Source organism: Miscanthus floridulus, chromosome 1 (genome assembly GCF_019320115.1).
Source record: "Miscanthus floridulus cultivar M001 chromosome 1, ASM1932011v1, whole genome shotgun sequence".
Taxonomy (NCBI): Eukaryota; Viridiplantae; Streptophyta; class Magnoliopsida; order Poales; family Poaceae; genus Miscanthus; species Miscanthus floridulus.
In genome coordinates, this window is record NC_089580.1 from 20,671,286 (window position 1) to 20,742,836 (window position 71,551).

The 71,551-nt window shown below is 46.4% G+C and overlaps 3 protein-coding genes and 1 pseudogene across 3 annotated transcripts; 2 read left to right on the top strand and 2 right to left on the bottom strand.

The window, feature by feature from the left end:
• Positions 1-10,527: 10,527 nt before the first annotated feature.
• On the top strand, positions 10,528-11,076 carry LOC136453018 (uncharacterized). The gene is made up of 2 exons (XM_066453598.1): positions 10,528-10,814; positions 10,950-11,076. Exons 1-2 carry the CDS (start codon positions 10,528-10,530, stop codon positions 11,074-11,076), a joined length of 414 nt encoding a protein of 137 aa, XP_066309695.1.
• Positions 11,077-21,624: 10,548 nt separating this feature from the next.
• LOC136475304 (zinc finger protein CONSTANS-LIKE 16-like) lies at positions 21,625-23,466 on the top strand. The gene is made up of 2 exons (XM_066472850.1): positions 21,625-22,601; positions 22,712-23,466. The coding sequence occupies exons 1-2, from the start codon at positions 21,699-21,701 to the stop codon at positions 23,024-23,026; spliced, it is 1,218 nt and encodes a 405-aa protein (XP_066328947.1). The 5' UTR covers positions 21,625-21,698; the 3' UTR covers positions 23,027-23,466.
• Positions 23,467-23,819: 353 nt separating this feature from the next.
• Positions 23,820-28,790, bottom strand: LOC136453028 (uncharacterized; annotated as a pseudogene).
• Positions 28,791-29,914: 1,124 nt separating this feature from the next.
• Positions 29,915-50,287, bottom strand: LOC136452980 (phosphatidylinositol 4-kinase alpha 1-like). Its single transcript, XM_066453589.1, has 26 exons — positions 49,266-50,287; positions 48,844-49,185; positions 48,604-48,765; positions 47,553-47,723; positions 47,272-47,430; positions 47,036-47,163; positions 45,382-45,688; positions 43,377-43,545; positions 42,684-42,901; positions 41,787-41,945; positions 41,520-41,702; positions 39,537-40,013; positions 39,096-39,455; positions 38,140-38,354; positions 37,004-37,181; positions 36,717-36,853; positions 36,469-36,622; positions 35,800-36,066; positions 35,564-35,641; positions 35,387-35,431; positions 33,728-33,900; positions 33,458-33,653; positions 32,613-32,753; positions 31,589-31,797; positions 31,351-31,512; positions 29,915-30,625 (listed from the first exon to the last, which is right to left on the bottom strand). Exons 1-26 carry the CDS (start codon positions 50,022-50,024, stop codon positions 30,367-30,369), a joined length of 5,808 nt encoding a protein of 1,935 aa, XP_066309686.1. The 5' UTR covers positions 50,025-50,287; the 3' UTR covers positions 29,915-30,366.
• Between the last annotated feature and the right edge of the window lie 21,264 nt (positions 50,288-71,551).

Sequence of the window (71,551 nt, forward strand, 5' to 3'; positions counted from 1 at the left end):
CATTAAGATTGAAGGCACTAGGACTTGGATTTTGAATCTCATCTTCATCCTCTCTCTCAAGGTACCCTAATCCCAGACCTCATCCGATCTAAGTGGTTAATGCTTCAAAGTCAAATTCCTTTGGTAGAGATGCTACATTACCTGTGATGAAGCAATGCCTAGAGTTTGGATTGGATTGGTTAAAGATTGAGCCAAGGGTCCTGGTTAGTGTTGCTGTCCGCTCATACCGGACGTGTCCGGTATGAGGCAACAGAGCGGGTTTTGCTCCCTTATTTCAATCTTCTCAGTGGTTGATTCGTAGGACTAAATTTAATTGTCTATTATGTTTTATGAACCTTGTGACCTAGTCTAGTTGAGGTGATTGCAAAGCATAGGATAATTAATCTTATTTCTATATTTCAACTGAAATAAGCTATCTCTTGGGCATGTATCTAAAATTCTTTGCAAATTTATTTGGATACAGGGCAATAGACATGAGTGGAAGAATGGAGCCCAGATCCAAACATAGGCATGATCTAGCATTGGACAGATACAAGAAAGCAAGGCAGGACATGCACCCCAAACTGAGTGAGTAGACCAGCAGAAGGTCTGCTAGAGCAGCTGCCAACACTATCCATAGTACAGAGAGGGAGATAACAGTTCTTCCTCTGACACAGATACAGAGAAGTATAGGGTGGAGTCCAGAGACAGAAAGAGGAAGAGCACTGATAGAGGTTCTGATGGTGGCAGCTCAGATGATGAGCAAGAGATTGAAGAGGAGCAGGCAGTACATCCAGTTCAGCACCAACCAGGTTAGGGTATGCACTATGGCTTACTTGAGACACATCCACCTAGTGTACCCTCTTATGTTTCAAGAGTTGACTATCGAGGGAAAGGCATGACCAGAAGAGCCAGAGATGAGAGGAGAATTGATCCAAGGAGCTTGCCTAGGATTCAGTTTGATCATCGATTTCAGACAACCTTTCACATGGATTTCTACTCTAGTGTGATACTCACCAGGAATCCTGTGGTTTCTAGATCTCAGTGGATTGACTGGTAGTACATCAGAGAATTGCAGAAGCCCTCCATAGATCATGTAGTTGCCATTTGTCAGCGTATAGGGGTATATGAGATCATAGAGTTTCAGCATGACTAGAACACAGAGGTGATAGCTTAGTTCTATGCCACCCTGTTTGTTAAGGAGGATGAGAGGTGGATGCACTGGATGCTTGAGGGCCAGTGGTACATTGTTGATTACGACGCCTTTGTAGCTCTGCTTGGTTTCTCAAAGGATGATCTCCAGAGAGACAGGATCCACTCTGAGTAGGTGCTACCTCCAGAGTAGCTCGCCTACATGTATCCACGAGGGGGTGAGAGAGGAGCAGTGGGGAAGGTTCTAGGTCTTCACCCTACATATAGATATCTAGATAGGATGTTCAGGAAGACCATTGACTATAAGGGTGGAGTTCCACGAGGTGGTTCTTCCCTAGGCTTCTTCCAGGCGTCGTCCCTGCTCGTGGCAAAGATTCAAAGGCGCGGTAAAGGTTAGTTACGCCTTTGTCCGGCTTCTACGCTTCATGAGATGTCCATCGCTCAGTGCGGGGATAAACCCACAGTCATCGCTTAAATTTGGCTTATGCCGATGCATATGCTGATTTGTTGTGAGAAAAACACTCTTCGTTCGCTGAAAAGTACTGCTGAAGTAGTGCTTAAGAACAGGGCCAAGGTTTTTGTCATCATAACTATAGTTGCTAATAGATCCTTGTTATTGTACGCCTGGTGAATAAAAAGTGTAACATAGTTAATCGAAAAAGAATGTCTTTCGTTGATTTTGAACACTGTTACCTCACTGCGATGTAGATGGGGTGTTGGTTTGTATGTGCAAACCGTCGTATGGTGCGGCTTTGTAATCGCGTCCATTGTTATTGTAGAGATCAGTACCTTTATTGTGCAACATTAGCTGACAAACTTTGTCATGTTAGCGTCCATTGTTATTGTAAAAAGTACGCTGTGTGTTCAGTAAGCTACTAAGGCCCAGCTGAATTACATTGTACAATTATGTCACCATCGGATATAAGCGGCGTTGAAAAAATTGTATCACCGCCACTATTCGCTGTTAGATGCTAACATCTTCTTGCTGTAACCTACAAAAATAATGTTCATAATATTTTGTTCCTTTCCAATGTTCAATTTCCGTATGACATGCCCATCGTTAGGTGCTACGTACCATTTTCTTTAAGACTCAATCACCACCGCCGGTAGCCTTCACCGCCGATATCGTCAAAATTTGCAAGCCAGCGCGAGACTCCCGTGTGTTTTTAGAATTTTTGGCGCGTTTGTAGTTAGCTTACAAAGATCGCTACCCACCCAGCCGCCACCCTATCCGTCTCCTCCTCAAGTGCTGGTATTCCTCACCTACTCATCGGCGTGCAAGCTCCCACTCACCGTCGATAAGCTAGTGCTCCACGCCGGTACGCCTCATCGGCATGCTCGCACAAATCCACTAGTGACCAGGCTGGTACTCATCACTGTCGTGTTCGCTCGAGCTCACTGCCACAAGATCCAAAGACAAGGTGAAAGGTCCTAATGGCTAGATGGGGGAGGTGAATAGCCTATTAAAAATTCTACAACAACACTTAAATATCCGGTTAGACAATTATGAGATGAAGCAAGTGTTGCGCTAGCCTACTAAAAATGCAAGCCACCTACGACAATTCTAGTTTATATAGTTTCTATCCACACAATAGCTATGACACTACACTAAGTTAATGTGCTCTCAAAAGCTAACTAAAGAGCCACACTAACCAAACTAACAAGCTCTCACAATTAGCTACACTAAAGAGCTTGACAACTAGTTTGCGATAAACTAAAGAGAGTGAGCAATTTGTTTATACCGCCGCGTCGAGGAAGGAGCCAATCAATCACAAGAATGAATACCAATGAAGACCAATCGCCTCAGAATCAAATGATGAACACAATGATTTTTTTACCGAGGTTCACTTGCTTGCCGGCATGCTACTCCTCGTTGTGGCGATTCACTCACTTGGAGGTTCACGCGCTAATTGGCATCATACGCCAAACCCTCAATAGGGTGCCGCACAACCAAAACAAGATGAGGATCGCACAAGCCACGAGCAATCCACTAGAGTACCTTTTGGCTCTCCCCCGGGGAAAGGTTAAGAACCCCTCACAATCACCACGATCGGAGCCAGAGACAATCACCAACCTCAGCTCAACGATCCTCGCTGCTCCAAGCCGTCTAGGTGGCGGCAACCACCAAGAGTAACAAGTGAATCCTACAGTGAAACATGAACATCAAGTGCCTCTAGATGCAAACACTCAAGCAATGCACTTGGATTCTCTCCCAATCTCACAAAGATGATGAATCAATGATGGAGATGAGTGGGAGGGCTTTAGCTAAGCTCACAAGGTTGCTATGTCAATGTAAATGGCCAAGTGAGTGAGCTTGAGCTGGCCATGGGGCTTAAATAGAAGCCCTCATGAAATAGAGCCGTTGTACCCCTTCACTGGGCACAACATGGGGTGATCGGACGCTCTGGTCATATTGACCGGACGCTGCACCTTAGCACCCGATCGTGCGATGCACGCCACGTGTCCCCTTTCTTCAACTACAGAGCTCCCATTCCCAATGGTCAAGTGATGACCGGACGCGCTGCTCCAAAGTGACCGGACGCTGGACCTCAGCGTCCGGTCATTTCCAGTAAGCATCTAGAAACAATTTTTCATGACCAGACATGTCTGGTCTTGCTCGACCGGACTCTCCCAGTGTCTCCTCTGTGCGTTGCCACGTCAGCAGGACCGGACGTACCCCTTCTACATCCAGACACTCCATTGGTGAAGTTCCTAACCCTTGCTCAAATGTGCCAACCTCCAAGTGTATCACCTTGTGCACATGTGTTAGCATACTTTCACAAACATTTTCAAGGGTGTTAGCACTTCACTAGATCCTAAATGCATATGCAATGAGTTAGAACATCTAGTGGCACTTTGATAACCGCACTCCGATATAAGTTTCACCCCTCTTAATAGTACGACTATCAAACCTAAATGTGATCACACTCTCTAAGTGTCTTGATCACCAAAACAAAATAGCTCCTACCATTTATGCCTTTGCCTTGAGCCTTTTGTTTTTCTCTTTCTTCTTTTCAAGTCCAAGCGCTTGATCATCACCATGGCATCACCATCATCATGTCATGGTCTTCATTTGCTTCATCACTTGGAATGTGCTACCTATCTCATGATCACTTGATAAACTAGGTTAGCACTTAGGGTTTCATCAATTTACCAAAACCAAACTAGAGCTTTCACAAGGGTAATGCTTTCTCGCACTTCCCTTATCCATGTGTCGGTGCAGAAAGTGACCAACACGTAAATATTTGTAGTTTTGCCGTACATTGTGATTGGAGGTGGCCTAACACTCAATGACATAGGGTTTATACTGGTTCAGGCAACATGCGCTACGTCCAGTTTGAGTCAGTCTGTGACTTTATTCCTGAGCCCAGGTGCTCAAAGTCTGCAGTGGGGTTACAAACGAGAAGGAGAAAGATGGGGTGTACAAGAGGTCCGGTCGACTCCGGTCAGAAGGGCCGAGAGCGATAGGAGCTCTGCTATGAGCAAAGTGTTCATGTGTGTGCCTGAGGTCTAAACCTAGCGGTTCTGTGGTTGTGAGCTAGTGAACTTGATCGATCTGGATTAACTTGTATCGATTTTAATCAACCTTTTCCTATTTGGAGAGAGTGCATCCCCTTTTATAGATGAAGGGGATAGCCTTACAAGTGAGAGGGAGAGAGTATGAATGCTTCTAAGCCTTGTTTGGGTATGGCAGATGATGGTAGGCGTCCACAACACTGTTGGATGTCAGATGCACATGGGAGGTTCCGTCGTCCTTGTTTGGGTATGGCAGATGTCGGTATCTGCACATACTGTTGATGCCCAGAGGCATGTGAGGAGTTTCACCATGTGCACTTAGTATGATAAATCCCGGCGCCCACAACACTGTCAATGCCTAGAGGCATGTGGGGGGGAACCTTACCGTATGGGAGTTTAATGGCACCCACAATACTGTAGGGGAAATATAGGCGCCTACAACACTGTTTGTGTTAGGGCGGTTGCAAAGTACTATTCCATGCAGGGTATGGTCCCTGGTACAATGGTTTGACTTGTGCGCCTTGCCTTGCTTTTCTCCACACGTCTCCTGGTCCCTACCGAGCGGGCGTCCTCGGTCGATTGATCCTAGTTGGCTCTTAATCATGCCAGTCGGAGAAGAGCGGTGAGTAGGGGCCGGGCGTATCCTCTGTCGGAGAGTGTGGGGTTAGAGTCAGAAGCGGTGCTTTTGGCCAGGGCTTCCGGTCGAAGAGGTCGTCCGAAGGTAGGTTGGTGACCGAATCGAGCGCTCCGGTCGGAGAGGTGGCCCGAAGTCAGAAAACAGGCGCTGTTACTCCTTGGCCTGACCTTCTAGTCAGAGATTGGATCACTCCTTCAGCCTGTCGCTCAGGTATTTGGGCCGGCCCATGAGTTGCGTGATGTCTGCTTGGGCCGAGCTTTTGTTTGGGAAGCCAGTCCCCGAGGGACCCTAGGTTTATGAACCCGACAGGAGCCCCTGAGCCGTCGGGCGATTCAGGTAGAATCATCTAGGGGATTTTTACCTTGACGGTGGGTGCGCATGAGCGCACCCATGGGTGTAGCCCTTGAGCCCCCAGGCGGTTCGAGCAGAACCATTTGGGGGGTTTTCCTGTGTTGCCAGCGAGGGAGGTTTTTGTTTTGTCGGCGGGTGCGCGCGAGCGCACCCGTGGGTGTAGCCCCTGAGCCCCCGGGCGCTTCGGGCAGAACCGTCTGGGGGTGTTTGTTAGCGGGTGTGTGTGCGTGTTTTTAGTTGAGATGGAGTTTGTCAACCAAGGCGTCGTTGTGCAGTCGAGGCGGTTAGGCATGGGGATCGAATGAAATGGAGCTCATGGATCCTAGCGTTGGTGCGCGTCGTGGGATCAGGCGAGGCAGTTAGTTCATTAATTTAGGGATCAGGCGAGGCGACATGGCGATGCTCACGGATCATGGCCTCGGTGCAGCCCGCGCAGCCGAGGCAGTTTAGTTTGTTAGTTTAGGGATCAGGCGAGGCGACAAGGCGATGCTCGTGGATCTTGATGGGGCAAGATTGGGGTCATAGACCCAGGTGTTTTTTGGAGCGCAGTCGAAGTGTAGCCAGATGGGGCAAGATCGGGGTCGTAGACCTAGGCGTTTTTGAAGTGCAGTCAGAGCATAGTCGGATGGGGCGAGATCGGGGTTGCAGACTCGGGCATTTTTGGAGCGCAGTCGGAGCGTAGCCGGATGGGGCGAGATCGGGGTCGTAGACCCGGGCGTTTTGGAGCATAGTCGGAGCGTAGCCAGATGGGGCGAGTTCAGGGTTGTAGACCCATGTGTTTTGTGTCTTGAGCCCCCGAGCCCTATTGGGCCTTAGTAGGGGTTGGTGTGAGGTGTGTGCGTTACCCCATCCTTGGTTCCTCACAACCAGAGGGTCTGAGTTTTGTCGCTTGTCCCAATCGCTTGGGCTCGAGTGACGCGCTCGGTGAGTTCGCTAACGGGTATGATCGAGTGGAATCTGGGTCCGTTGTTCGTGACGGAGTCGGCATAGCCCTCTTATGACATTCCACTGCTCCTTTACCTACAACCTGGCAGATGTCTGGGTCGTTCCAGAGACCGACCCGGGTGGCCTAACGGCCTCCCCTCGATGGAGATTCTATGGGCTTGGTAAGAGGTTCAGGATTGAACAAGAAGGTTGAGATGACCCTATCTGCCAGACTGGGTGAGGGCCGCACGGGGCTCATCTCATTTTTCTCCCTTGGCTCTGTTGGTTGCTCATGTCGAATGAGGCAACCACCGCTTCATGACGCAACACGGAGCGTTGTAATGCATTTCGATGCACGTGCGATGCTTAGTTCCCGAGCCCTCGGGCGGTTCAGGGCCTGAATCGTCCGGTAGGCATGGGCGTATGGAATGAATGCGCGTATGGATGTAGGAAATGATTTATAAAGAAATAGAGGGGGTGGTAGTGTTACCTCGATGACCCGAGTGATGGGGTTTAAAGAGCTCCAGTCAGAAATGTTCGATCGGGACCCATGCCCATCATTCGTGATGGAGTCGGCATGGCCTACATAGGGCATCCGATTGCTCCCTACCTATCTCTCGGTGTGTTTCCTGAGTCATTTGATTGACTTAAGAAGCCTGATGGTTTCTCCCAGCAGAGATCTCGTTTTGGGTTTTTCCAGGTCTAGCCTAGGGAAGTGGAGAGTCGCCCGCGTGTGTTGGCGCTTTGGTTCTTGTGCCCGGCGTGCGGTAGTGGTTGGTCGTGCGGTAGTGGTGGATCATGCCTAGGCCATGTCCCATCTGATCAGGAGCTGTTCCGTCAGGCAGGGCACGTCTCATCGGTCAGGGCGCGTCTCATCGGTCAGGGTGCGTGTCATCTGCATTAAATGGGAAAGAGAGAGAGTTTTTTTCACTCCGCCATTTCACCTTCCCCGATCGGCGTGCCCTTCCCTAACTGTAGTTCTCTTTTCCTTAAGTAGGAGAAGGGAGAAGGTTTTCGCCCTGTTCTCTTGCCTGTTCCTCATCCGCCGCCTCCTTTCCTTTTCCTTCTTACCGTGAGCGTTCCTGAGAGCCGCGGTGGTTTCTCGGAAAGAAAGGGGAGGGAGCGAGGGAGAAGAGAAAAACTCACCAATCCTTTTGCGATCCTAGAGCGAAACGTTGGACTGGAGGTCGTCCACCGTGAGGGAGTTGGTGTTGAAGGCCTTCGTTGCGAAGGGGTTCCTGTCGCCGAAGGAGGTGGCGCACTAGAGGGCTCTCGGGAGGGAGGAGTTCCCGCAACCTCGGCCTGGCGAGGTGGTGTCCTTTCCCACCTTCCATGAGCGTGGGTTAGGGTACCCGCGCACTGGTTCCTACGTGGGCTCCTCAATGAGTGGGGTCTGGAGCTGCAACACCTTAATCCAACGGGGGTGCTGCACATCGCCAGCTTCATCACCGTCTACAAGGCTTTCCTTAGGATGGAGACGCACATGGATTTCTTCCGGCGGCTGTTCTCTAGGAGAGCCTTGACGGTGGGGAATCTGGTCGAGATCGCACTGGTTGGGGGTTTCGCCCTGCAGAGGAAACCGAGCATGGGAGTCTCATATCCTGTGTACCTCCCCTACGACTCCAACTGGGGATGGCATGGGGAGTGGTTTTACATCAGGAATCCGGTGGAGGCGCTGTTCCCGGTGTTCACCGGTGAGAGGCCAGAGAAGTAGGAAAATTGGTCATGGGGTTGCGCCCGTAAGGAGAGGAAGAAGGTGGAGGTCATCGAGGAGGAGCTCCAGAAGCTTGTGTGGCACGCTCTTGATGGGGTGTGGGTGTTCCACACCCTCTACCGCCGCCGGGTTGCGCCGTTGGCGGAGAGGATGCGGCCGATGTGGATGTATATTGGCCTATCGGACCCTGACCGCGCGTCGCCGGAGGATCTACCAAACGACGAGGTCTGGAGTCGCCTTTGCCGGGTGCTGTAGCTAAAGCCCAAAGAGAGGGTTGAAGGGAAGCCCGTGCCTTTCAACTCCGCGATCGTATCCAGACTGGTATGCTCCCTTTTCTTTAGTCCGTACTTCTTCCTCTGCTTTTCCTATTTTTTGATTTGGAGCCACACGTTCCGAGGGGCTTGGAGTTTACAAGTCCTGGCCGCACCTTCCCAAGGGTCTAGAGGGCGTGGCCCGATAGGCCGCCTAGAAGGAGGCGGCGAATGCTAGAAAGAAAAAGAGAGCCGAGGTGGCTCATCGGAAGTACAAGAAGGAGAAGGAGGTCGCCCGACGCGTGAAGGCCGGGGAGAGAAAAAGCGATGTCGAGTCCAAGCTCGAGTTAGAGGATCCCATAGACGTGGACGACATGATTTTCTCTGAGGAGGAAAGTCAGGATGTCTTTGTGACCTCGGCGGAGCGTTGTGACCCTACGGCGACGTCCACTGGTGATGAGCAGGAGGCCATGCGACGTGTGGTGGTTCCCACACCGAGGAACTGTGCGGCGAGCACGGACGCCATCGGCGAACACGAACGCCGTTGGTGAACAGGAGGCAAAGCGGATGCGGTCACCGTGCCCTTTGGTGGCATCACCGGTCCCGTTGACGCCTGTGGTGGACGCGGCCGAGCAAGCCGGGTGGTTCGAGGAGTGGACTGGCACTTGTGTGTTGTCGGGACCGGTGCCAACACGTGACTCGCAGCCGGGGGAGGCCCCGCCTACCGTAGACGTGGTCGAGCAAGCCGGGCGGTCCAAGGAACAGACTAGGCCCCGCGCGTCGTGTGACTCGCAGCCGGAGGATGCCCCACCCACTGCTCTAGTCGGGGAGTCCTAAGCCGAGGGTCACGGCGACCCGCAGGTCGGGCAGGAGCCGGTTGGGATGACTCCGCCCCTGGCTAAAGTGAGGGGGCATGGGTTGCAGCTTGGGAGCGGTCCTTGCCCTACGGGCCCATCAACGTCGGGTCTCGCCTTCAGAGTCATGCCGCTCACCTCCCGGTATGTTTTTCTTTGTTTCTTTTCGATCTTTTACTGTTGAGTCTTTTTGGAGTGTGACTTACCTGCACTTTCCATCAGTGGTCGGGCCATGTTGGGGTTGAGCATCGCCCCAACTCCTATGCGGGAGACTTGGAGGCCCACCCTGTAGCGTGTCGTAGCGAGCGATGGGCGGAACAGGGTGGTGGCGGCGAGTCCTTCCCTTCTGGGGGTGGTGCCCCCCAGGTTGGCTGCTGGTATGGTGGCAGCGGCGGTGTCAGCATTGGTGGCGATCCTGGTGCTGACGGTGAGGGTTGCATCAGAAGTAACCCCCGTGGCCCCTCCTTCACCGGCTGCGGTGGAAGAGGAGAGGGAGACCGAGCTCCCTGCTTCGCCGGGTGGAGGGCTGCATGGCTCACCCTCATGGTCGGAGTCAAAGGCACCGGGGGGAAACGCGGCCAGGACGGAGTCAAAACGCCCAGCGGCGGTCCACGCAACTGAGGTGGTGGACATCCCATCCGATGATGAGGCGGATGACATGGTGGAGCTGACGGTGTCGTCGTGGGAGCTAGCGGTGGTCCAGTCAGAGGCTAGGCCCTCCGACGGGCTACCAGAGGGTGACCTAGAGTGGCCCTGCCCTAAGGACCCGGCGAAGGTGTGGTTCATCCTTCAGGATTCCCAGGAGTGTCAGCTCTGGGACATCGTTAGGGATCAAGGGCACGCCGGGGTGTCCGAACTTGCCAACCTGTCCATGAAGCTCAGAGACACCCAGGAGTGGGTTAAGTCTGCTAAGCAGTTAGTCGAGGTCGACCTACAGCTTGCCATGGAGGTGAGTTTCGTGTACTTGTCCTTGACCTCTAAATCTTTTGTTGGTTGCCTTAGGATGCTTGTTTTTCATAGAGTCTGAAGGGGATGTCGTCCCACAAGTCCTGCTTTCTTCGAATAGAGCATGCCCAGATGGCTAAGCTTGAGCATGAGCTAGAGTTTGCTCGCCACGAGTCCTAGGACCAGGCGGCTGAGGCGACCACGATGCGGGTGGAGGGGCAGCGTGCAACAGAGCGAGCGACTATCGCCGAGCAAGGGCTCGAGGTGGTGAAGGCTCGCCAGGCGGAGACCGAGGCAGGGTTGTGGACATCCTTGGCAGACACTAAGGCAGCGCTCCAAGAGTCCTTGGTGGCCCTTGAGTCGAAGCAGAGTGCCCTAGAGTTGGCACGAAAGGCCTTGGAGTCGGAGCGAAAGGCCTGGTCGGAGGCAGACCAGGAGGTGCTCACGCTCCGGGGCCAGGTGATGGGGATGGAGGAGGCGAATGCTCGGCTGTGTGTGCAGGCGGCTCGACAGGTGGGGGAACTCTCCGTCCTTGAGAACTTCCATGTCGGTGCATACCTTTTCTATTTTTTGTTGTGTTGGTTTCTTCCTTCAGCCTATTTCTGAGCTTGTTGCCCTTCTTTCAGAGCTGGGCAAAAAGGTGAGGTTGCTAGGCAGAACCTGGAGATGGTCAAGGCGACTTTCAGTCGGAATGCAGAGGAGCTAGCCAAGTCCCGTGAAGAGCGACATGCGCTTGAGGGGGAACTTGACTAGATCCGCAACGTTGGCCAGCTGGTTGTCTCAGAGATCTTTGGGTCGGTGCCAAGCACTAGCGCGTCCGCCGTCTAGCTGGCGGAGGTCCCAGATGCGGTCTAGGACCTTATCACGAGCGGGCTATTCTACGAAGCGTCAGGGGTGCTAACATCGGTGGCGATGCACCACCTAAACCTAGACTTTGCCACTATCTGCAGTGGGTATGCTGAAGGCTTGAGCACGGAGGACATCGAATCGATTGGGGAGGGCTTGCTGCCGCACGTAAGGTCGGTGGTAGAGCAAGTCTCTGCCCAGTGGGTGATGGACGTCCACCGTGAAGACATGGCCAGAAGCATGCGTGGGGAGGACGTTGCCCAGCCTACGGATGGCACGGAGCCTGGGTCGGAGGTGGACGTCGCCCCGGCTTCGATCGAGCCAAATGTCGTGCTGCCGGGAAGTGAGCAGCCCGCGCCTTCGTCGGTCGCACCGATAGCAGATGCCGCCGAGCCAGTCCAATAGCTTGTAAAATATAAGTAGTTTAGTGAACGTAAAAAGTTTAAGTTCATGGGGGAGCCCCTGTGTGCTTAATGACTACGGTTGGTTTCATTTTCTATGATGGAGTCACTCTGTTCGGGGAAGCTTGTTCCCCTTTTGTTCCTTAGTTTTTTCCTTAGCATAATTTTGTTTTTTATTCTTTCCTTCTCGTACCTGCCTGTTTGTCCCATAGGCTGCAACCTTGGGAGCCCGGGGCGTGGCCCGTGAGGCTCAGTTGCTCGTAACCGTAGGGAAAGGTGGGGTACGATCGGTCGGAATGTTTTAAAGCAAAGCTATGTAATGCAAATTAAAGGAACAAACTACCCATTTGGTTGGGTAGGAAGGAATTTCACCATATGATAGTAAACAAAATAGAGAGGTAGTAGTGTACCCTAGTGGAGCCTCCGAGCGCCCCGGGCCGAAAAGTGTTCGGGTCAGGGTGCTTTTATAGGAGCATATGCTAAGTAAATAATGGTAAGACTGAAACTTGGGGGAAGAAAATGACATAGCTGTTCCAAATGTTCGAAGAGAATGCCATCGTTGTTGTCCTTTAGTCGGTAGGCGTCCAGTCGGATCACTTCAACCTTCAGTCATCCGGATCCTTGTCCGCCACGCCCCCTTTCTCGGTCGCTGCTTCTTCGCCTTTCTCTTCCTTTGGCCTGCCAGCCTACCATAGAAGGCGCTTGAGGAGCTGGCAGTCCTTGTAGAGGTGTTTGATGGGGTAGTCATGGTTGGTGCACGGGCTCTCCATGAGCTCGTGGAAGTGGCCCGGAGGGTCCTGCTGGGGCTGCGTGCCCGCGTGATCAGCCGTGGCGTCCAACGCGGAGTTGGCCGGTCGGTGGTGATCCTTTCTGTTCTTTTTCCCCTCTACATGGAGGGGCCCTCGTCCTGATCCTGGTGCTTGGCCTTACCTTTGCCTCGGCCTACGTTGGAGTACGGCAAGAGCGGCGCTTGTTGGAGGTTTTGGACAAAGGTCTGCAGCCCCAGGCCATTAGGGCTGGGACTTCGATCGCTGCTGTGTGTGTCTCGGTTTGGCCCGAGCCGTGCGTAGATAGGCAGTCAGTACGGAGCGGTCGTCAAGTCAAGACGAGGTGCCAATGCGGCCTCTTGTGCCGTGCTCGGTGGTCACCATGGTGATCGGGTGGAATGACCCATCTGTTGTGTCCCCATTCCCCTGGTGGGGAGTGAGGTCGCGTGTTGGTGTCGCGATACGAAGCTCTCCGCTTGTTGTACGGTGGCGGTCTCCACTAGTGCTTAGAGGTTTCGGTGGATCGCCTATTCATGAGGGTCGTTCGGCTAGGACAGGCCACGTAGAAGCATTGCCGCCGCGGCGATGTTCTGACTGGCCTGAGCGAACTATGGGGGATCGGTCCCCTTGTCCATGGTGTTGTGCTGGACCTGATGAGCGTGACCCTGGGTGCCGCTTGTTGGTCTATGCGCATGGGGCACAGTGTGGTGCGCCGAGCGCGCTGGCGCAGTCGATGGCTGATACAGCCACTGTTGTCGTAGTGCCTCATCATGCTCCCGTGTGAGCTTAGGGGTCTCCGCACGAGAGTTCAGTGAGGTGTGAGTCTATGAGGACTCTGCTTTCACCGGTGGGTGTTCCGGAGTGTCCGCCTTGGCACACTCTCAGGACAGACGATGGCTAGGCGCCATGTTGCTGATGCTGGAGCCATCACTCTCGCATCGTCATTCATGAGGTCGAGGAAATAGGTGGGAGCATAGCTCACCATTCCCATGAATTTGGATGCGAGAGGGGGCAGCGCTGGCATCCTTCAAAGCCCCCAGGCGTATGCGTCCGTGGAAGACGCGAGGCCATAGGGGAACCGGTCGTATGGCGGTCGCGTCGGGGACAACAGGGTTCCTCTGGGTAATCGGTGGAAGATAGAGAATAGTAAGTAAATAACAGCATGTACATTACTCACAGCGGGGTTTGAGCAGAGAGTTTTCTCAGAATGAAGCGCAGATGCCGTGTCATCGAAGTCGTGCATCCTAGAGTCGATGGAGGGTGCCCCTCCGACGGGTGACAAAACATGAGCCTCCTTGCGGAGGTGTAGTACGCCGAGCCGGTCGGCAACGAAGTCCAGACTTCCGAAGAGGAAGGCCTGGGATGGCTCGAAGACGGGTGGAACCCGCATCCCAACCGGTGGGGGAGCAGGAAGTTCGAGTGAGACAAAGCGAATCGTATCGCCTGAGCCCGCCACGGCGAGGGTGGCGGAAAAGTGGGCCATCCGATGACCAAAAAGTGTTGAACGTACAACGTCTTCCCCACGGACGACGCCAACTGTCGGTGCAGAAAGTGACCAACACGTAAATATTTGTAGTTTTATTGTACGTTGTGATCGGAGGTGGCCTAGCACTCAATGACATAGGGTTTATACTGGTTCAGACAACGTGCCCTATGTCCAGTTTGAGTCGTTCGGTGACTTTATTCCTGAGCCCAGGTGCTCAAACTCTACAGTGGGGTTACAAACAAGAAGGAGAAAGATGGGGTGTACAAGAGGTCCGGTCGGCTCTGGTCGGAAGGGCCGAGAGTGATAGGAGCTCCGCTATGAGCTAAGTGTTCAAGTGTGTGCCTGAGGTCTGAACCTGGCGGTTCTGTGGTTGTGAGCTAGTGAACTTGATCGATCTGGATTAACTTGTATCGATTTGAATCAACCTTTTCCTATTGAGAGAGAGCGCATCCCCTTTTATAGATGAAGGGGATGGCCTTACAAGTGAGAGGGAGAGAGTACGAATGCTTCTAAGCCTTGTTGCCCACGCCAACAGGTATAGGATGATGGTAGGCACCCACAACACTGTTGGATGTTAGATGCACATGGGAGGTTCCATCGTCCTTGTTTGGGTATGGTAGATGTTGGTACCTACACATACTGTTGATGCCCAGAGGCATGTGAGGAGTTTTACCATGTGCACTCGGTACGGTAAATCCCGACGCCTACAACACTGTCGATGCCCAGAGGCATGTGGGGGAACCTTACCGTATGGGAGTTTAATGGCGCCCATAATACTGTAGGGGAAATGTAGGCGCCTACAACATTATTTGTGTTAGGGTGGTTGCAGAGTACTATTTTGTATAGGGTACGGTCCCTGGTACCGTGGGTTGACTTGTGCGCCTTGCCTTGCTTTTCTCCGCACGTCTCCTAGTCCCTACTGAGCGGGCGTCCCCGGTCGGTTGATCCCAGTTGGCTCTTGATCATGCCAGTCAGAGAAGAGCAGTGAGCAGGGGCCAAGCGTATCCTCGATCGGAGAGTGCAGGGTCGGAGTCGGAAGCGGTGCTTTTGGCCAGGCCTTTCGGTCGAAAAGGCCGTTCGGAGGCCGGCTGGCGACCGAATCGAGCGCTCCGATCGGAGAGGTGGACCGAAGTTAGAAAACGAGCGCTGTTTCTCCTTGGCCTGACCTTCCGGTCGGAGATTGGATCACTCCTCTAACCTATCGCTCAGGTATTTGGGCCAGCCCATGAGTTGCATGCTGTCTGCTTAGGCCGAGCTTTTGTTTGGGAAGCCGGTCCCGAGGGACCCTAGGCTTATGAACCCGACACCATGTTTCTAGACTTTTTATTCCCCTCTTATCTTATCTGAGTATGAATCAAGCTTCCATCTGATCATTAAGGAGCTCACGAGCACATCCCTGTAGGTGCTCCTACTCTGATTCAGGCGATAATGCTGCCGCTTCCATCGCCGGCCTCGCTCCACCACATCCTAGTCATGATGGACGAGGAGGCCACCAACAAGAGGAACGAAGTAGACATCCTCATAGACGATGTCTTTGTCCTTATCCTCTGTCGCCTCTCCGCCCGCACCTTGTGCAGCTGCAAGTGTGTGTGTCGCTCCTGGTACTGCCTCATCTTCGAATCCGAGCATCGTAAGGAGCTGCCCCAGTTTATCGCCGGATTCATGTATGGCAACTGGAAAGGCAAACACCGATTCGCTAGCTTCACCGGTGAATACCCCTCCTTTTCCTTCTTGCCCTTCCCCATTCAGAATTTAGTCATCTCAGATTACTGCAGAGGCCTCTTTCTCTGCTGGTGCGTTGGGCTTCACTATGTTGTCTGCAATCCGATGACTAGTAAATCAGTGGTACTGTCGCATAACAACCTTTGTTATGGTTCAGGTAGCTTGGGGTTCGATCCCACAATCTCCTCGCACTTCCATGTGGTAGAATTGTGGGTAAGGTCGCCTAGGATGTTAGTTGTCAGCATCTACTCATCCAAAACTAGAGCATGGATGTGTAAAAAGAATCTAAATGGGGAGAGGATATTCTAGTATGCAATTTTTTAGGAACTGTGTTTATTAATGATTTTATGCACATGTTGGAGGTGTCCCACATAGTTGCTATTGATATGGAGGAAAAGACATGGAGGAAAATTTTTAGGCCACCAGGTCCTGCAATGTCCATCCATGGAGATCAGGGTCAGTTGTGTCTATGTATTGATGATATTTTCAATATGTCTGATCTTTCAATCTGGACCCTTAAAGACTATGGTACTAGTAAATGGAGATTGAAGCATACGGTGAACATGCTGTAGCTATTTGGACTAAACAATATTGGACTCGGTTCCGAGGCTACCAATGCGGACTACAGAGTGATTGCAATTCACCTATAATAAAATTTGATTTTCCTTGTTGGGGAGGATAGAACACCGATGGCATATGACATGAGCCGCAGAAAAGTTCATGTCCTCTCTGCCCGGGTCGTCCGCTATCCTAAAAATACCTAGAGTATTTATTTGAACGGACCTCACTATCTACCTTATGTTCCCTTGTTCATGGAGTCGTTAACAGAGCAGTAAAGGTGTATATGTTGTATTTTATTGTTAGGACATGTCTTTGTTCAGGTAGGGAGTTGTTTTGAATATATATATAGTCCAATTTTGGATTGGTAACTAAACTAATGTTATGTTGAATATTATTAATTTTGCTGCTTTACATTGTGCAGGTTTTAGAGTCTCTGTGCTTTTGAACGATTTTCCTACAATGGCTATGGGAGGAAGAAGAGTGGTTCCATGCTGCATTGCCTGCCAAGCTGATCAAGGAGTGCCAATCTGAAGGAGTGGAGCACATCTACACCGTTTTCGTTATGTAAGTCTGTAGGGAGCAGAACATTTATTATGCTATCTATGTACCGCTTGTGTTAATTCATCAGTTGACGCAGTTGTTTTGTTAGTGTCGAGCATTGTTATTATAACAAGTACTCTTCGTTGTGGACATGATGAATGATGTGTATTGATTATATCTGTATGGTGTGTGCTCAGTAAGTTATTAAGGCATAGCTGAATTAGTAAATACATTGTGAAAACCGGATGCAATTCTATCACCGTCGGATGTAAGGGCCGTTGGTTGTTTTGTCATCACCGCTGTACTACTCGCCTTTGGTGAAGCAGACGGCCATCACCACCGCTATTCGTCTAATGCGGCAGGGGTCAATAGTGCATCAGCATCGAATCGTTTAGTAACCCGACACCGACTATAGGATCATCACGGGCGGATCGTATTGCAGCGCGACGGTGACCATGCCCTATGACCAGACGGTTCATACGCTGAAGCGACGGTGATGTTCGCCTCGACACGGGCGGGCACGCTCCAATGCGACTGAATAAGGATCTGATCATGGACGGAGCATAAACCATGCGGCGGTGTTAGTGCATACCCACACAAGCGGGTCGTGCTCCAATGCGACGGAAGTAAGGACCTTATCACGGACGGATGATAAGCCAATACAGCGGTGTAGTGTACACCCCAATTGGTCTCAGATACCGACGGTGATGGCTATGAATATCACTGCCCATAGCTTACTGCCTAGACCAAAATTGGACTGCGATGTGGGTTATGACGCGGCTGTGAAAGGTGTGAGTGTAGTAGTAGTGTTGCACATGGGATGTGCGTGGAAAGCGGCCGGCGGCACGAGTGACGTTCGAGGTGGCGCGGGTGACGTCCGGGGCGGCGCGAACGACTTCTGGGGGCGGTGCGGGCCCACTGCTGGGGCGCTCGCTCGCAAGCCTGACACGCTGGATGATTGCTTGCTCGGTGAGCGGGTACCGTCCGACGCTAGCGTCCCGGATTGGACATCCGGGCGCTAGCAAGTCCGTTCTTTTTATCATTTCAAGTTTTTTATTTGAAGTGTGTTTGTTTCCATGATTGGACCTAGAGTAAACTTAAAGTGAACATGAACCTATCTAACTTTTCAAATAGTTTATTCGAAGTGTGTGTTTAGATCCATGATTGGACCTATGGTGAACTTAAAAGGAACTTCAACCTAGATGAGAATGTAGAAAGAATTTAGTAGTCAGGGTGCATTTCACTCGTAGTTTTAGAGTAAGTATCATGAACTACTCCAATATACCATAATAAAAGAAACGGAGTACTATGAGCGTCCAATACAGTATGAAAAAGAAATCCTTATTCCTATTCAAGGTGAAACAATGACCGAGCACGGGCAAGAGATCCAGTTCCGTTACGTGGTTGTTCACTGATCACTGCAATCTTGTGCTTGACCCTGTGGCCCTCAGAAGCGGCAGCAACGGCGACCGAACAGGCCTGCAAAGCGGCAAGCCGAAGTATTTTACTCGTACCAGCAGCCTCCAGAAAGAAACGAGATCGTCGCTTGGCTGCGGCCACGGCCAATTGGTGCGGAAGCGGAAGGCAGCAAGGCACCAAAACGCGGGGCAGCCATCAACGACTGGCTACCGAATAGCCGCAGCCCGCAGCCCCGCGAGAGCCTCTCGCCGGCACGGGAGGTGGGCCCCCGGTGGTACCGGGGGGGGGGGGGGGGGGGGGGGGGGGGGGGGGTGGCGCGGGGGGCCACGGCGCCACACGGGGAGAACCACCGGTCGTGGCAGGATCGTCGCCTACGGGCCACATGCGTCCCGTGGGATCGATGCGGCCACGTCGCCGCGGAGGAGCGGAGTGGGGCATCGCCGTGGGACCCTCGAGTCGCCGTCGGCGTGATCTGGCGTGCCTATCTATCCATCAGAGTAGCAGCGTGCCGCGAGAAAAAAAATGGAGCAGGAGCCGAAGAAGGCCCATTGCTCCATTAGCATTGACACGTTGGCAGCAAGTATACTTGACATGAGGACAATTGGGACCATACAAACATTTAGATGCTGTTTGATACGTATGATTAGTTAGCTACTCCCTCCATTCCTTAATATAAGCCATATAGATTTCTAAAGAAAATTCCAAAATATAGATACGTATCAGCTACCACGACGATTAGTTTGAAAACCTTCCCACCGTACATAGCACATGCCCCAACCAATCCTTTAGATTTAGGAAGCAATCTGATTGGGAAAGAGAAGATGGCCTGATTTTCCTTTTTTTACTCGGTCTCATATCCTTCCCCAAACCGTGTGTTAATATTGATGCTAAAAACTATATGGCTTATATTAAAGAACGGAGAGAGTAAAAATTAACCTACCTATTAGCCTTCCTGTTTGGTTGCACTAAAGTTAATTGGACTAATTTTTAGCTAGATATCAATTAGCTCTTATCAAACATGCCCTTATTTACCTTGACGGAGTCATTACTAGTTGTTTTAAAATAAGATAAATAAAATAATATTCAGGAATGACATTCTGCTATACAACAAGTTTAACTTGCTTTTGAGAAGATGTCATGGCTTTCTAGTCTAAAACCAAATAAAGCGATCCACGCTTTACGAACATATACTTGCAAGTTGCAACTCGCGTTGCTATACTCCAACTGTTTCATAGTTGCATTTATACATGTAGGAGAATAAATTCTTTTCTCCGGAGAATTTACAGGGAATAAATTCAACCATTCAAAAAATAAATGGCCCACCGGCCGAGCGTGGGAATGATCGACAACAAAAAGGGGGCTGTCAATCTCATGCATATACAACCTTTGTCTGTTTTTGCGAGTATTTGTGTGCGTGAGAGCAAAGCTCTCTTGATGGGGACTACATACTACTACCAATTGGGTCGACATGCTATCAACACCATTACACCAACCTTTATCTAAAAACACCAACCGGTGAGAAGTTCTTCAGCCAAAGTGGGAACTATCATATTTCGCAAAAGAAGGGGAAAATATGTGTGATATTAAATATCAAGTGCAAGATCATGCAAACAATAACGCCATGTTCGCTTGGTTTATAAGCCGTACTTTTTCAACCAACGAACAATATTTTTCTCTCACAACAAATCAGCCAACGGTACTTTCAGCCAAACGAACAGGACAAATAATGTTCCATTTGTCTCTTTCAAAAATAAAAACTATTTTCTTTAACCTTTTTGCTGGTGCGGTGGGAGGTTGTGTGTGTGGGGGGGGGGGGGGGGGGGGGGGGGGGGGGGGGGGTTGAAAGATCTTATGTTCCTTTTGCTATCATTGAATACCATACACACTTTATGAAAGAATATGCATGTATTATTGTGATTTTATACTTAAATTGTGACTAAATTGTTAGAAAACAAACTATAATAATAGAGCAAATAGTGCATGCTAAGTAGGGCACATGTGCTTAGCACACCAGGAATAAATTGTTAACAATATCTAATATACGGCTCAGGTTTGTTTGACCTAGCTCCAGCTCGAAAGTAGTAAGATTCATAGAGGATTTGGAGTTTGATTTTGTGCATGTGTAAGAAAATAATTTAAAATACTAACAAAATCACTTAATCAAATATCTTCATAGTACATTAGTACTCATAGCTCTGGCACCAAGAATTTCAAGTAATGGGCTAGCTGAGTTGCGTGAAATAGCAGAGTACATTATATATCTATTAGTAATTTTTAGGAGAGCACATTCAAAGCAATTTAGAATATAAGAGAGCATTGCTATTGTAGATTACCTAAAACTTGTCTCCTATTTCTTTAGGGATAGGGAAGGATAGGGGTTATCTCCTTTTATTTAGGCGAAAGAATGCTTTTTTAGGAGATCTCTTAAAATGTTAAAAGTATAGGAGATGAGAGAAAAGATCCGCTGCAACACTTCCATCTCCTAAAAACGCTACTTTGGAAGTATAGTTTTTAAGTATAGGAGATTGAATACGATATCTGGTGGAGATGCTAGCTCTAGCTATGCGCAAGGTACGATCCTGGGTCCAAATAAACCATTTGAGTAATGTTTCTCTAGCTCAAAATTTTGTACTTCAAAACAATTCAGATTAATAATTTTGCTCCAAGTTTGTACATGTTGCTCCACTACTTATAGTAGTCACCTGGGTTGTTTTTGTTCTAGCTTTGTCCTGATTAAAATTTAAAGGTGGAACCTCAACACGGTTTTTAAACACAAAACGTGCAGCTGAGTTGAGAGAAGTTAGGATGAAGTACTACATATACACACAGCTTCCTTGACACCCAGCTGCTGGTACGTGTGGTAGCTCAGTAGAATTACCATTTTAAAATTTATACACATTTAGTTAGTTACTGGATAATTAAACATGTGTGTCGCATAAGGTGATTTGGTCAGTCATAAAGTCGTTACTCAAAATTGTAATTGTGGTTCTAACGTTTTATCCTAATTTTGGAGGTATATCGTTCTGTAATTGGCATATGATTCACATATGATTATGTTGGCAGCTAATTCAAGAGGTACTGTACGTTCATGAGAGCGAACGAACAGCGAAGAAAATTCAACCTGTGCACATGATTGTACACGATCGAGCTGCTGAGTGCTGAGTCACCCAATAGACCAATATCCCATGCATTCTGAACCTCATCGCATGCGGCATGCCCGCAGAGGCAAGTGAGAGAGAGAGAGTAGCAACACAGGCGTCCACGTCATCATCCATACCTCATGCATGGGCCCCGCCGGAAATCCAACCGGTGACAGGCAGCCCAATAGCATTCCAGGCCAGCGGATTCCCCGTGCCGCGCCAGCCAATCGGCTTCGAGATAAGCATTCTTCCTGGGCCCACCTCACGCGCTGCTCGCTCCACGCAGCCCAAAAGCGCATTCAACGGCCCCACGTGCCCGCTACGCGATCACGATGGTGGACGCCAACCGTCGCTGACATGTGGGTCCGGATTCTCGCGACGGAGTTGGCAATTTTTATAAAGGAAAGGGCTTCCGAGCTCGCCCCCACACTGTTCCCGGTCTTGTTAAGCTCGCGCTTAACATAACCGCCGGGAGCAGAAATTGTTCGACGAAATGACGAGCGCCGGGGCGGCGGCGGGCGCCGCGCTAGGCGCGCGCACGGCGCGGTCCTGCGACGGCTGCATGAGGCGGCGGGCGCGCTGGCACTGCCCTGCCGACGACGCCTTCCTGTGCCAGACCTGCGACGTCTCCGTCCACTCGGCGAACCCGCTGGCGCGCCGACACCACCGCGTCCGCCTCCCCTCGGCGTCCTGCTCCTCCCCACCGTGCGACCCCGACGCGCCAACGTGGCTCCACGGCCTCAAGCGACGGCCGCGCACGCCGCGGTCCAAGCCGGGGGGAGGCAAGCATGAGCTGGCGACGCCCAACTCTATCGCCGCGCCCGCGTCGGCAGCGGTCCCCGACCTCGATACGGAGGAGTCTGGCTCCGGTATCGTGGGCGATAACGACGACGAACACGTGTTCCAGGACGACGATGAGGACCTTCTGTACCGCGTGCCGGTGTTCGACCCTATGCTCGCTGAGTTCTACAACCCCGTGGCCGACGAGGGGGAGCAGAAGCCTGCCTGCCTGATGCTGCCTCTCGTAGAAACATCGGCGGAGTTCGCCTCCGGTATCTCGGCGGAGGCGGACGGGCTCTCCGGGTTCGACGTCCCGGACATGGAGCTCGCTAGCTTCGCCGCGGACATGGAGAGCCTCCTCATGGGAGTCGACGACGGGTTTCATGATCTGGGTTTCTTGGACGAAGAGAAGCCTCAGGTGAACGCGGACGTGGACTTGGAGGCCATGGCGGCGCCGGCGCCTGAACGAGAGGACAAGAAAAGGAAGCGGCCGGAGATGATACTCAAGCTCAACTACGAGGGCGTCATCGCCTCGTGGATTCGTGACGGCGGATCGCCGTGGTTTCATGGCAAGCGTCCTCACCTCGATCCTTACGAGTTATGGTCTGACTTCCCGGTAAGCACTACACGTTTCAACGATGTCTACACATTTCTTCCATTCCTCCCATGCACTGTTTTGGGATAAATAATTGATCGGTTTCCTTTTGCCATATGGATCGCGTGCAGGCGGGAAGCCGGGGTCTCCTCGGCGGCGCCGTGACCGCGGTGACCGGCGGCGAGCGTGAGGCGCGGGTGTCGCGGTACAGGGAGAAGCGGCGGACGCGGCTCTTCGCCAAGAAGATCCGGTACGAGGTGCGCAAGGTCAACGCGGAGAAGCGGCCGCGGATGAAGGGCCGGTTCGTGAAGCGCACCACGCTTCCGCCGCTGCCGAGGCCGCCACCGCCGCCGCCGCAGCAGCAGAAGCAGCTAGCACGCGCACTGCCACACGTGGGCATGGTGCTCGCGCCACCTCCAGGAGCGAACGGGCGCTTCCAGTTTTGAGACCACGCATGCAAGCATGAAGCAACGTATGTGCATGATGCACCGATGCATCTATCTAGCTCGTAGCATGTTCTTTCTACTCTACTACTTTAAATTGGGGATGAACGTACGTACCTAGCGTTAGTTTTTGATCAGATATCCGTGCGTGCGAATTAGGGCTCCCCACAAGATGCTCCCTACTTACGACTGAAATATATCTGTATGTACATGTGCAGAATTTCATGTGCAAATTAGTTAAGGAAGAGTATACTTATAGCTAGGTTGGTTGTTTTTCTTTTTCTAGTTTTTGTAAAGAAGGATCCACTAATTACAAAGGGTGTAGATTTTGATGCCGCCATGCATCGATTGGAAACATTGGAGTACTACATGTGTAAAGGTCTGGAACTCTGAGCTTAGACTGTATAAGATTGAAGTGATGATATACTATGTTGTTTTTATTATGGTTTCTCAGTGACAAGACATACCATTTTGATGCCGCCATCTTTGGTGACCATGATCATGGGGCGTGGGCACAATGGGCTCTTAGGTCCTATGTTGGCTGTACTGAGATAACAGATTGTTTGTACGACTTTGCTCTCTGCTGTGTTGTGTAATGATTGAGATCCTTTAGTATATTTGTGTTAACATCAGAGAAGGGAAGGATTGGGAAGGTACAAGGAAAGCAGGGGAAACAAGCCAGATGACCGAAGGAGGAAGCTTAGTATTCAGTTTCGTTCTGATATGTTATGTCCCCCCCCCCCCCCCCCCTCCCCCCCGGTCTCTCTCTCTGTTCCTATGTATACAGGCCCTTGGCCCTCGGCGTGAATCACACCGGCGCAGCTGTGTCTAGCCTATGATTCACGCCCACTCATGTCCACCGAATCGCACGCTGGCGCGTCGGACGTGGCTGCCTTTCCTTGGTTTAGGTTCGGACTGGTTCACCGAGCCCGTGACGCGTTCAGGTGCTCCCTTGTCCTCCTGGTTGGTGGGTGACTCAGGTTCGACTTTTCCTTGGTGATGCTGACATCCCCTCCCTGACGAAAGACCTGCTTGTCCCCAACCAGGAGCACGAGGAAACCTTTGCCGGAGGGCTTCAGTGTCTTCCCAGGTAGCTAGTGATGGTGGCAGATTGGACCATTGCACGAGCACCTGTGGTACGACGTCGTGGTCGGTTGTGTGGATGCGCCTCTGGAGAACCTTCAGTGATATCTGCAACCCGTCGAGAGTGTGGGGAAGATCAGCCACCGAGTGAGATGTAGGTACCGGGCCGTCTTGAGCTGGGACACATGGAAAACGGGATGAATAGCTGAATTCTCCGGAAGCTTGAGCTTGTACGCGACGGCGCCCACACGTCCGATGACCTAAAACGGGCCAAAGAATTTGAAAGCTAGCTTTTTATTAGCGCGCGCAGCCAAAGAGGTTTGAACATATGGCTGCAACTTGAGGTACACCCAGTCGCCCACTGTAAATTGGCGTTCGGAGCGAGATTTGTCAGCTTGTGTCTTCATGTGCTGCTGTGCCCGGACGAGGTGCTGCTGAATGAGTGTGTTCATCATGGATTTTTCCTTCATCCAATCATCTAGAGGAACCGAGGAAACATAATTGTCTTCAGAGATCCCAAAGTGTTGAGGGTGATGACCATAGAGAACAAAGAATGATGAATAGTTCAGTGAAGAATGCCATGTGGTGTTGTACCAATACTCAGCTAGAAAAATCCAATCGAGCCACTTAGCTGGACAGGAACTGACAAAGCAATGCAAGAAGGTTTCCATGCATTGATTCACACGCTCCGTTTGCCCGTCGGTTTGAGGATGGTAAGCTAAAGACATCCGAAGAGTGACGCCGGCCAAACGGAAAAGTTCTTGCCATAGCTGACTGGTGAAAACCTTGTCTCGGTCCGAAACGATTGACAATGGCAGACCATGGAGGCGGTACACATTGGTGATAAATGTCTTGGCCACTGTAAGAGCAGTAAATGGATGAGCCATTGGGATGAAGTGTGCATACTTGGAAAAGCGATCGACAATCACCAGGATACAATTCTTGCCCCTAGACAGTGGAAAGCCCTCCACAAAGTCCATCAAAATGCTTTGCCATGCCATACTGGGAACCGGTAAAGGCTGGAGTAGACCAGGGTATTTTGCGCGATCGGGCTTGGCTTGCTGACAAGTAGGACATCCAGCCACAAACTGGTGAACGAATGATTTCAGACCGGCCCAGGCAAAGAGATGCTTGATGCGTCGATAGGTGGCAGGAAATCCCGAATGACCGCCCACTGGTGAAGAATGGAAAGCCGTGATAATCTTGTGTTGGAGAAGCACATCAGGTCATTTGGGGCGCCATGAATCCGGATATCTAGCTCTTGGTGCATGGAGAAGTTATGTTCAGAGTCGGTAGAGACAGCTAGCTTAGTCATCAGTTCTTGAGCCTGAGCATCAGATGCATAACTCTGGATGATGGCGTCTAGCCAGGAAGGCATTGTGGCTGAAATGGCAGACAGCTCCTCTGGGTGGCCTATGCGAGACAGTGCATCTGCAACCCGATTGTCAGTACCCAACTTATATACTATTTTATATTGCAAACCCAACAATTTTATGAAAACCTTCTGTTGCCATGCAGTGTGAAGGCGCTGATCACTCAAATGGATGAGGCTCTTGTGATCGGTGAAAATGACAAACTCACTGAGCTGCAAATAAGAACGCCACTGATCAACAACAATGATGATAGCCATGTACTCTTTCTCGTAGGCTGACAACCCTTGATTCTTGGGTCCGAGAGCTCGACTCAAGAAAGCGAGTGGATGGCCCTCCTGAAGGAGCACGGCACCGACCCCATAGTGAGAAGCATCAGTCTCAATACAGAATTGCCGCTTGAAATCAGGAAGGGCCAGCACTGGAGCAGAGCTCAAGCATTTCTTTAGAGTTTGGAATGCTGTGTCATGTTCAGTAGACCACACGAACAACGAGTGCTTCTTCAACAATGCTATTAGCGGCTTTGAGATGACTGCATAATGTCGAACGAAACGGCGGTAGAAACCGGCAAAACCGAGAAAGCTACGAAGTTCCTTGACTGTAGTCGGCGTTGGCCAGGAAACTACTGCCTCAATCTTAGCCGGGTCTGTAGCCACACCTTTAGCACTGATGACATGACCCAAATAAGAAATCTCAGTTTGCGCAAACTTGCACTTTGATAGTTTGATGTGCCACTGATCTTGGGCTAGCAAGAACAAAACCAGACGCAGATGGTCGAGATGCTCCTCAAAAGACTTGTTGTAAATAAGTATATCATCAAAGAAGACAATAGCACACCGGCGGAGGCAAGGTTTCAGAGTACTGTTCATGGCTCCTTGGAAAGTGCCGGGTGCACCATAAAGGCCAAAGGCGATGACCTTGAATTCATAGTGGCCCACATGAGTGGAGAACGCCGTTTTGTGCTCTTCACCTTCCCTTAACCGTATTTGGTGATAACCTAACAGGAGGTCCAGGGTGGAAAAATACCGAGCACCTGCTAGCTCATCCATGGGTTGGTCAAACACTGGAATAGGAAATGCAGTCTTGATAGTAAGGGCATTGAGGTAGCGATAGTCCACACAAAATCTCTAGGAGCCATCTTTTTTACGTACCAGCAAGACAGACGAGTTGAATGGCGAAGTGCTCGGTTGGATTATGCCCTGTTGCAGCATAGAGTCAACCTGAGACTCAATTTCATCCTTGAGGGCTGGTGGGTAATGGTATGGTCGCACTGTGACTGGCCGAGCCCCTTCAATCAATGGTATCTTATGATCACAGTCCCTCTTAGGTGGTAGTTGGTCAGGTGGACAAACAACTGAAGGAAACTCAGTCAGTAAGGCACTGATGGCTGGAGGTAACTGAGCCTCTGTAGTAGTGGATTGCGGAGCGATACTGAATATCTGCACCAACAACTCATCATCCCCAGGAACCTCTAATGGTAGCTTGCCTTGTAACCTGACATTTGTACCCTTGTAAGGAATGACCAACCAGCGATGCAACCAGTCCACCTTCATTGGACTGAAAAGTTGGAGCCAATCCATGCCAAGAATGATGTCATAGTGGGGAATGGGTAAAACCTTGAAATCATGAGTAAACTGATACTGCTGAATACTCCATACTGCTGCTGGCAACTGAGCAGAACACTGCATCAACTCACCATTGGCTACTTTCACAACTAGTGCATGACACCGAACTGGATTGACTGACATTTTAGACAGTAATTGCTGGCTGATAAAAGATGTAGAGCTACCAGAGTCGAGTAGAATCAATACCGGCTGCTGCTGGAACATGCCTTGGAATTGCAAAGTCTTTACCCCCGGTTGTGCTATAGTTTCAGAAAATAGGCAGCAACAGGTTTCTTCTGGCTCGGGTCCCTCATTGCCATCGGTTGTCGGACCATCGACCGCTTCTTCAGAGAAAAGAGCGTAGAGCTCGTCCAACACATGGAGTCCTACTTGCTGCGCACACTTGTGGTCACGATTCCACTTCTCTCTGCAGTGATCACACAAGCCACGGGCACGCCAGTAAGCCTTGAGATCAGCCAGCTTTTTATCTAGTGGTTTCTGATTCAACATGGACTTGTCCACTGTCCCAGCTGGCAAACGATCTTGACGGGAAGGAAGGGGATAGGCAGTCTTCTGATTCCATGGCTTGAATTCACGTTTCCTTGATGACTCCGCAGCCTCTTCCTACAACAACGCCAAAGTATACGCAGTATCCAGAGAATCGGGGCACTGAACAAGAATGGCAGTACGAATGTCTGAATGTAAGCCATCTAGGAAACGAGTGATGTAATGCAGAGTATTTGTGGAGGAATCATAGGCTGTGAGCTGGTCAACAAGTTCAGAAAATTGATCAACATAATCTTGCACAGAGGGAGTTTGGCGAATGCGGTTCATCTTGCGAAGGAGAAATTCATGTTGATCGCGATCAAAGCGGGTATGCAAGGCTTGACAAAATTCAGACCAGGACATGGTTTTTAGTTTGTCAGTAACTGATTGGATCTAGCGTTTGGTAGGGCCAAGGAATTGCGTACGCGAGCACTGAATCCAGACTGAGGGATCAACAGAAGACATCTCAAAGTAATCTTCAGCGCAAGTAATCCAGAGTTTAAGGTCAGTGCCATCAAAGGTAGGGAAGGCCATTTTTGGGAGTTTGCCGGTGGGATTACGGTGGTTCTCGGGTGGGCGGTTGCGGGATAACACTAAGTCATATGCAGTGCCATGAAACTTAATGGGATTCGCAGAGGAGTTGTCCATACCCGTGACCGGGGAATGAGTATAGGTTGTGACAACCCCAAACTCATTCTCCCAGTGGTGAGGATCGAGGCCGTGCTCGTTGGGCCGAGCAGCCTTGTAGCCCGCAGATGCAGATGCGGCGTGCTGCTCCGACTTGACTGGTGGCTCGGTGAAGATAGCCGGCTCGAGGTGAGCGGCGGTGGACTCAATCACAGACCGGTTCCAGTACTTGTCGAGCTTGCCGATGCGAAGACGGAGATCGTCGACGATGCCTTCGTGTTCCTGGCGCCATGAGGTGAGATCTAAAGCAGTCTTCTCAATGGAGCTGAGGCGTGCGTCCTGGCGAAGTTCGGAGTCGATGATCCTCTACTCGACCGCCGCGTCGCCCTCTCGGAAACGCTTGTCCAGGACTTCATCCGCTTCGCTGAATCGCCGCTCGAGGAGATCCGTTTGCTCGGCGATTTGCTTCTGGGTGACTGCTTGTGCGGTGGCGAGTTTTTGGAACTCCGCCAACAGGAGCTGGATATCCGGATTCATGGCGCCCCGACGGTTTGCGGAACGAGTATAGTGGAAACGGATCGGAGTCTTTGGTGGTGGTGGCGGTGGTGACGGATCCAGGTCGCGTGTTCTCGACTCGATTCGCGGATCCGGGGATTTACAGGAAATCAATCGCGCTACAGCAGCTAGCTGCGGCGCGACGAAATCTACCAACCACGGCAAATTGCGAATCAGAGTAGAGAAAATGAACGCGAAGGAGAATCGGAAGGCTCTCTGATACCAATTGTTAACATAAGAGAATGGAAGGATTGGGAAGGTAGAAGGAAAGCAGGGGAAACAAGCCAGATGACCGAAGGAGGAAGCTTAGTATTCAGTTTCGTTCTGATATGTTATGCCCCCCCGGTCTCTCTCTCTCTGTTCCTATGTATACAGGCCCTTGGCCCTCGGCGTGAATCACACAGCTGCAGCTGTGTCTAGCCCATGATTTATGCCCACTCATGTCCACCGAATCGCACGCGCGTCGGACGCGACTGCCTTTCCTTGGTTCAGGTTCGGCCTGGTTCACTGAGCCCGTGACGCGTTCAGGTGCTCCCTTGTCCTCCTGATTGGTGGGTGACTCAGGTTCAACTTCCTTGATGATGCTGACAATTTGATGTGGCTACGGGCTTCTCCTGTATACAAACCTTCTTTGGGACTCACTGTGACATTCTGCCTGCTAAGCATGCCCATCATTCGACTCCCCCGATAATAAGCAAGCGTTGCCTTACCGTGTTTCAGTTAAGATTGCATACCCAACATATTTGTTTGACTTTTCTTTGTTTCATGGCAAAATGACTGTTTTATTTAGAGTCCATGCAACCTTCGCTTTGGGTATTATGTCCATGCCCCAACATCATGAACTTAGCCAAAACACTGTTCTAGCTGATTTGTTAGGAGAGAAAAACACTGTCCCGACTAAAAAAACAAACTGAAAAATACGGATTATAAAGAGGGAACTAAAACTGTGGCAAGAGAGTCCAGAAATCGACGTTGATTTACTTGCTGGCTGGCACATATCACCACAGCAATATAAATAGCGCGGTGCACATTGCTTAATTAATCTAACAGTTAGTAGTGTACAAAATCAGAGGACAGAAATCTGTAGTAGCACAGCAAGTAGCCCATCTGGATCTGGTCAAATATCTTCTACCAGCCGAGGCCCTTGGCCCTGGGCAATTACACTGTTCAGGAGAGGTCATTATCCGGCCTGCATCTTACAGGCATTTCCACACAACACACGCCCAACAACATGCCGTCTAGCAAGAAAAAAAGCAATGAACAAAGTACTCATCTCGTAACAAGTAAAAATTCGCATGATAAAATTACATGTCTAGTAAAAGAAAATACATTCTGCGACAGCAATACAAAATCTTGATCTACTTACTAGCTACTTTCTAGGCAGTCTTACAGTGCGAGATTTTTTTTTTTTTTTGCCTCTGTGCAACAAACATCCTACGTTAATCACGTGAATTCCATCCTTACCAACGATACAACTCAAAAAATAAATTCTACATAAAAAGATAGTGGCTACATAAAATTGATGTACACGAACACCATTTACAAAACGAGAAACAAACTATTTCTCAATACCCTGCTGCAAGTACTGAATCAAGTCATACCCTGCGGTAGTCCACTTGTTGTAAGCATCAGCACATGTTCGTACCATGAAGTTAGCGGCCTCACGTTCATTCATCTCTGGATGAAACCGCTTTCGAAGATTATTGATAGGATCTCCCCTGCTAAAGCAAGGAAGGCCACTGTCAACCATCAGGTTGACTGTACTTAAAATCCCATTCATATGCCTCCTTGCTGCTAGGTATCCTTTGACACACAATCTGAAAGCGAAATACTCAAATCAGAACTACTGTACATATCACACAAAAAAACAACACAAACTGGTGGTGGGAGAATATCTGAGTCAACTAATCTTAACCAAATTTCAGAAACATAAAGAGTCAGAACGAAAACAAACTACTGATCAGTTGGTTCCTATCATGAATGCATGAATGTTTGCTCCTAGTTCTTCAGTATGACATCCACCCACAACCATGTTTAATCATTTTAATTTTTTCCAGAGGTCAATAGCTCTCCTTAGCTGATTACAGTCCAGACTCCAGACCAGCTAATCAGCAGTTTTGGGTTCACAATCACCTGCATAAGTTGGTACTTTCATGGCCAATATTGATCAGTATTTGCTCACAAATTGAAGGGAAGTGCAATATGGAGTCCGTGGAAAAAATGGTTCGATCAAACTATGATCAACACTGAGGTTATTTTGTCTTCCAACCATCATTATTCATAACAAGCTAGTACGAACAATTAAGGTCATGCTTTTACCACCATAACAGTAAGTTAACTGTGAATGCTGTGATGCAAATAATTTTTCGTAACAAAAAAAGTTGACCAATCCTTTACTTCCCCTAATATTTTCTCTAGCTCCCTTTGCTGTGCTCTCACACATCTGATACTAAAACTGAATGGTGGCAAAAGTGTATACAAGTACATTTATTACTAAGCATACCAGTAACTCTAGTTCATTAAGTGTGCAATTTATGCTTACCTGAGAAATTGGTTCCATGTATCACTCTTCATAGTTCCAGATGGATCCAGCAATTGAGTCATCTCGTGGCTTAGCTTGAAATGTGCGCTCTCAAATCCCATGTTACCTCCAGGTGAAATCTCCAAAATAAAACCAAAATCAATATGAACTAATCTCCCATGGCTGCATAAACAAGGTGATGGTTAAGTTGCATATTCTAGATTCAACCATTCATTTAAAAAAACTTAGTGTGTCATACCTATCAAAGAGAAGATTGCCATTATGCCGATCCTTCGGTTGAAGGAGTAAGCTAGCAACAGCATATCCAGCACTACTGATCATAAACATTTCTCGAGCAGTTTCAAAAGAAGGTGAACCTACAGGACCATAATCTTGCTGAAATATCTCTAATAAACCACCATCAGTAGTTTCACCCATTTGATTTCTACTCCGAGTATCTGGGACCACCTGCAGCCACCTAGGATTAATAGTGGAAACCAAGAAACTAGCCAATACCATTAGGTATAAAACGAATATTCTAACATATCAACAAAAACAATGCACGCTAGCATTACTACCGATGCAATGATATGCAGGTCTCCAGTGTATACGAGAGAGAAAAAAAAAATATTAGCTATGCAAATAGAAACTCTACTGACTGAACACAGCTAAAGCAAAAACATTGAGAAACAGTGCAGTAAATCTTTCATGACTATAAAAACTAATACTTAAAAGTACTGAGATCGACCACAACAAAAATAAAATCAGTGCATTTGGCATCCTACCATACATCTCAATCATTCACCAATATCAAAGGCTAAACTCGAATCTCAGAGATCAAGTAATGCTCAAAACTTTGTATTTTTTAATGGAATATAAATGTTATTGCTGAGGAGTAATTTATAGCTTGGTTTGGTTGGTAGAGCCTCCAGCTGAGAGGCAACCCACCTGGGGTCAAACCCAGGTCCTCACAAGTCATGTGAGTACCTCCCTAAAGGAGGTCTTCTCCACATGGTTAAGTTTTTTTAATGTCATGATAGAAAAAAGTAGAAGTATCATGTAGTATAGTTTACTTATCAATTTATTTAACACTTGAAGGGAATTTTTCTGCTCGAAGTTACTAAAACTTTCATCTCTTGGGCCCTTGCACCAAATCTTCAAGATTTGCCAGTGCACACCTCACATTTGATTGGAAACAAAAGGCAATTACACACATGATTATTGCTTGGTGATTCCATAGGCCATACAGGTTAAAAAAGAAGAAGCTGCGAAGACATGTTCACCTCAATTATGCCTCGGCCTGGCCCAGTAGGCAAAACACCATACGGAAAAAGATACAGGTTTAATCCGACAGCTTGAAATACATCCCTTAATAGAGCAATCACTTGCAGCGCCAGCACATCTTGTCTACAGTCATCACCAACCTGATATCAAAGAAACCAGCTAGTGTTCAGCACAGTGGGTGAGTTATCACTAATCTAGCTAAATGAAGAAAATAGGACTGCTACACTACAATTTGGATAGAGTAAAATCATGAATGCACAATACTTTTTTATAGGCTTAACGTTTGGTGCCTTCATATGGTCAAATGTGTCAGCAATTTTTCTAGTAAACTACAAAGTTGGTAAGCTTATAGTTCTTTAATAGTATACTAAATATTAATTAATAATATCAGTACTTAAGAGCACGTTCTTGAAGATAGAAAGATGAAATGAGGTGTTGTGGATGCTTTCGTGGGCCGCACCTATCAGGGCCACAAGAAGAGACAACGTCCGCCCAGCTCCCACAACAACAGGCAGGAGCTTAGCTCTTCCTTATTGTCAGTTGGTTAGGATCATTAGCTTGAGGGATAAGTTAGTTCAGTTTGTCGGTGAGACAGTGAGTTTGTTAGATTGGATTGTTAGGTGCCAACTCTATATCAAGGGCTTTGGCAAAGAGTTAATCTAGCATAACAGAATCCAAGTTCCACCTAATAACTGTTCAGAGCCTCTAACGAGGGTGAACAAGCTCCATCTTTCGGCTAATTCCAACCAATCCACTAGCCATATCATGATTCATAAATGATTAAAAGATCTCAAGAAGTAAAGGTTGTTTGTGCATGCTAACTGCAAAGGAAATTATAATTTACCTTAAAAATACAAGCCTGTGGTTTTACATCATTTGGGTCCCCGTCACGGTCAACAACGTTAAAAGTAATCATTATTGGAACTTTTGCAGCAGACTGGAGAGGAATACCACTGTCCAACTGTATACCCCGTACTAACTTGTTTGTTGCAGTAGGTAGGTAGAGGTCATCACCTGGAATCGAAATCTTCTCCAGTTCCCTGCATGAAAAATATAATAAAAGTAAGTTCTCAATTCTTTTCTTTTCGAAACATTACAATAACTCTAGAATTACCTTCTTATACCCGCTCTCCGCTCGTCCTTGGGAAGAGGGAAAAGAACACCAGAAATAGAGGTCACTTTGTCAAAGAAATCAAATTCTCTTTCAAACATGTCACGAGCCTCTGGAGTGAAACTCTCTATAATTTTGTCCTTAACAGCAGGAAGCAAGGATTGGAAAGCACTGCCCTGGAAAGAAAAAAATAATGAAACATGAACACTATATTTGTGACACCAATGTTTTGGCCTCCTGGGGTGCTGGCATCCTCTTTAGCTAAAATATCATGTTACAATGTATCAAAAAGTCATCACAAAAATCATGTATGTAGTACACCTAAAGTTAATGTGAAGCCACAACAATGCAGTTTAAAATTCATCTTTGATGTTGAGATTCAGAAAACACACTTAATTTTATGCGCACTACATACATGATTTTTGTGATGATCTTTTGAAACATTACAACACGATATTTTAGCTAATGAGGACGCTCGCACCCGAGGAGGCCAAATCTGCATTGATACCTGTAACCTAAAAACATGACAACAAAATTATACGATAGATTTAATTAAATCAATTGCTGCAAATTTCGTTATAAGCAGCAAACATCAACTATGACATGTTACAATATACTCACTCGGTCACAAGCACTTGAGGTTCCAGACAAGGTTTGGTCAATCTTTTGAAACTATGACTATCAATAACTTTTAAAATATGTATTTAGAACATAAAAAAATCATGTGTAGATTTTTCTTGAATGTACATTCATAACATCACAACGACAACATGTGCAATCACCTCTTTGTGGTGCAATTATGCATTCAAATTATCATGAAAAGAAAATCCAAAAGGACTTTTCGCAGTAGTAAACGAAGTGTTGTATCATTCTTTAAAACTTCAACTTCCACAACAAAAATTTGTTACACGGTGCAAAAATAAGTTTGCTGGTAACAGCAATTAGTAACAGATATCATTTCTTATGAATTTTCTCACTTGGTTCCTCTTCACATAGAATAAATCTGAAATAAAATAGTATACAAAATTAAAATCTTATTCCAAATTTTGATATGTTCCCTTCAAACACACCTTGCCTACCACAACTCCGAACATAACATGAATTGAGTCAAGAAAACTTCAAGATAGTACTCTCTCCATTCCAAATTATAAGACGTTTTGGCTTTTCAAGACACAGCTTTTGCTATGTACTTAGATATACACTATGTCTAGATACATAGTTAAAACAATGTATCTAGGAAAGCCAAACCGTCTTATAATTTGGAACGGAGGGAGTACATATAGGTATGCATGATTAATAAAAAATACACCAGTGCAATCGCTATGCTTAAATCTCTTAAATTATTCACTCCATGTTTAAATCTCTTACTCCATATGCATAATAGCATTGCATCATTTAATTGTTCAAGCCCATCATTTATGGACCATCACAGGCCGTGGAAATTCAAGATGATTTAATTAATTTATTTAGGGTCAAATAATCTTTGACTGGTTATATCACTAAGAAGGCAATGATACTCAAGCATTATTATGGCTCAAACTTTATTAATGAAGTTTAAGAAAAGGAGCGGAATGGAGAAAAAACAGTACTTCTTTTGCTAATGCATATTTTGATACGAAAAAGGAATGGAAAATCCATCTACAGAAAAACAAAAGATAATACCTTCAGAGCGGCTGCATCTTTCTCAGATTCATCAACGTATTCTCCCTGCATTTCAAGTTCCAGACCAAAAAATCTCAGTGAAAGAATTTCACATAAGTAATAACTTACATAATCAAAAAATATCTTCTAAAAATGGGGGAAAAAGAGAGGACATGGTAGAAGATAAATAAATTTCACCTGCAGATGCCATATTAAGATATGAGCAAATATATTACTTCTTCGAGTAGCTCCAAGCAAGTACCCTTCAACCAGTTTCTGATTGAGTTAAAAGGCATGAGAAATGAGATACATGTAAAAAATTATTTAAGAAAATAATATGGCTTCTATGAGCAATGTTAAAGCAAAAGATGTAGACTGAAGTTCTATGTGTACATTGATGACACAAACATGCATATCACTGAAAGAATTCTCACCCCTTCATCATATCTGAGAGATTGTACCAACTGTGGCATAAAAAAGGTAACAGTCTCAGGGGGGTAAGTCTCCAAGACACGAAGGACATAGGCCATAACACGTGGATGTCCTTTATAAGGAGGAGTAAGAAACTCCAATGCCTGTGTAACAGAACATGGAGCCCAGTGTGGTAGTTGCTGTAACAGCACTGAATTTTCATCTACTGCCTTTGGAGTAATGAAAAAAGGTAATGCTTCAGGAATTGTACGAAGCTCCAGTAGTCGTGTCTATAAAAGAAAAAGCATATGAACATCAGCCGGCTTTATCAATGAAAGAAAGCAGAAGTTAGAAAGATGTCAAATATGCATAATAAGTCACTAAACTCAGAAACCAAGTACATTACCCAATCAACATGGGTGGAGCTTAAACTCACTAGTATATTCCTACAGGACTATACAAATCTCTACACACATACTGATGGAACATGATGCAAAGCAAAGATATTATGAAACAGAACTTGCATGCGAAGAAAACAAAAAGAAACCTAGCACCAATTATAATATCTGAAAAGATAGCAGCTCAGGAAACAACTATACTTGTACCAACTATGTGATCTCTTGCATGTGAAGATAAAAAAAAGTAGCAATTATAATATCTGAAAAGGTAGCAGCCATAGGAAAGAACCATACCTGTACCAGCTGAGTAATCTCAGATTGCATTGTTGCATTTGTGGGAAACCTCAAAGGCATAGAAAGAGCAATTCGAGGATCAACAGCAAAAGCAGTTCTGACATGATCAATCCATTTATCCGAGCTGATTTTACCACGAAAAGTCGCCGTATCTCTGGCCACAGATAACACGAGACGCATGTTAACTCGAACTCAATAGGACCCAAAGAAACAAAAGGAAGATTGACAACTCAAAGTAGGGTAGTTACTTTGTATTTATTGGTTGTGCCCAGACTTCAAGTCTGTCTGCCTCATTCTGAGAAAGCGTCAGAAGTAACTGTTTACGCTTTTCCCTTGCAGTTGCATAGTTTTCAACACAGCCCCAGACAGGATGTATCTGATCTGCCTGCAACCAAAGAAAAAAAATGGCAGAGAAAGGTTTATAATTTCAAAAAAATATATATATAGGATGAGTGAGAGAAGAGACACATTTCTCTGAATTGAGGATGATATCAGAGAAATAAATGGGAAACAAAAGTGTAGTTCAGTCATATACCATATTAGGTTCACCTTCACGTCCCTGTAACTTTGAAACAGAATCGACAGGACCACTGGTGCGCTCATTTTGTAGAAAATGGACAAATACTGACACTGATTGAGCTTCTCTCTGAGCATAAGCTTTGTTTTGAGATTCATACCACTCAGGCGCATAAGAAAACCATCCCAAAGCAGCACTGAAAAGACGGGACAAAAAAGGTACAGTAGCAAATCAAAAGACAACAAAGAAGATGCAAACTTGCAGCCGAAACAAGCATGAAAATTAAGAAATAATTACATACTCTACTTGATAGTAAGAGATAGTTGAAGCATAATTACTCCATCGGGGTAAAGGAGGGAAATAAACATTACTCCACCTGTGTTGTTTCAACATTGCCAGTCCCAAACCCAGATGGAGAAAGAATCCCTTCCCAGAAAGAGGGAGGGTTGTGATAGGTTTGGCAAGCCAACGTAAACACCCAGCCAAACCACTCATATGGAGATGAAACACAAGAGAAAAGTGTTTTCTCTCAACTGCATGTCTAAATTAAAATGAATACCATTTAAGGTTTTGTTAACTTGTCAACTACCAGTTTTGGTGATTGGTAATATTACATAGATATCCCTTTTGACTAAACCACCAAATTACTAAGAAATCACACTAAAAGTCCAATAGTTAACTATGAGTTATGCAATTAATTTCTTGCAAAATTTGTATTTTTTATAAAGTGCCACAAACGAAGGGCGGGCCTGGTGCAAGCGGTAGTCTTACCGCCTGTGACCGGAAGGTCCTAGGTTCGAGTCGCGGTCTCCTCGCATTGCACAGGCGAGGGTAAGGCTTGCCACTGACACCCTTCCCCAGACCCCGCATAGAGCGGGAGCTCTCTGCACTGGGTACGCCCCTTTTTTTATAAAGTGCCACAAACATATAGTTTTGATATAATTTTGTGAAATTTTTTTTGTCATTGTAATTCAAGATTTTATATAGATGAGCTCTTCCTTTTGTTTTACCTTATCATTCAAAATATCAAGATTTTACAGATGAGACATAGAAAGCGATGTCAGAAAGATTGTAGCATGCATATGATGAAACATCGAACCTAATACACATAATTATATAAGGACACAGAAACAATGGAGTGAAGTAAATTTTACCGGTATACCCTGTCCTCTAACAACTGAAGCCCCATATTACACTTCTGCAAGTTAGATTGAGACTGGCATGCGCAAAACTTCAATCCAAGGAGCATTGCAGTAAAGAAAGTGCCAGTAGCAGCAGGATGGTGAGAAAAATGAGCTGGAGACTTCATTGTTCCTTGTAACATCCGACCTAGAAGTAGAAGTTGTTCAATGCTGTCATGCCGAACCACCTGCCAGAATGGCACTTGTATAAGGTTGTGGAATTAACTATTCTAGTAACAGAATCAGTTGCCAAAATGTGTACTAGAATGCAACCAATGTGCAATCCACTACACTTCCAAGACTAAAAGTACCCCTACTTTGCTCCCTGAGTTCAATAAACTCTTCTTTGCATCTCATACACTGTAAGAACCTTTTGAAGCATTAATTAGCTATTAAGCTGAATTTAGTCAATTTATTATGAAGTTATTTATAATATATCACAGAGTGAGGTTGAACCTGTATGCACAGAACAGAAAAATTCAGACACACATAGACAGAAGTTCTAGAATATAGACAATAAAACAACTTCTGAATAAGTGATGGTAACAAAGAAGATAAAGCACGGACAATTCAGGAAGAACTTTGTTGTATTATTTGCTTTTCTTTTCGTTTATGTCACCCCTTAATCCCACACTCCAAAAGATCACGAAACAAGCTTAAGAGAAGCAGTATTGTATAGATCACAATGCCCTATTCATTTTCTTCAGTGCAAAAACCTTCCACGCTCCAAACTAGTATGCAACAACAAATTGAATATGCTCAGAAAAAACAGAAAAAAAAGAGGAGAAAATAAGACAAGGTTGAACATCTGTTATTCTGTTATGCAAACAACAATTGAAGATATGTTGCATGCACACTAGTACCATAGTTTTAGCCATAAAAAACAGTAACAATTCATAACATAAATGAAGAAAAGGTGAGATTATAACCTCAAACCGATCAATAAAGAAGCCAAGCCAGAGTCTATGGGCTATTATTGCTTCCACTGGGTCCTTTTCTGGCGGTGGCTCAGGCTCACCAGCGATAAGATGCGGCCTCAATTTTGCATCTGGGCCACAGTAATTCATATCGGATGCAAACAATCCACGCTTTGTATCTATGGTCCATAGCCATGCATCAACAAGTTCCGCAAGCACAAGAGGACCTAAAGAAGGTGCAGCCGATACTAGCCATGTCCAGATGTAGATTCCAGTCTCCATTGCATCAGGGGTAGAAATATAAGCAGGACACCAACATAGAAGCCGTATAAGCTGAGAAAACCCTTCCAGATTTGCTCTAGAATCAGACACCTACATGTTACAATATAGAAAAGTAGAATTAATCCAGAATTAAGGAAACAACAGGCCACCTAGGTGCAAAAATGATCTTACCATATGATCAAGAAGTAATGCTGTAGCTTGAGAACATGTTTCACGAAATTGTGAATTATCTATTGGTTGTTTCTCCGCCGCAACAACAAAGTTCTGAAGAAGGCTGACAAACTTGGAGACAAAAACTTCATCAAATGACTGATGAGGATGCACAGATTGTGTGCCAGGAGGAGACATGACCATGTTTATGCCTCCCATAGTACTAAAAAGCCTTCTCATACCAGCAATCTCACCAGCATGGTTGCACTTCACAGTTGCACTCACTACTGCAGTAGATAGTACTTCCAAAGTGAAGTCAGGTGCTTCTTTTTTGGCTCCCGATGCTGCTGCTGCAGAGTCCATAACTGCAGGAACATTGGCCGTCCTAATACCGTTCCAATCATTCTTTCCACTACAAATACGTATCTCAGATAAAAGTGAAACAACATCTGCTGTATGCTGTGTTCTTTGTACTCCACTTGGCTTGCAAAAATTTTCCTAAAAAATGCAATCAAAACCCTCTTCAATAGATATATCAGGCATTGGGTGGAAAACGAAAAGGACAAGTTACAAGTATGAACTTCTTATGCCAGCATAATGATGCATGTGGCATAAGTTTGTGCTATAGACGTTTAAAAGAAAGGTTCATTTGAATGTGCGGTAATTCCTCACGGAAAATATAGAACACAAAAACATTCAGGCAGTTTCTTCTCCGACCATTTCTGTTGAGCATACATTAAGATGTGTATATCATTTGACACAACAGATGCCAACAAAGGACAGCTTTTGGTAATAAAAAATGGGATAATAAGCTACTGAACTGATGCAGTGATGCACCACTTAAGTAATCTGATGCCACTAGTGAAAGGTTATCTTCCTTATTTTCTGGCAGTAATACAGACAATGTTCCTGTTATTAGAGCCACTCTGAAAACTCTGTTGATTAGATAACCAGATGACTTATTTCCATTCAGCATTGGAATGGAAAGAGAAACCCATATGCAATAACCAAAAGTCAAAGCACAAATTTCAGAGATTATTCTTGCAAAATGTTCAAGCAAACAACATGCAAATGCTAAAATATGTAGCAAGTTATTTTGAGTCAGCAAAATTATTTTCATAGATTTCTACTGATACGAATGCTAACCCAAAGGAAATAGTTTCCCAGGACATGCCATATCCAGCTAAGATAATCTGTCTTAAAAAGCAAATAGCCTCTAACAGATCACCAGGTACTCACACACAAGAAAACACAAACACAATGGTTTTGGTGGCTGAAATGACTTAGCCTTTTCTGATTTTCCTCCTAGCTTTATACAGTGCTGAGAGCAACGATTGTGGCTGTGATAGCCTCCTAATTAGAATATTACCCAAATAAACAGCCTACTACTCCTATTATTCCATGCTCAAATTAAGCTAAACTAAAGGCTATGAACCTAGACACTAGCATGCACCTAGACACAGGATTATTTCCAACATGTCTGGCAACTGCCTCCAAAACAATAATAAATTGTGTGAGTCTGTGGTTTTGTAAGGGTTCTCACCCCCTTTTTCTCTTAATATAATGATACTCGGCTCTCCTACGTTTTCAAGGAAAAAAAATCCTTACCAGATAGCAAGAATTTCCACTTGTTTATTACGGAAGGTAGTATCAACAATTGAAAGTTACACAGAAGGAAAAAAACAATCCAGGAGATCATTATGCATGCATGCACAGTCAAACAGTTAATCAAAGTAGCACCAGATCATGACTAAAGAGCACAACTAAAGAAGAAACAAAATGTTCCAAATGAAGTCAAAAACATACTGTACAGGAAATCTAATAAAGGGGAAAGGATCTACATGATAAGCAAGCTTAACCTCAACCAGACAAGCAATCGGCAACCTTAACATTGACAGGACAGTGACCATCTACTAACAGGAAATAAAGCATCAGCCTCACACAAACACAGAACAACACTGCTGGAACAAAAGTCTGGCTGAATAATATTGTTATTCATTAAACCTGTATAAGGCCTTGAGTGGTACACGGAGCATACGAAAGAGCACTTGTTAACCATTCCCTAGCAATCTTTTGATACAGTGAGCGTACAGTTGCAACCCAAGCAGGATCACTGACTGGGCCAGAAGTCAACTCATTGTGAACAGAAATAAGAAGTAAATCCAAGCATGCAGAGTTCCAGAGGACCTGAAAATTCAGAACTAGTCACATCAATGTCTCAAATCGATAAAATCAAAACATGAGTACATGACAAACCAAATGAATGGGTACCTGTGGGAACTTTTCCTTCAGCTGCATTAACAGCTTAACACTCACATCACGAACATGCTCATCTCTCTGGGACATGCTTTTTATCAGAAAGCAAGCATGAACAGAAAGAACTGATTCTCTAACATCAGCTCCTTCACCTATGTCAGATATGCGATCCTCCTGGTCACCAAAACAACAAATATAATCAATTTGCACAGTTAGAAGTTGCTGTTTATATAGCTCTAAAATGGATGTCAATAAATGAATACAATGCATTGGCGATGAATGGATGATGGAGTATCTCCTAGTTAAACAAGCAAAACACAACGGAACTTCATTGTGCAAATAAAATCCAAAACAGACTGCAATTATGGAACACGTGATGCATGTTGTCAGTGCCCAATTTATAAAACACTTTGTTCATGGATGAGGCATTTACTTGTGAGGCATAATTCTTTATTTCAGATCAACAAAAGTAACAATTCGAAAATTTATAATGTATCCTTTTGCTATAACACATTTACTAACAACTTGAAGCTCAATAAGAATCCTTGATATGAGCACCTACTAAAACTATCCAGACAACAGCAATGACCTCTAGTATAGATACTGTTTTCACATACAAAATTAAATTCAACAGAAAATAACAGAGTACATATTTAGGGGCTGTTTGGTAGCCGGCATTGTCCAGCTGCCTGGGTCAGGCAGCGCCCCAGGCATTCGATTTTGGACGCCTGGGGGGCAGGATTACTTGCCTGGCCAGGCATAGCCTCGGAGGCCGTGGTCCAAACAGCCCCTTAAACACAATGGCAAACAGGACTTCCAGTTTCCTACATGTTTCAAAGTAAATGATGGGATACAGGATAGTGTAACACATGCCAAATATGTTACAACAGACTGCTCAAGTGAGGAGTGTACCAGCCATGACAGCACTGTTTCAAAAGCTCTATGCGCAACTGCCGTCAAACACTGAGTTACCGCCGGCGTCAAGTTTGGAGTGAGCAGGTATTCAAATACACAACTGAAAGCACTATTTGATCTATTCAATGTAGATGTAGCCGAGAGTAGGCCACCATTGCAACTGAAACGCAGTATCTCCAGGAAAGCAACTGCAAGGAGGTACGTAGCTTTTACCCCTGAAAATAAAGTAAACAGGATTAATGGTACATCAACACAATTTCATCTGCCTAGTGCATACTGTACCACTTAAAGACTGGCATGAATATGTCAATACCAACAATCCAATCTAGTTCTAACAAGGGAAATGAATGGACAAACAATTATCTTTTGCTTTTCTTTTTGCGTCCAAAAGATACTAGGTTTTCCCTGTTTAAGTTGTTCCCCAACGAAATCCATTTGTAAAGAACAACATGCAACAGATAAAACACATTAGGCATATTGAAAAATGTGAACCTGAGGGAACATGTGCATATTTATTTGCATGACTATTAGTCTGAAGTTTACAGACCTTATACAGAACATTACAGTTAAGGACCTACGTGCAATATACTTCATTCTACACATCAATGTATTTGAGTTGAGTTGCAATATTGTTCTTTTCTCCAGAATTAAAAAAAAATGTTAAGCACTCATGAGAGGATAAAAAATGACCTGAAATAGTGTTCATTGCCGCTGCCTCAACTCGACTTCCCAAAGCAGCAGAAAGTGCAGCTCTCTGCCCAACAGCAGAATTTTCATTACCATTACCACGGCGACTACCTGGGTTGTGTAGCGCGTTTAACTCTAGCTCATCTTCAAGCCATTTTACAGAACTAACAACCTGGAATCAGGAAAGCATAAAGGATGTTAACATTGTATTAATCACAGCAAGAATACTGGCCATTTGCATGAAGTGATGAACAAAGGATTATTAATCATAATTACCAACTTCTAATAAAAGGAGGGAAAACTTAAGAATTGGTAATCCAAGAATTCTTATCAATTATTATGGAAAACATCATTATGTTTTAGCAGATGGCACTTTGAAAGTTCGAAAAGGGAGCGAGACAAGTGACTGAAGTAAAACTGAACAAGATGAAATAGCATTTAAATATTCATATTGGGTGGACCTCTTGTCCATCCAAAGCAAGTGTAAACTGTAATAAATTTTTATCTGAAAAAAATTATGGTCCATGACAAATGGTGCATATCAGAAAGCATGCTGGCTGCCTGCAGCCAATATGGCTGAACCACCTTCAAAATCAAGTTCCGGGTGCAGGCCTGGTTAAAAAGGTAGATCGGGCTCATTTCTCAGTTTCATAGCAAAGGCCAAAGGGGATAAATTGAAACTTGGACAGATGGAGTAAACATGACTTTTTCCGTGCAATGGAGATGGTACTGGGGTTCATTTGAACCAGCATGTAACAATAGAAGATATTTTTTACTTATGTGACCCAGTATACCTGTTCTGTTAAATGCTCCTATCCAGAAAATATGATAAAACAGACCTTTTTACTAATGTAGTATTGGTTTAGGCCAAGCTACATTTGTCCTGATGTAATTTCAACAGAACATGAAAACGACTCAATGTACGGACTAGGGAGCATAAAGACCAATGACAAAAGTACAGAGTATGCAGGTTTAAATTAGGGGGCATAAAAACCAATGATGACTAGGAAGGTCAAGTAGTGCCTAGGAAGGATACCTTTAGATATTTAGGATCAATGCTACAGAGAGACGGGGATATTGATGAAGATGTTAGCCATAGAATCAAAGCAGGGTGGATTAAGTGGCGCCAAGCATCTGGTGTCCTATGTGACAAAAGGGTACCACAGAAGCTAAAAGGCAAGTTTTATAGGACGGCTTAGACCTGCTATGTTATATGGTGCATTGGTGCAGAATGTTGGCCTACGAAAAGACGACATGTTCAACAGAAAAGTGTCGCGGAAATGCGTATATTGCGTTGGATTTGCGGTCATACAAGAAGGGATCGAGTTCGGAACGATGATATACGTGATAGATTAGGGGTAGCACCAATTGAAGAAAAGTTTGTCCAACACCGGTTGAGATGGTTTGGACATGTCCAACGGAGACCTCCAGAGGTACCGGTGCGTAGTGGAATCCTAAGCCAAGATAGTAACATGAAGAGAGGCAGAGGAAGACCGAAGTTGACTTGGGTAGAGGCAATAAAAGGAGACTTGAAAGGATGGAATATACCCAAAGACTTAGCCTTAGATAGGAGTGCTTGGAAAACAACTATTCATGTGCCTGAACCTTGATTGTTTCTGCTGGGTTTCAACTCTAACCTACCCCAACTTATTTGGGACTTAAAGGCTTTGTTGTTGTTGTTGTTGTTGTTGTTGTTGTAAAAACCAATGATGACTGCTCTGCCACCCTCATTCAAAGCCAGCGTTCACCTAAACACTAAAAACAGTCAATCATCCCCTGTTTAGCCAATTATTGGGCAATATGGCTATCTAATTAGCCAAATGGTTGTTTAAACAGGCTAAATGGCTGTTAAAAGGAGACGGTTGGCCACTGTCTAGAGTTTAAATGGGCATTTAAGCAAACAATGTTCAAAGTACAAGTTATGTTCACTGGTGCCAGGAAAGGAAGTTCAATTTTCTAATAACATAGCAAAGAAACTGTTTCTAGCTCTAAGCTCCGAGTAACTTACCAGAGGAGGTGTTCCTTGCGCAATACGTTGCACTGCTACAGGCCATTGGCTGTTCCACATGTATGGTCCAGCTACAGCTTGAAGGGCTATAGCACTGCTGCTTTCCATTGTACCTAATGAAGTGGAAACTGGTTTTGTAGGTGCCTCATTATTCTGTATGGGTGGAGCTAGCCCAAACAATACAATGTAGAACCAAAGGTTTCGGAATAGTTTCAATAATGATGGCTCAACAGTGGACACTGGATCAAAATCAGAACATATTTCAGCAACTGCGGGAAGTAACGGACCCATCAAATCAGCACCACTCCTGCATTAATGAAAATTAATATCAAAGCACACAATGTGTCAGCCGACTTTGTTATGAGTTATGACAAATAGACAAGCGTGAGACATAAAATCATGTAAAACAAATGAAGAAATGTACCAAAATCATGCAACACACAGAACCAGATGATAACATGTAGTAACATGAGTTAGTTCCTCAATCTGCATACTAACCGTTTACTATTCATTTGGAAGCTAACAAGACAGCCTTTTCTATCTTTCGGTTGTCAAAGGCTAAGGTGGATGTCCTTAAAGCTTGTCTTGGATTAGAATCTAGACATCATGTACAACTTTCTTTGAAAAGTCAAACTCGCATTTATTTACTATTTTGTGGTTTTGCTAACCTCAATATATAGATCTAGCAAAGATCACCACAATAACTTGGCGTGCTAGAAAACAGAATATATTCATTGAAAAGTATTCATGCAAAATCACAGATGAACAAAGGAATGTGCTCAGGATTGTTCATTCACAAAGCTTACATAGATAACGGTCTAATCAATATTATATCTCTGCCTTCAAACTTTTATCATAGTATGTTGGTTGAAGTAACAAAATAACACAATTATTTATATGCCAAATCTACTCATGTCATTTTTATGTGATCAACCAAAATATTTTCAAGGTGACTGAAACCAGGCAGTACAGTTCTGGAGTGGAGAATGTAAGATGTGGTGCAATGGCAGCACTGCACATTACCACAGGCAAAACTATAGCCTGCAAAGGTGGCCCCAAGGCAAAGCAGCAGCACCTCGGTGGCAACAGATGAGGGCAGTGATTAGTTATTCACAAGCTTTCCACTTAAGCTGGTATGTCTCAGGATTTGGTATTAGTTGCATGCAGATCTCACTGATTGGTAGATGCACATCATATGGTAGTTTCTATCTTAATAGGGGCCCTATGCCTGTTTAAAAGTCTGTCATTATATTCATTAAGCAAGAGTTGATCGAATAATTTGTAGTTTTCCTCTCTTCTCCAACTTGCCTCAGCCTAGGTAGATACCATGGGAGAAGATACCCTCTGGATTTACACCCAACCTTACACATAACACGTTTAGAGAATCGTTTTGGGCGAGAGGTAGCACTTCATAAGATTTTTTTTCCCCACTCTGACAGAGACTCTAGCAGTAATTAGAGTTAAGATCGATCACCATCCATAAATTGTTGCTTTCGTACAAATAAACTCAGGCACACAAATTAGACTGCAGACATAACAGGAGTTTGTTTGCATCCAGCAATTAGTATATAGGCCATTTTTAAGACCTAATGATATTTGAGCTCCATAGAAAACGTACAAGATAGATAGAAACTAACAGCACAACATCTCTTACCTCCCGCTTTTAGATTCAGCAACTAGCCCCACATCTGAGCACAGAGACAGTAACCTATGACGATAATCAGACCTGAGTTTTGTGCTTGTGAGGTTGGAAGCAACAAGCAGAAAGCCTGCAGGAAGAGTCTAGAACGTTGTTTGGCATAGTTAACATGGAGCATTGAAAAGAAGTCAAAATCACACTTCATATGATAAACATATAGAATCAATTTTTTTACAGAACTCATCACATACCTCTGTTCGCTCAGTTGTTGCTTCCGATGGCACTGTATTGTTTTCTGAAGCCCCTAGAGCTTTAACTTTGTCAAGATAGCTTCTTGTCATCAAGACAATACTCTCACGATATGATTTTTCAAAACCCAAGCACGCAACACGAGATATTGCATCTAATAACTGCAATATTGTAACCAAGTGAGTGCCAAAAAGAATGCCTTTGTTTAAAATGCGAAGTAACAAGGAAAAAAACAAAATTGTAAGGCCAAAATATGTAACTGAGTAGAGACAAAGTGTCATACTCGTAAACGCAATGAACTTGGAGATGAAGCATCACCCTCTTCTAGATGTTCAATGAAAAGGGGTAAAATCATGTCCACAACTTCCCATTTTTTCAAGCAAACACATAACTCAGCCAGAAGGCGTATGACATTAAGTCGAATAACTGGAACTGCCTCTTTTCCTTTGCCATCCTGAAACAGATTGAGTCAAGTAAACAACCAAGACAGAAATCTAACTAATGCTATTGCAATGCATATGTTTGGTCATTTCAAGTAGTAAAGTGAGGTCATAAAATCTGCCAGCAGCTGGTAAGGTTAATTCTGCGACAGAACAAATGTCCCAGTCCAAACCATAGAAGTGAAGTTAACTTTCAGAATTATCTCACCCCAACCATAATCAATTTAACAATCTGAATTGCTGTGCTTGCAATCTGCAACCATGCATAATGAGATGGACAAGAGTGTGCTGGATCTGCATCTGCTTTGGCAGATCGAATTGTCCAAATCAAAACAAAGACCAACTACATGGTAGCTACTCTGCTTGCAGCTTTTGTGAAACGGGAAAACATTATCGTAAAATAAAGCCCACAAATGCATCAGGTCACAACACTGAAAGTATCAACAGATGTTACAGATGGCATTCTAGAGCAGCATAGTATTTTCAAATAGTTAAAGAGTGCTGCATTTTTAGCAAATTTACATAATTATACATGAGTTGGTCCATCTATCCATTCACACAAAAACTTTGCACTATCAGAACACCCCTGCTTAAAAATCGGATGTTCCATAATAATCACTCAAGCTCATGGTATAACAAAGTGTTGTTTTAAATACACCCTACAAGCCAGATTTCTGTATTGGAACACCCTACATGCCTAAAAATGAAACAATGACTGGGATTGCACCGAGAAAAATATTTCACGAAACGTGCAAGAGCAACATCTAGTTACGTTGATTTGTTGGTACTGTCATAATTCATAGTACAGAAAAGATCCTGGGTCACAGGATCACAGCAACTCTTCCTAGACCACAAAAATTCCATGAGCTAACTAATAAGAGAAAAGGGGAATACCTCCTCCTCATAATCATTCCGCTCACGAACATAAGCAGCTAGACGCATAATGAATGTGTCAACAAGGGCCCTATCCTTTGTCCAGCCAAACTCTATGATCTCACAGCTCAACTTCACCACTGCTTCAAATAGAGCCCCAGGGCTACTGCCTGCCATGTCAGCCTGCATCAAAATAATGATTTCATATTAAACCACGCCCCATGAGAACAGAAGTTTCTTTAGTCCAAGCAAGACACATGCCTGCGAACACGTGCTCACAACAAGCGGTTTTAAGGGAATCAAAAGCACCGGCAGGAGTTGGCCCCCGCGTGAGACAGTTATCTGGCTGATCCCATTGAGCAGTGTACAAAATAGGTCCTCACATATCTTCAGTTTCCGCCAGGATGACAGGATGCATGACTTCGTAGCCTCGATGAACCAAGCTAGAGTCTGCTGGAGCATATCCTTTGAAGACTTGCTATCAGTGTCCATGGTGGAAACGCTTCGCACTAGCACCACCACTGCAGCTTGGCAACACATCAATTTGGTGTTTATCCTTGCCCTGAGCTGTGCACCCTGCTCCCTCCAGTCCCGCTTTCTAATCTGCAAGCCATCACCACAACAATGAGCAAAGCACAACAAGCATCAACACACAGAGGCACAAACGAAGGGAAGAATCTCACCTTGAGGAAATCCGTGAGTGATCGGACCTGTCGTGCAGCAGCATTCCTGACCTTCCCAACCTGCTCGGTCTCAAGCCTACCCTCGCCCCCAAGCATATGTACGATCAGCCTGAATGCGACTTCCTTCCGCTCCAGCTCATCGACCTCCTCCTCCTCGAACCTCCGCACCACCTCCTTTACCCCTCCGTTCTCCTCGCCCGCAGCGTCCTCCCCCTTCCCCTTGGCCCTGGTCGGCGCCTCCTCGGAGCCAGGAAACTCGAGGAGCAGACGGGCAGCGATGGGCGCGGCATCCGCAGGGAGGAGCGGCAGGGGTGCCGCGGCGGCGGCAGCGGAGAGGAACGCGCGGGCGAGCGGCGCGGAGGCCGGGTCGGCGACGTCGAGAGCGGCGAGGACAGCGGCGGATAGCGCAGAAGAAAGGGCGGGGGAGGATGGGGCCGCGGCGAGGAGCGGGAGGAGCCTAGAGAGGAACGGCGCCGGGGCGAAGGACTGGGGCCAGAAGGCCGGCGAGAGAAAGGCATGGGACGCGAGGAAGGATAGGAGTGGGGCCGGGGGCGCCGCATCGCCTCCGGCACCGGCGCCGCCCGCCGGGAGGAGGCGCGCCAACGCGAGGAGCGAATGGAGGTGCGCCCTCGACGCACGCTGCGGGGCTGCGGCGGCCGGGGCGGCGGCGCAGCGGGAGGAGAGCCATGCGAGCTTGTCGGCGAGGAGGAGATCCGGGTGCGCGGCCACCAGGTCGCAGAGCTCGTTGAGCGCCTCCATTCCGGGGGCGGGAGGGGTCACCGCGGCGGCAATGCGGTGTCAGATCATGTGGCGGATCGGGGGACGGCGACGCGGGCGGGGCGGAGATGCGCTCCTCCCTCCCTCCCCCTTGGTTTTTCCGTTCCACTGACGCGAGAGCAATTGGTGGAGCCGAGGACGGGGGGAAGCCGGGGAAGGGACAGGGTGGGTGGACGGCTCGTGTTAATTTTCTTGGATGACTCGGCCGCCGAATGTTTTGGGGCCGGGCGGCAGCCTGAGACAGCCAGGCAGGCAGGGGAAACGAAGAAGAAAGGCACGCGACGTCGATGGCTCAGGCCCCGTTTAGGCCCCCGTTTAGTTTCAAAATTTTTTGGTTTTTGGCTACTGTACCACTTTCGTTTTTATTTGACAAAAATTATTCAATTATGAACTAATTAGGCTTAAAAGATTCGTCTCACGATTTCTTGGCTAACTGTGCAATTAGTTTTTTTTTCGTCTACATTTAGTACTCCATACATGTGCCGCAAGATTTGATGTAACGGGTACTATGCAAAAAATTTTGGTTTTTGGTTCAACTAAACGAGGCCTTAGTTCCCTCCAAAATCCAAAATTTTTTACACAGTAACCGTCACATCGAATCTTACGGCACATGCATGGAGTACTAAATGTAGACGAAAAAAAAACTAATTGTACAGTTAGGTAAGAAATCGTGAGACGAAACTTTCGAACCTAATTAGTCCATAATTAGACACTAATTGTCAAATAAAAATGAAAGTGCTACAGTACCAAAACCCAAAATTTTTTTTAATCTAAACACGCCCTCAATGCGATTCCCCGCCCCGGGCGCGGTGCGGTCAGGAGACGACGCGAGACGGTGAGAGGGGGAGGGAGCCTGTCACGATTTTGACGCTGCCGGCGGTGTCTCGCGGTTGCATTGATGCTGCTGCTGTCCAATGTCCACGGAGGAGTTTTTTTTTTAAAGAAAAAGAAAATGTCCACGGAAATGGTCCCCCCGACGTTGTCCACGGAAATGGTCCCTCCCGACATGTACAAATCTTCTTGATTATTTCTGTTTAGAGCAGATCGATAAAATTTTATGTACTGTTTGGTTTGTTTGTATACAAACATAAGGCAAATGGAATGAAATCAGCTCACATGCTATATGTTGCCGTAACATTGACAGCTTTAATTCCATTAGGGCGAGCCCAACGCTCCAGCGTGGCGTGTGTCTTCATCCCTAACCGCCTGACACAAGTGCCAGCTCAACAGAGATAGGTGCTTGCAGGCTTGTCAGATTAGCTTGGTGAAGCAACGGGGATGTACCCTTCGGGTATCGTCGGAACGTTCTATTCACCGCTATGAAAAATTCATTCTGTTCTCGTCCCCATTAACATTCTCGGGTATAGATTCTTGCTCATCACCGTACCCGTCGGGCATCGGTCGGGTAACAGATACCCGACGGGTACTGCATACCCGATAAACAAGGACACTTGGGGTCGTAGCTTTGTAATCGGAGACGTTTCTTCTTCACCCCGGTATAAGTGTCGGAGTCTCGGAGATGCCAAGGAGAAGGAGCGATGTTGCGAGGAGGACGAGCAAAGATGACAGAGAGACCGAATTGAGAAAGCGAGGGGCACGAGCGCTCGTGAGGTGGGCGTGCTTGTGCTGCTGACGGAGATGATGAGGAAAAATTGAACTATGGTTCCTAGAACACACAAACTATATATATGATTGTTCAGATTTGGGCTAAAATACCTATGTTGAGCTTCTTTTGGCCTAATACTCGTATGACAGCTCAAATAGTCGGGTTCCCAGACGGGTAACGGGGACGGGTAAACAGGGAACGTTCCCGTACCCGTTATACCCATCGGGGATGGATTCATGCCCATTTAGTCGTCCACGGGTAAAAATATGATCACATCCCCGTCTCCTAATGGATCAAATATCTGTCGGGTATTGGGTATTTGGGGCCGTTGCTATCCTTAAGCTGCGGTAGTCCAACTGCAAAAAGCAAGTATACAGGCTGTGCGAGAGAGAAAAAGCACAGAGGAGAGAGAAGATGAAAGATGTTACAATACAAAGCAAGTGTGGCTTTCGTTGTACTCTGTATGTCTAGCAGCCCCAAAACTTCACAAACTTATGTGTCACGTAACTTTTTGACTAGACTACTATTGATTTATGCCACCGCTGGTGGTGTCCTTACGTTTGTGTTACAAATCCTACCACCAAACATATCATTAGAGTCTAATCAGTTGTCTGTACTGAATTTAGTCTGTACCTGACTTTATACAGTATAATCTAGTCCATAAACATACATAGTGCCTTCATATTTGGTTGTATTACATAGATAAGCCGCATCCAATAAAACTGAGTTTGTTTGATACGCCCACTACACAGTTTATATACTCTATATATGGATCGATTTGGTATCTAGGAAACAGATGGGTGGAGTTGGGTCGATCACGGATTCACGGAGCATGCTTCATTTTTATTATTCTCTCCCAAATCCCAATGGTTGATTAGCAGTGATAAGTGACGAGATTACCTCTATAATTATCTCAGTGTTTTCTATTGACTCAAAAGTTTCAGTAGGGAAGAAACAGAATGCTCATTGGATAATGCTGGATCGCTTATGTTTATGTAGGTAATACTTGGAATTTCTAATTTGTAGGTCTCCAAAGGCGCTATCGTTGTTTCTCCTTGCATGCTCTATGAACTCGTAGTGTTATTTTATTAAATTTAAATGAGTCTAACATACATGGTATTGTTTTGAAACTCGTAGTGGTAAGATGGGTAATTATTCCTCAACTCCACGTGGGAAGTTAGAATTCAAAAAATTGGAATACCTCTTGAGGTGCTCTAGAAAAAACATAGAATTAGCCCTCAGCACCTACCTTTTTAATGGAGCTGAGTTCTTGGAGTTTGAAGGTGTTTCCCCTAAATTCCACTCAATCCACCCCAATATATGTGCATCGAGATGAATCCGACAACATCAAACAAGACCTAAAAGAGGTCTTACAATAGTTCAATTGCACAGACCACTAGTGAATTGACTGGCATATATTTGCTTGTTCAAACTGCACGAAGTCCAAATCGAAAGGCTGAAGAAAGACGAATCCACACCCCAACCCCAGGTGCAGGAAGCCCAAATCGAAAGGCAAGAGAATATCAATGAGAATAAATATTAGCTTGCTCACTAGTCTTGCAAACTTAGCTTATGCATTTAACAGGAAATGAAAGCGGCTCTTACAGTCTTAGCTTATGCAAGCAGATATTTGGAACCAAATAGATGCGCTGTCTATCGAGATGATTTACAGCACCCACCGTATGGCATCATCCATGAACTGGTAGGTTATGGACTTGTGCTTGAGCACCTTGGGCCCTTGCTTCCCGCTGCAAATCTCAATGCCGGTGAGAACAGCAACCTCAATCTCAACATCAGGGTAATAGTATCCATAATAGCCTTCATCACATGTGCTGCGCTTAATTTCGAAGAGCTTGGTGATGCAAAACCTGCCGGAGACCAGGTTCACGAGTGTGGACATCATTGGTGACCAATTCTCGGGCGTGACTGAATCTCGCCAGACGTGCTGCAACTCAGGTGGCTGTTCCATTGGCATGCCAGAGAGCTCTGACGTCCAGCATAGGTCTTGCGGGGTTTCGCGGGAGAAGCCGAGCCAGAGGTTGAGATGGGGCGCGTACTCGGCACAGCCGTCAAAGGGCAGGCTCCAGTCACCCACATGCCTCCATGCGCACAGAGCTGTGTCGAAGCAGTAGGTGCCAACACCCTTGTCGAACGACACGCATATGGTGCGGCCACCATCGACCACCGCGTGGGAACGGATGATGGCCGGAGCATATTTATCATCATATCATACCGGGCGGGGGTTGTCGACGAAAGGTGGTGGCGGAAGACCCAGCCATTGCTCGGACTCGCCGCCTCAGAGGCCCAGTTTGAGGATGTCGAAGCAGGAGCGGAAACCCGGTAGATGACGAGTCGCCCTCCTAGTCATGATGTAGAGATCTTCTTCCAGCTGGTGCTGGGCATCTGGAGGAGCGAGGGAGATTAAGATGGGCATGCATCCTTTATCATCTTTGAGGGTGGGTATTTGCCTGATGGCGTTCGCGTCAGCGTCCACGAGAAGGGTGTGGCCTGCCTAGCTTGTTTACGAAGATGATCCTGCCTTCGTTCTTGCGGGGGCTTACTAGGCCGAAGAAGTCCATCATAGACCGCGTCACTGGCATCATCGTGGGGGTCCGGTTGGATGCGAACGCAAGGCGCAGGTAGCTCCTGCAACCTCTCTATGATTGGTGGATCATCACCACCTTGGGGAGTTGACGGGTAGAATAGATGCTTGGAGACTTCGAGGCGGTGGAGCGAGTACACGCCGTTCTTGTGCTTCTCCGCCACGATGTTAACGAACCGCCTGATCATCGCCATCTACCTTATTAAGAGACTCAAATCACAACGCACAGGATCAGAGACTCGTACAACCGGGGATGCTATTCGAAACCGGGGATGCTATGCGAAAGAAGGGAAAATAGACCAGATGAGGCAGAGAAATCCATCTATATCTATAGATTATTAAAGGACAGCAGAGCCGATCGATCTTGATGGCCACCCCGCCTGGACGAAGGGTGCCAGCGTACACGGCATTCTGGGTGGATGGACCTATGGCCGCGGCGCAGCGAGAGTGAGACCAGTATTAAAGTCGACTGATAAGTCGGCTGAAACTATTTTATTGTTAGAGAAAAATACTATAGATTCTATCTGATAAGCCAGCTGATAAGCTCAAACAAACATGCTGAAACTAGGGGTTGGCCACTAGAGCCATGCCGACGGGGGCCAGCATCTGCGTGCGCAGGCAGCGGTGTTTAAGGCCAGGCTGTACCGCACGATTGATTGGTTATGCAAGTTTTTGACTCGTCCCGACAGAAGCAGCACAGAAAAGATGGCTCAAAGCTCGTTTGGTTTTAAATAATTGATAAAACCGCACTAATCTTTGTCATGAGCTATGATATGAACTAGGTTGGTGCAATCAAGTGTAGAGCATGGTGACACTCAATAGTTGGTGATGATCACATGAAATGGTGAGATGACCACATGTGATGATGATCAAGTGCTTAACTTGAAAAGGAAGAAAGAGAAAAACAAAAACCGAGATAATCAAGGCAAAAATATATGATATGTTTTTGTTTTGACACTTAAGACACCATAGAGGGTGTAAGTGCACTTAGAATCGATAGCCGTACTATAAAAAGAGGAAATCTTTGACTAATCGGTTTATTGAGTGCCACTAGGTGACATGACTTTTGCATATGCATTTAGAAACCTAGTGTGCTAACTTTGACCCTTATAAAATGCTTTGAAAAATACTAACACACGTGCACAAAAGTTCCACACTTTGTGGTTAACAAGTTGGAAGCAAGGGCGAAGCGGTCATATATTGGAAGGCGGCGCGGTGGCACGATCGAACGCGCAGGGCGCACGTTAGGTGAAGGGTGACGTATGTCGGCGTCAGCTTCGCTAGCGATCACAGGGAGGTGGTGTGTGCACGGGACGATGGGGCGCGTCAGGTCACCGTTGACATGACGTGTCCCGTCATGATTTTCACGCTCTAGGAGCTTACTGGAACCGACCAGACTCTGGCCGCGCGGCATCAAATCGTTCGAGCAGCGAGTCCGGTCGTCACTTAACGCGTGAGCGATCGGGAGCTGACCGTTGGAGATCGACACGGGAGATTCAAAGCGTGGACACGTGGCGCGAGATTCTCGACCGGACGCTGACAACGGTGCATCCGGTCAGGCGAGTCTGGTCAGCCCCGAGCAGAGCAACGGCTCTATTTCTTTGGCGGCTCTATAAGTAGTTGGGGGTCGGCTCCAAGGTGTCTCTTCTTGGCTATTTGACATCTTTGACATCCTTATGAGCTGAGCATACTCCCTCTCACTGTCGACGAAATTTAGTCGGCAGTCTACCGAGGGGTATACCCACGGTAGTAGATGATCGGTGGAGGTGCGCGTAATAGGAACCGGATGGTGACACGGGCGTAGAGACAGCGGTTTAGACAGGTTCAGGCCATCTGATCGACGTAATACCCTACGTCATGTGTCTTTGGTTGATTGTATTGAATATGAGATAAATTCGAGGAGGGTCCCTAACCGCCTTATATCGTCTGGGGGTAGGGTTACAAGTCGGTTTAGGTCTAGATCTATTTAGTTATATGGTAAGTATTTATAAGGAATACGATATCTATCATATCCGAAAATATCTTTCTTCATCGCCAAGATGTCTTCTGATTGCCTTGTAATGCACTCCGACCAGAACTGGACACCGTAGGCCTTGATCTTATGGGCTGGACCTCCCCTAGCGGTGCAGCCCATGTCTATTGCCATGGGTACCTAGGGTTATACCCCCCCCACAGCTAGTCCCCGAGCGCCTTGTATCCGCTGAGCAACGCCATCTTGAGTAAGTCCCAACAGTTTAACTTGGAGTCAGCCGACAAATCTAGCAATCTGACTAGTGTAACTGGTAATCCAATCAACAAAACGAAGTGTCGACCAATTTAACTTGTAATCCAACCAGTTTAACTGGTAATCCAATCAATAGAACGAAGTGCTGACCAGTTTAACTGATAATCCAACCGGTGGAAATTGAAACCAGCCAATTTATCAGGTGATCTGATCTCAGACTTAGCCAATAAAGGTTTGCCAGAAGGATGTAAGGAGCTCAAGTTTAAAATTTTAAAATTCTTCACCTTAGGTGAATTGTACACACTTAGGCTTCGTGGACGAAGTTAGATGATCATCATCCATGACTTATGCAAAGAGGATATTAGTACTGATATATAAGCAACAGGTGCAATATATATATTGTAGTCCCCGAGCCTGATAGTAGGTGTCAGGATCAAAGAATATCAGCGACTGAAAAAGAAAAACGAGAACTTAGCCAACCATTAAATTTGATACAAGCACCGCTAGGTGCAATGTATACATTGTAGTCCCCGAGCCTGACAGTAGGTGAAAAAGACACCTGATGTTAGGATCAAAGAATTTTAGCGATCACTTAGTCAAAACAACCAATTCCCAGCTTAGCCGAGCACACAGCTAGTCCCCAGCTTAGCTGAAAAATCAGTAAGAAGAAAAACAGTACATTCACCGCAAGGTGAAGTGTACACACTTAGTCCCCGAGCCTGTTGTAAGATAGAAAACATCTTGTAGCGGGATCAAAGAATTAAGTGTAAAGGACGAAATTCCCACACTTAGCACTGGACATCTAGAGTAAAACTTGACAATATCGAGTGGTAAAACATGGAGAAAACGGAAAAGTACTTAGCACTAGAGTGTTACGATAGATATACCTATCAAAGCCCCTGACGTGCCGCCCAAGATCAGTGCCCTAATCTGGACAGCATGGAAAACCTTGATATCACACATGGCATGCAGCGTCGGGAAAACATAGTAAGCCAACAAGCGAATCGGCAGACGAAGTCCCTAGCTTAGCTGGCGAGCTCCCAGCGTAACTGATGATGAAACGATAAACAATCTGACCAGTTGGTTGGCGAAGAATCAAGTACCGAGCAGCCCAACTGACTGGTCAGCAGCGAAGTGAGCGCCGAGTAGAAGTGAATTCCGAAAGGTCCGACCAACTGTTCGGCGATGAAGTCATGAATCTAGTGGTCCGACCAGTTGATCGGCGGAGAAATCCGAAGGCCAGATGGTACGACCACCCAGACGATGATCCTACAATACAAATATGTAGGACATGTAGTACATGATTTAAAAATAAAATATAAGAACTCATGATGAAGAAAATAGAGTGGAGTTTATCAGGAGCAATGTATCGGTGAATTTTATATCCTACAGAGCAGTTTATGTTTATTTAGAGTTTATTCATAATTGTATAAAGGACTTAATCTCCGTGTTTAGCACTTGACATAGGAGTAAAATTTGGAGAGTGTTGAGCACTTAAAAATAGAGAGAGTACTTAGCAATTAATCGTTGCGATTTTTGGAGAGTGCTTAGCACTATACCATGGCGAAATTAGAGAACATGGAGAGATTTAGAGAACATAAAGAAATTTATAGAACATGGAGAAATTTGGAGAACATGGAGAGTGCTTAGCACTATACCGTGGCAAACATTGGCGACCGTGGCAAAAATTGGAGACCCGTGGCGAAAATTGGAGATCGTGGCGAAAATTGGAGAGCCATGGCGAAAATTGGAGATCATGGCAAAAATTGGAGACCCATGGCGAGATCGTGGCAAAAATTGGAGATCGGTGGCGAAAATTGGAGACCCGTGGCGAAGATTGGAGATCTGTGGCAAAAATTTAAGATCATGACAAAAATTGGAGGCCGTGGCGAAATATGGAGGCCGTGGCGAAATATGGAGACTGTGGCGAAATATGGAGGCCATGGCGAAATATGGAGACCATGGAGAGTGCTAAGCACTATACCGACGAGACATGGGGGGCATTCTATCCCGAGATGTTTGTGCATGCTTAGGAATATATGCATCATCGAGGAGCCACTATCGATCGCCCGTGGCGCAGAGCACTACTGCTCATGCATACTTGGGTGCTAAATAAAAAACAGGGCTGCTTTTGGGTAACGTGGATGAGAACATGACTGGTCGGCGGTGATGAAATTGGCCAGCCCTCGAGCTTTTCTATCCTATCGCTATGGCAGCGGTCATTGTTGTCACAACGCAGTTCTTCACGGCGGTCATCATCGCGGCGCGGCGTGGCTTGATTATGACTCAGATGGCTCGCTTAGCAGCTCGTTTGGCGGCTCGACGGCATGGTGGCTCGGTGGCTCGAGCGGCTCAGTGGCTCGAGCGGCTCAGTGGCTCAAGTGGCTTGGTGGCTCGGTGGCTCGAGCGGCTCGGTGGCTCGGCAGCTCGGTGGCACGGCGGCTACGCAGAGTCATAGGCAAACAGGCATAATCGAAGCTTGACGGAGTCAATTCACGTGGGAGGCGAAGCCCTTGAGCATGTCCGACCGAGGCGAGGGCACAGTCCGATTTGAATGGCGATAGTATACGTCATCTTAAAGATGTTTAGCATGGAGAAATACAAAAGATAATTAGAGGAAAATTACAGAGAAAACAACAAATGGAGAAAACATCATGGAGAAAATCATTATTGAAATGCATAAATACATAACGGGTACATATCTTAGTAGGACGTGTCAAGGATAGAAACGCCTGAGGTGTTCGATGTGACAGGAGTTAGGGATGTCTACGCCGTCTTGATCACAAAACCTATGACCCTAGTCAGGCCACAGCCTTGATGATGTATGGACCTTCTCGGATTTGGCGATGCGAGCCTTCATTCTAGCTAAGATGTCCATTGCTTCGGTGGTGGCAAGTCCTTCTCTTTCGCAGTTGTAGTCGGTGGAGATATTGGCACGCAGGGTGAGAACGCCCTATTCCATCGGGATCTTCAACACCAGGTAGACATAATGGGCACGACCATGAACTTGGTGAGAGCTGGTCAGCCAAGGATGGAGTGGTAGGCGGTGTCAAAGTCCGTCACAAAGAAATTCATGTACTCAGTGCGGAAGTGGTCGGTGTCACCAAACTAGACTGGCAAGGTGATCTGACCGAAAGGTTGGGATGCTCTACCAGGTACAATACCCCAAAATGGAGAATCAACATGGACAAGATCATCCTTTGTGAGGCCTAACTTAGTTAGGGCTCCAGCGAAGATGATAGTGAGGGCAATCCCACCGTCGATGAGGACCTTCTTGAACCGCATGTTGTGGATGGTTGGATCCAGCACGAGTGGGAAATGCCCAAGGTATGGGATATCTGCCCACTGGTCGGCCCTACTAAATGTGATAGGATGCTCTGACTAGTCTAGATATTTGGGATCAGCGATCGTTTCATACTTGATGATCGACATGACCTACCGAGCGGTGAGCTTCTGCTGGTGTTTGCTCTCGGAGGTGGCGCATCCTTCGAAGATTGTGGCGACTATCTTGTTGGCATCTTGGAAAGAAAGTCATGCATCTTTAGGACGCTCCTCCTCCTTGCCGTCATCGGACTCGTCATCCTTGTGCGTCTACCATTTCTGTTGTTCATCGCAGAAAGCTTTAGCCATGCCATAGCATGCCGCATGGTGTGCTTGCTGTTCTTGTGAATTGGGCACGGACCATCATGGAGCTTTTTGTAGGCAGCATTAAATTTGTGCTTAGTGCATGGCTGCTCTATGTTGTTGATGAAGTTTTCTGGTCGACGGCGACATGGCTGTGCGATCCTCGATCCCTCTGGCCAATCATTATGCCAGCATTTGCGATCATCGTAACACCTGTCGTGATCTTCATAATGCTGTTCTTCGTGGCGATCATCATCACGACATGGGTGGCGATGTGAGCAGAAAGCACAAGCAACATCGTCCTTGAACTACCAATTAGCTTCTTTAGAATCTGCGTATGAGTTTGCAACCTCGAGGAGTTCATTGATGGTCTGGGGCCTCTTGTGGTAAAGTTTGGAGCGTAGCTCCTGATGGTGATGGAGTCCTTTGGTGAAAGCGAAGATGGCCTCGCTATCCCTGATGTTGGGGATGGTGTTCTTCATTTCAGAGAAGCGCCTGATGTAGCTTCACAGAGGTTCCCCAGAGGTCTGATGGAGTTTCTCCAGATCATATTTCGTGCCAGGCTGCTGGCACGTTGCCTTGTAATTCTCGACGAAGACTTTCTTGAGATCATCCCAAGATTCGATGGAATCCTCCCTTAGGCCCATAAGCCAATTGTTGGCTCGCTAGGAGAGTATGATAGGCAAAAAATTTGCCATTACATTGCTGTTTCCCTTGGTGGCACGTACAGCGATCTTGTAGGGCTGCATCCACTACTTGAGATTAGCCTTGCTATCGTAGGGATCGACCCCAAGATCTTGAAGCCTGTGGGCCACTATACAGCTCACAGCCTTGCTGTGAAGGGGCAGGGTCCCATTGGCTCGATAGCGGGGAGTGGTCGGAGGCCGATGGGGTCGCCATGTTGGTCGTTGTACTCCTGTCAGCATTGGAGTTCTACCTGATGTCGCTTGGCACAACTGTTCTCGATGCGATTATGGACATCAAGATTGGTGTTGATGTGGTCACAGGCATCACTGCGCAGGGGTTGATTAACTTCCTGGTTGGTGTTATGAGCTAGTTGGCCATGCTAATTTTGTGGTCCTTGTGATCTAGCATTGATGGCGACATTGCCCCTGGACCCCCCTTGGACGATCTGACCGCTATGGTAATGACTCCCCCATCACGACAAAAACTACGGGGGTTACGACTGCGTGCGGTCGCTGTTGAATAAGACAGAGCTAGGTTCTAGATGTCATTGACTTGGACCTAAGCTACTTTAGGTAGTGCTTGAATCTTGAGTACCTCTGGCGTGGGTGGGAGTCTAGCCAACTCATGGGTAGCCATAGCCAGATTAGCGCTCTGTGTCTGCTCTACTTGCTGGTTGTCCACTATGAGGAACTCTTATTGAAGATTATGAGCGAGAGGTGGCGTACCACCTCCAGCAGCTTGGACGGTGTTTTCTGCTTCTTTGTTGTGATGTCACTGGCGATCAGCGTTCCTGGCTAACCATGAAGAGCTCTCTCCCAAAGCCTGGAGGGAAAGATGGGCAGGTGCTGGTAGAGCCATCGGAGTTTGGCTCAAGGCTTTCCTCTAGGATTGTTTGGAGCATGTCATTTAGAAGGTCTATTTGGATTTGCACCATGTTTACCATTGGCGCAGGCTGGTCGGCCTCAAGGAAGTTGATCTGATAGAGGTTGTCGATGTGGCTGCGCTCGGCGTGGTTGGCGAAAAGATGGTGCATGGTGTCCTGACAGATTAGACCTGCACCCACTAGCCTGAAAGAATAGGGCTTCGGCATGCTCTCTATCAGGGCGGGGAGTGGTCAGAGTTGAATGATACGCCCTTCTAGAGTTGCCGTGATCACCAGATCAAAATCTAGCCGCCTTGAACGGTGTGGCTGAGTAGGTCACTTGGTTGTAGTGGCTTGGTGATATTGGAGTATGGGAAATTCATCGCTCGCTCTGGATTGTTCTAAGACCGAACCCACGAGGTGCTGACATTATGCTAAGCAGTCTATGACCTGATCGATGGATGCGATCAGATCATCATTGCTAATGGATCTCCTAACCCAGCGGTGGGGCATTGGGATCAGAGATGTCATTGCAAGTGTTAGCACGATTGGTGCAGGGTGATCCTGCACCGCTTCCATGATCTCCCCATTGCTGTCAGGGCTAATGACCCAAGGCGATCATGAAGATCTGGCCTGGCTCCAAAAAGGTTATGGAGCTCGGGAAAGTGACCATCTGGTTGGCCATGGAATCAGCACGCATACCCCCTACTTGGCATGCCAGTGTTGATGAAATCTAGTCGGTAGTCTACCAAGGGGTATACCCATGGTAGTAGATGATCGGTGGAGGTGCGCGTAATAGGAACTGGATGGTGACACGGGCATAGAGACAGCGGTTTAGATAGGTTCAGGCCGTCTGATCGACGTAATACCCTACATCATGTGTCTTTAGTTGATTGTATTGAATATGAGATGAATTTGAGGGGGTCCCTACCTACCTTATATAGTCTAGGGGTATGGTTACAAGTCAGTTTAGGCCTAGATATTTGGTTATATGGTAAGTATTTACAAGGAATACAATATCTATCATATCCGAAAAGATCTTCTTTCATCGTTAAGATGTCTTATGATTGCCTTGCGGTGCACTCTGACCAGAATAGGGCACCATAGGCCTTGATCTTATGGGCTGGACCTCCCCTAGCAGTGTGTCTCGTGTCCATTATTGTGGGTACCTGGGGTTATACCCTCCACACCCACTCATCTCTCTTGCTTGATTTCTAATTCAAAGTAAGATTGAGTTATTCCAAGTGCATTTGCTTGACTGATTGAATCTAGTGGCACTTAGGGATCATTGTGGTTATGGATTTCTTATTACTCTTGGTGGTTGCCATCACCTAGATGGCTTAGAGCAGTAGAGGAGCTTTGGCATGTGTTGGTGATTGTTTGTGGCTGGCTCCGGTGATTATGAAGGGTCTTGCACCTTCCCCGGGGAGGCGCTGCAAGATAGCTCTAGTAAATTGCTCGTGTCATTGAGTTACCTCTCTTGTGGGTAGGTTCTTGCGGTGTCCTATTGTGTAGATGAGGTTCATGCAATACATCTTAGCCATCGAACCACCAAGTGTTGGTTGATCCAATGGGGACTAGCGTGCCAGCAAGCACGTAAACCTCGGGAGAAAAATTAGTTGTCTCTTGCCCCTTGGTATTGTAACACCCTCGATGTTACCCCCTAAACAAACTACTAAACCATGTCATGAGCTTCATGTTTATGTGATAAAGCATGCGATAAAGTGTGTAGATAAATTTCTTGTAACCTAAAATGACCAATAAAAATGTTAAACAAAAATTGATTCAATAGCTCATGTTATGTCATGTAGGGTTGAAAACCAATTTTGATTGAGCAAAAATATTATAGAACATGTGTGTGACACCTAAATAAAGTTTGAAGTAGAAACTTTGTAGATGACAATGCAACTCTTGCTGTAGAAAAATAACATTGCTAGCTAGTATTTCTAATAGCTTAGAAATGAAACTTGAAATTGAATTCAGCTCAAGACTTAGAAGATTCTTTAAGTTTATTGACAGTAAGACAATGCCATGTTTGGGAATTTATTTTGTGAAATTGAGTTTAAGAGGTGGTGTCATGGTTTAGCTCGAATTGGTAGCCTAATAGACCCTCTTTAGCATAGTGAAGGCGGTTCAGTGTCAACCTCAATAGTTTAGTTGCTATCGATGCTTTAAAATTTGTGCACGAGACGGTCTCGGGCTGGTTGGCCGCGTGGGAGCGATCGCCACGCTTGGGCGCACAGTGTCACCATGTTGGCTACCCCTCACACACATGCACTTCCACGTGTGGCCGACCAAGGCAGCTTTCGTCCTGGCCATGGCTTGGCTATGGCCTGGCGCTATGGGCCGCTACGTTGCTGCTCCCCTCGCCACCATGCCGCTATCACCACCGTTGCTACCTTGTTGAGCTGCCAGGGCATAGCCACTGCCGCCCTTGGGCGCTGCCGTGTAGTGCTACTGTTGCCTTGATGCCATGCTGCACTATTGCTGCTTGCCTTGTCACCGTGCGCTTGTGGGTTGTCCGGACTGCCTCGCGTCATCTCCTTGCCTTAATGGCACTATGGCCGCACATGCCATGACCCCACCTACCTCTACGTGCGCGCATGTGGTTGGGCCATGTTGTCATGTAGCGAGTGCGCAGACACTGCCTCAGATCCAACCGACCGCTTGCCGCCAAGGTGAGGACGGCCAAAGCTCGGACCCATCCCCTCTCCCTGCCGCCTCTGCTGTTAGAGCCGCGCCCTCACAATCAGCCAGGGAGAGTTTACCTCAATCCAATTCAATGTGTCCATGGTCTCATCATTAAGTCCTCAAGCTACCTGACCCCACCCAGCCTTGAAGCGGGCATGGCCAAGCTCCAATTTGGGGTTTTCCCGCTGCCGTGTCGATAAGGCCGCACTCAGCCATTGTCAAGGGCAACCCTCCATCGGTCCACCCCAAACCAATTCAAGTGCACCACTAGCTTTGTCTTGCCTCCCTCTCCACCTTGCGCATGCTAGTGGAACCACTACCACCTCCCCATCGCCGCTGATGTGACTGCGCCACCGCAGTGTGTCACCGCACGTGGCCACACCTCCTCCGCCATCCTCCACCCCAACCGTCACCTCAGCTAGGTTCATGTTAGTCTACTAATGCTCCCTCGCTAGCTAGTTAGGTTCTTAGGTGCTTTGGTTCACCGAGGCAGCCACGCCACCGGACGACGTCCGCGCGCCGTTGCAGCTGGCTCTGGCGAGTCCCGCTACCCCATGTTGCCGCTTAGCGTAGCCGCTCGTGTTAGGGATGGTGACCGATCGATAGGTGGTCCAACGCATGTCCTAGGTGGCCGGTGCGACCGAGTTGTGTCGCCGTCCGCTGTGCCACCGTGCACTGAGCCACTGGGGGTGCGCACGGGTGAATTAGGGAAAGGTCGGGAAGTTAAGTGAAAAGGTCTATGAGAGGGGGAAATAGTATTAGGACTTCGGTGTAATTCGGATGGAAACCAAGGACGTGGCTGTAAAAGCACCAGCATGCGGGCACCTCGCTCATGGGCCTGCATCGCATGGGCCGCGTGTGTGGGCCACGCAGGAGGTTCAGTTTTTTTTCATAAGGAATTAGTAAATGGTTTCTAATTTAATTTCTGAGCTCATCTTTGGTAATTAATATAAATTCGTGTAGGTGTCCAAAATTGCAAAACAAATTTTGTTAGGTTTCTAAAATTATGATCTATCTATTGGTGTATTTAGTTCATGTTTATATGTGTTGACACTATGAGCTATTAAATCATTTGAAAGTGTTTCATAATATTAAGTTAATTATTATATGAATTTTTGTGGTAAATTGGTGAAAGCTTTAGTCCTAAAATTTTTAAGGTAGCTTCATTGTATTATTATGTGCTCACTATAATTTTTGTAGCCTTAGAATAGACTAAGCATTAGGGTAGTTAAATGCTCTTTGTTTCAATATACATTAAATCACTAGTAGAAATAAAGATATACCCTTAATTTCCCAAGCTAAGGGTTTGTTAGTTGAACCCAACACTTTGCTTGATGAAGATGGTATTTAGCTTAGTACCTTAGTCATTAGAACTAGCTTAGTAGCTTAGTATGCGTATTCTTATTTTAAGAGTTGTTGTTGCCTAAATGCTAAGTGTTGCATCATCATCGCATGCATGTAGAGAACGAGTTGGTGGAGATAGTGACCACAGACGATCGTGAGTTCGAGGAGTATGAGGAGGAGATTCTTATGCAGGGGGAGGTCCTAGAGACACCACTGACTGATGCAGTTGACACTGCGCCTGCCCAAGGCAAGCCCCGGTGCATAACCCTTATTTTTCATAATCACTGTATATATATGTTATGTGCATTTATGTTATAGGAATCTTATGAAAACCACCTACATAGATATAATTATCCTATGAGTCCTACTAGTATAGGTTCGAGTAGCTACTATGCTTAGGTTTTTGGTAGCGTGAGTAACATGTCGTTAATCACAATAGATGATTATTATAATTACTCTCATGATAAAAATAATGAAAGGAAAATGGAGTCCGGACAGGGATATGGTATGGGTATTGGTGGGTGTAACGAGTTGTGAACTGCGGCCACGGGGCTTAGCTTGTTTACACTGTTTTCCCTGTCCGTGTCGATTGAGGACTATCCATTGCTGTGGATAATAGTCAGGTCATGGACTTATTATCCTGAGCACATACTTGCTTATGGGAGCGGGAAGGCTCATTACGCTCTTATCGTGGGTTCCAGCTCTTTCCGGACCAATTAATTGGAGGCGAGGAAAGGTGGAGGTCTAAGCACCATACTGAGACTGGGTCTCAAGGGTGGGGGCTTGGAGTCCAAGTTTGGATGAGGACCTGGATCCTATGACAGGAGTGGAATGGATTGGTCTTATTGTGCCTAGGGTACAAACGGGGCGTGTGTTTCAGGGTATCCAACGGGGATACATTGGTTCGCAAATCACCGTTTCCGTGAGACTGTATGACTTGGTTATGGTCTAGCACCATAGTAAGAACTGGAATATGAAAGATGATAAATTGGTTCTGATTGCTCAGTCCTTGCTCGAAAGTAGAACATGTGGTTACCTATAATGGTTAGCTAATGGAGTAACCATGACTGACAATAAAACTTGACTTAAGGACTTACTATTAGTAATGCTTTTCGGAAACAAAAAAAAAAGAAATAGCAAACCATATTGCCTATCATACCCCTTGGAGTCGGGAAACTATTCCCTCTAGTCGGTAAGTCTTGCGAGTACATTGTGTACTCAGGGTTTATTTTACCCCTATTGCAGGTGCAGCTTGAAGAGTAGCTCTTGTGTGGTGGATTCTTCTAGTGGGCACATATGGATCCTTGTATCGTTTCCGCTAGATGTTTATTTTCATTCCGTTGTTTAATTATCACACTCTGAACTCTGGTATTGTAATAAATAATTTCCAAGAACTCTTGTTGTATGAAATGGACTAAGTATTGTAAACTCGTACTCATTATTGCATTCTGGAGGTCAAACGTGGATTGATTCGAGTTCTCCCATGGGGTGTGCTCGATGGAACTGTCTGATATAGCTAACTTTTGGGGTGCTTAGTGTCTAGTGGAAGACGAGCGCCTCTGAAAGTGTGTTATTTTGGGCAGTTCTGCCACATGTATTCTCCTAGTGATTGAATTGGTATTCATCTTGTGATTGGTTCACTTCTCTATGCGGTAGTATAATCACCCTACTCACTCATTTACATTCCCATAGACAAGTTGTAGCAATCTCTTTAGTGTAGCTAGAATTGAGAGCTTGCTTTGTAGCTTAAGTTCATCTAGTGGATGTGGCAGAACCACCCGAAATAACACACTTACAGAGGCGCTTGTCTTCCACTAGACACTAAGCACCCCAAAGTTAAGCTACATCAGGCAATTCTATCGAGCACACCCCATGGGAGAACCCAAAAATCCATATTTTTCATCAGGATCATAAATGGGAGAATAAAGCTTACAACATTTTAGCTATTTCTTACATCACTTTCCATGCAACATCAAAGTATAATATTTATTGTTTATAACAACAGAATATAACTATGTTATCAGAGTTTCAGTGGAAATAAAATCATTAATGACAAGTTAAATATTAACATGATGATCCATTATATACATCATAACAGGTTATAACTTTTTCTATTGTAAAACATTTTGGGTGGAAGTTTCAAACAAACTCTATGTCTGCAACATTAAGGAGGTTCCCGCACACAAGTGTTAGCTCTAGCATCCACCTATCACCTACAATAGTGTAGAACAAACCCTGAGTACTCAATTATACTCCACAAGACTTACCCGTCAGGAGGAAAGAAAAGACTCCAAGGATATGCAAAGCTATCTGGCTTGTGGATTTATTGCATCTGCAGGAGCATTACTAAATGTGCATCCTTATATTCAATTTTATTAGCAGTCATCATTAGTTCATTAACTAACCGTTCTATATAAGCACCTATGCTACTTTCAAGCAGGTGCTAAGCAATCAGAACCATTTTACCATCTTTCATATTCTAGTTCTTACTACGGTGCTAGATCATAGACAAGTCGTACCGTATTACATGATGATTCGTGAACCAATATATCCTAGCTAGGTACCTCAAAACACACGCCCCGCTTGTACCCTAGGCAAAGCAGGACCAACCCACCACTCTCCTATCAAGAGGTCTAGGTCCCCGTCCAAACTTGGACTCCAAACCCCCACTCCTAAGTCCTAGACTCAGTGTGGTGCTTAGACCTCCACCATCCTCACCTCCAATTAGTTGGTCCGGAAAGAGCCGGAACCCACGACAAGAGAGAAACGAGTCTTCCCACTCCCATAAGCAAGTATGTGCTTGGTCTATGACCTAACTAGAATCCAATGCAACGGATGGTCCTCAATCGACATACGTGGAACAAGTGCAATCCGAGCCTCGCTCGAATGCCTAACCAAGTCTAGATCCAAAGTACCATTCCGCCTGGTCTCCAATTATCATTCATATATAGTCCATGTGACAGTAATATAATAACAACAATAATATCTTTCCTATCTCTCGTGAGTGATAGATAATCACTCGACTTCTACCGGAGTCTTGTAGCATAGCAATCTATACGATCCTGTCATACTAGTAAAACTCATAGGATAAGGGTATATATATGCAAGTGGGTTTCATTCAACTCCTTAAACTTAATGCACAAGCATAAAATAAAGTGTAGAATAATAGGGGTTATACACCGAGGCTTGCCTGGGTAAGATATAACCAAAAGTTAGCATTCCATCATGATGACATGATCGTCAATGCACCATCTTCTCTGCTACTTTGGTCGACTCCATGATCCATTGTTGTCTCTATTATGATTTTCGTGGATGCAACGCAGAGATGTAAATACTCAACAACAATCACAACTCTTAAAATATGATTACACCTCTCAAGTTAATGGGCTAGCTCTGACGACTAACATACTAGACCACATATCCAAGTTGTCAAACTAGGCGCTAATTTCCCACAATGTTGTAGTTATAAAATCCCTAGGTGTTTCGACATTTTTTTGATTTAAACATATATTTTTGAACTAGGGCTCATTTAGCTACCTTAGCAAACTAATTATTATGGAGCTACAAAAATTACAGTGATCACCTAATAATGTTAGGAATCTACTGTAAAAATTTCAGGGCCAGTACTACTTCCAATTCATCACAATAATTCCTACAAGTTCATGTTTTACCCATTTTAAGTGCTTCAAATTAATTAGTCTACTTGAAAATTCTATGAAACTAAGTGAACAAAATACATTAGCAGATAGGTCACGATTTTAGGAACCTAACAAAATTGGTTTGATAATTTTTGAACATCTACATGATTTTATATAATTTACCAAAGATCAGCTCATAAATGTGATTAGAAAACCATTTAACTAATTCGCTTAAAAAGAAAAGGCAACGAGCCCAGTGCGGCCCACCGCGTGGATGCGGCCCACGCGAGCCGGCCTACGATGGGGGCAGCCCATGCGCATTAGCACTCTTGCAAAAACATCCTTGCGTTACCAGGCATTAGCGCGAGCACTACGCATACTATTCCTATAGACAACGACTTTACAAGGAAGCCCTCGTATTCTCTCATCTTCGCATCGGAGAGGTCCCCAACGCCTTCGTGCTTATCGGTGCGACACTGGCCAACACTGAGCTGGTACACTGGTCAACTGGGACCCACGCAGACCTAGCTAGGGGGTCGACCCTTACCTATGGGCTGACACACAACTCCGGGCAGCGGTGGGACAAGTCGAGACGCAGTAGGATGGCCTCTCCACGACGGTGGGCACCCTACGGTGGCAGCAACCATGTTCCGATGAGCCTTGGCATAAAAGAGGTGATAGAAATAGTGGGTGAGCATCAGCGACTCACCATGCACCTACCCATGGTGGTGGCTTGGCCGGAGATGCCCCGAGCAAGCCTTGTCACGTGCGCGCGGCAAGCATGACGGCGGGCCACGGTGGCGTGGCCGTGTCAGCGCCGCAAGGGTAGCCATAGGGGTACGGCTTAGGTGCGCACAGTGAGAAGGGGTGCAAGATGGGTCGGGTGGTGTAGCCAATTTGGCTTGAGGCGGTGAGCTGGTGGCTGCCTATGGTGGTGGCGGGCTAGGTCTTAATGGCGCTATGGCGTGGGCAAAACTCTAAAATTGGAGCTCGATCGGGCGCCATTCAAGGCAAGGTGGGGACTATTGACTAGAGGACTTGATGGCGGCACCAGAGACACGACGCCACAATCCGAGATTACTCCTCCTAGCCATATTAACTTGCGCAGCTCAGTTGGCCATGGCAGGGAGAGTAGAGAGAGAACCGAAGCTTGACATGACTGACCTTAGCAGGATGCATCCAACCCGTGCATCGCTACTATGGAGAACACATGCATGCCACCGATCGGCACTGCCTATGGGGCTACTGCGCCATAAATGGCCAAGCGACGGTGCAGGTAGCAGAGGAGGAGGCAAGCCCTCGTGCGCGTAGCGAGGGGATGAGCACATCATGGTGCAGTATCAGTAGTTATGGCATCGTAGCAGAGCGGTAGGGATAGTGGAGTAGCAGCAGCTGGTGGCCTGCAGCACAATGTGGCAAGTGACAGTGACATAGTGTGGCAGCAAGACAGGATGTCTGTGCGGTAGGGCGGCCAGGGCACCAGGTCGGCGATGGTGGTAACACCGCACGACAAGGCCAGACGGCCAGCTGTGGCTGGCCAAGATGGGGCAGTCGCGGCCGACCATGCACGGCAGTGCATGAGCACACATCTAAGCCCAGCAACACCGAGGCTCCGCGTGATGGTGACCGCACACACTCGGCCAGGCAACTGAAGCAAGTGTCATGCATGAATTTTAAAGCATTCAAAACATCTAAACCGTTGATCCAATCACCAAACCACTTTTGCTATACCTTAGAGGGTATATTATGCTACTAAAACAATCCATAATACTACCCTACTCCTTAACCCAATTTCTCTACAAAAATTGCTAAACATCACAATGCCTAACCTTCCAAAAGTTCATGAAATTTTCTAAGTGTTAAATGGATTTCTATTTCTAGTTGCACTTAACAACATTATCTCTCAACACCAAGTATTTCATTGTCATCTACAAATCTAACATTTCAAACTTTATTAAGGTGTCACATACATGTTCTATAGTATTTTTGTTCAATAAAAATTAGTTTTAAACCCTAATTGATATAACATGACTATTGAATCAACTTTCGTTTCACATTTTTGTCGATCGTTTTGAGTTACAGAAATTGATCTACACACTTTATCACATGCATTAACACATAAACACGATGCTCATGACATGTTTTAGTAAATGATTTACGGTGTAACACTGAGGGTGTTTTAGTGGAGCTCTTTAGTGTAGCAAGTTTGAGAGCTCTTAGTGAGTAGCGAC

What these genes read in the sequence shown, in the direction of transcription:
- LOC136453018 (XM_066453598.1), top strand. Translation starts at nt 10,528, where the DNA reads ATGCGGGTGGAGGGGCAGCGTGCAACAGAGCGAGCGACTATCGCCGAG. An exon ending in GAGGAGGCGAATGCTCGGCT is followed by an intron (nt 10,815 to 10,949) that starts GTGTGTGCAGGC and finishes CCCTTCTTTCAG; the next exon opens with AGCTGGGCAAAAAGGTGAGG.
- LOC136475304 (XM_066472850.1), top strand. Translation starts at nt 21,699, where the DNA reads ATGACGAGCGCCGGGGCGGCGGCGGGCGCCGCGCTAGGCGCGCGCACG. An exon ending in AGTTATGGTCTGACTTCCCG is followed by an intron (nt 22,602 to 22,711) that starts GTAAGCACTACA and finishes GATCGCGTGCAG; the next exon opens with GCGGGAAGCCGGGGTCTCCT.
- LOC136452980 (XM_066453589.1), bottom strand. Translation starts at nt 50,024, where the DNA reads ATGGAGGCGCTCAACGAGCTCTGCGACCTGGTGGCCGCGCACCCGGAT. An exon ending in CACTCACGGATTTCCTCAAG is followed by an intron (nt 49,186 to 49,265) that starts GTGAGATTCTTC and finishes GATGGCTTGCAG; the next exon opens with ATTAGAAAGCGGGACTGGAG. An exon ending in GCACAACCAATAAATACAAA is followed by an intron (nt 36,623 to 36,716) that starts GTAACTACCCTA and finishes ATCTGTGGCCAG; the next exon opens with AGATACGGCGACTTTTCGTG.